The sequence below is a fragment of the Coenobita brevimanus genome, chromosome 49 (genome assembly GCF_032717465.1).
Source record: "Coenobita brevimanus isolate Jiangsu-jjx chromosome 49, ASM3271746v2, whole genome shotgun sequence".
In the NCBI taxonomy this organism is placed as follows: Eukaryota; Metazoa; Arthropoda; class Malacostraca; order Decapoda; family Coenobitidae; genus Coenobita; species Coenobita brevimanus.
This window is the reverse complement of record NC_137002.1, coordinates 1903344-1975432: the sequence shown is the minus strand read 5'-3', so window position 1 is coordinate 1975432 and position 72089 is coordinate 1903344. Positions and strand designations below refer to the sequence as shown.

The following is a 72089-nucleotide window of genomic DNA, read 5'->3' as shown; positions in this document are numbered from 1 at the left end:
AAAATGGTATGGAAAGAAAAATGGAAATATTATTGAAAAAAAAGAATGGGAAGAAAAATTTATATATTGATATTGTATAAAAATGATAGATATTGTATGAAAATTTTGAGTAATTTTATATGCTTACAAAATGCAATAATACATCAATCTACTCTAATATTACATACATAAAAATACAGGAGATACGTACATGAAAATACAATAATACAATACTATGTACGTTAATAATACATACACTAAAATACAGCAGAGATAAGTACATAAGAAATTCAATAATACATATGAATACATCGATACGTTAATCATATGTAGGTTAAAATATAATAACAATATAATTGTTTTCGTTTTCATTTCGTTTTCGTTTTTGAAGGCTCCAAGCTGCATGCGTCGACCTTGGTTACTTAATGGCGGCTCTCCATGCTGCTTGATCTCTGGCAGCTTCCCTATTCAGCCCCGTATCCCTTAGGTCACATTATATTACCTCGCGCTAGGTCATTTTCGGTCTACCTCTCACTACCCTACCCCGAACATTAACACTTCTCACCTTCTGCACCCATATATCATCCCCCATCCTCTCCACATGCCCAAACCATCTCAATCTACCCCTCCTCATCACAAACATCTCAGTCTACCCCTCGTCATCACAACACCAACGCACTCCAGTCGCTTCCTTCCTCTCAACCACGTCAATCTACCCTTCCTCATCACAAACCATCTCAATCTACCCCTCCTCATCACAGCACCAATACACTCCAGTCCCATCCTTCCTCCCAAACCATCTCAGTCTACCCCTCCTCATCACAGACCATCTCAGTCTACCCCTCCTCATGACAAACCATCTCAGTCTACCCCTCCTCATGACAAACCATCTCAGTCTACCCCTCCTCATGACAAACCATCTCAGTCTACCCCTTCTCATCACAAACCATCTCAATCTACCCCTCCTCATCACAACACCAATTCACTCCAGTCCCATCCTTCCTCCCAAACCATCTCAATCTACCCCTCCTCATCACAAACCATCTCAATCTACCCCTCCTCATCACAACATCAATACACTCCAGTCCCATCCTTCCTCTCAACTCTTCCATCGTAAACTCAGTCCCCCAGGCCTCACGGTCAGGGACGCACTGCCCATCCACCTAATCATTGTCATTTCTGTACGTTTGAGCCTGCGAATATCCTCGTCCTTTACTGCCCAGGTCTCACTACCATACAGCATCACACTCCTAACACATGCCACATACAAAGCTCCCATAGCACGTAGGGAGAGCCCTCTCAATGTCAGGCGAGGCAGCAGCTCCCTGAACTTCTTCCAACCACTTCTCACCATAGCCACAGAGCTGCTCCAGACCCACCTCCAGCACATAACATGTCTCCCAAATAACAAAACTCTTCCACACACTCAAGAAACTCACCAGCAAGATCAATCCTTTCTCGCCTGACAATCTCCACCTGCTCTCCTCGACACACCACACACATGAAATAGGTGCAAACACTGCATCTTTCCTTCATCTCTTCACTTCCTAAAACTTTCCTCCATCTCTTCACTTCCTGAAACTTTCCTCCATCTCTTCACTTCCTAAAACTTTCCTCCATCTCTTAACTTCCTAAATCTTTCCTCTGCCTCCCTTTCATTCTCTGCAATCAACACCAAATCATCAGCATACATCATCTCCCATGGGAGTCCATTTCTGAAGTCGCGTGAGAGGACTTCAAGTACCATGATAAAAAACATGGGACTCAAAACTGACCCCTGATGCACACCAACGTTCACGGAAAACACATTATTCAAATCTCCATTCACTCTTACCTGGTTGCGAACATGCATATATACAAACATACCTACCTACCCACACAGACACATACTTATCTGCCCACATACATAGCTATAACCACCCTAACCAACCACTCCTCCATCCCAAGCTTTCTCATTGGCCTCTTCACCACCTCTCTAGGGACTCTGTCAAAGGCCTTCTCCAAATCAACAAAAGCAAAGTACGGTTCCCATTTCTTTCCTATATATTTTCCTGTCGAACAATGAATATGGCATCAGTGGTCCCCCTGCCTGGCATAAACCTTAACTGCATCTCAATATTCACTCTTTCTCTAATCATACCTTCTACAACTCTCTCCATTACCTTCATTATCTGGTCTAAAAGCTTTGTTTATAATTTCCTTTTTCCAGGGCATCACCCTTCCCTTTATACACATTTACACACTTCATCCACTCATCCGCGACAACACACTCACATATAATCGTATTTATCAGGTCAGTGACTAACCTCACCCCTATATCTCCTGAGGCCTTCAACATTTCAGCAGTCAGCCCAGACACACCTGCATCCTATCTCACCTTCATCCTATCTCACCTTCATCCTGCCTATTGCCTCACTCACAGTAGCTGCATTAATGAATGGCAATAGACAAAACACTAATCTGCTGATTCCAAACCCTCCATATCCCAGTCAGATTCCTCATTCAAGAACCAGCTATAATGCTTTCTCCATGCGTCATTAACCCTCTCATTACTGGATGACTCAGGCTGCATCCAACCACAGGCATGTACTCAGGATGTGGGTCAGCTGGGCCTTGGCTGAGCACTGGAAAAACCCGCTGTGTGTCCCTGCTGGCAGTACTTCTTAAACATTTAATCCTCACACCCTTAGTATTGCTTCTGTGTCTGTGATTTTTTATTCCTCGTAATGTCAGATAGTTGTCCATGCTTATGGTGTTGATAAAAACGTTTGGCGAACATAAATTATTTGCTAATTCATTAGCTACATTTTGATGTACTGGTATATACTGTACATTTACTGTAGGACAAATTCGGGTTGGTTTTACGTAGTGCAAGAGGAAATTATCTAATGATTGTGCTGCAGTGGGGGGCAGTGTTTCACAGAAATATTTTTTCCCCTGCCTTTATGTATTACTGTATCTGCCTGATTTTTTATTCATGTAATCTCGAACAGTTGTACTTGCTTATGGTGTTGATACAAACATTCGACGAATATAAATTATGCGCTAATGTACAATGTTTTTTCATTCTATCAAGGGGCGATTTTGTTGGACGTAGCTTGTGTTGTCCAGTAATGAGCGGGTGAGATTAGGTTCCTCACAGCCTGCATTGTCCAGTACCAAGCGAGTGACTTTCGTGCCGCTACCCTAAGTATCAAAAGGATTAATATCCCCACTTCACTACCCTTCCCTCATCATTTTTCTCACACTTCTTACCTATATCCCGATTCTCTCTCTTCACTTGATTTGCCGCCTTAAAATATGTTCTTCCTTTCCACACAATTTAGGTTGTCAAGTAATAATCTCCCTGGATCAGATTTCTCCCTTTATATCTCTCTTTTAGCCCTATGCATGTTAGACAAGTATGCCTCTGCTATCACCCTTCGTCTATTTCCAGAAGGCCTTCGTTTCTCCCTTCCTGCAGTTCCTACACCCTCGTCCCACCACCAAGTTACTCTAAGTCTTGGTTGACCTCTTGTCCATCCACTCACTGAATTAGTAACTTGAGAGGTTGTTCCTAAGGGCTCTGTGCTGATCATTAACCCTTCCATCCATGTCTCCCTGTTCAGTCACCACTCTCCTCATGTTGCTGTGGAAGGCATCTCCTACCGCTTGGTTTTTTAGCTCCTATATTTTCCTCCTGGGTGTATAGTTCCTCTTATATTTTCCTTGCATAGTTCCTCTTATATTTTCCTTGCATAGTACCTCTTATATTTTCCTTGCATAGTTCCTCTTATATTTTCTTCCTAGGTGCATAGTTCCTCTTATATTTTTCTCGAAGGTGCATAGTTTCTCTTATATTTTCCTTGCATAGTTCCTCTTATATTCTCCTTGCATAGTTCCTTTTATATTTTCCTGCTGGGTGTATAGTTCCTCTTATATTTTCCTCCTGGGTGCATAGTTTCTCTTATATTTTCGTCCTAGGTGCATAGTTCCTCATATCTTTTCCTCCTAGGTGCATAGTTCCTCTTATATTTTCCTCCTGGGTGCATAGTTCCTCTTATATTTTCCTCCTGGGTGCATAGTTCCTCTTATATTTTCCTCCTGGGTGCATAGTTCCTCTTATATTTTCCTCCTTGGTGCATAGTTCCTCTATTTCATCCCCTGCATCTTAAGCACCATTTCACATATCAGTAATTTGTGTTGCTGTATTCACTCCTCACTCCCTATAACTTTAACATCCCTCACTAACCTTCCATCAGCCCTTCTGACCAGGAAATACTCTATCTGATTGCTATTTTCCACAGACTCGTACATAAGCAACCTACTCTGTCTTCCTTAAATGTTCATTGCCTCACTTGAGTATCCTTTCCCATTCCTCATTTCTTGTACAGTTGCCCCCAGAAGTGATGGCAGGGTTCAGATTGCCTTGGTCACTCTGCGTTTATGTGTGTTCGATTAAAACCTAGTGAACATATGGTAAAATATTATAGTGTCCAGTACGTTACATAAAATATATATATCACGCTAAGAAGTTATGCTAAATGAATAACATGAGGGAGTGATATGTTAGAGGTTAATACTCAGATACGTCTCCCGATTTGAATGAATGTGTATTACTCCGTGTGCAGTGCGGTTCCTGATGTATTTGCTGCCCATGATTTCCAAAACAGATCTCCTAGTTTGTCCATGAAGAGAACAAAAACGTAAATAAATGACTAGATTACTCCTTAGTATTGTAGTGGAAAATATTGTATAAATAATAATGATTTATAAATATTGGTTATTAAAGCGCTTTTATATTTAATCTTACGCAACCGTACAAAAAAATTATTGTGTGTTACCATACGGAAATATTTTATTAATAATCATGACTGGTTTTTATTGATTATTACAGTGCTTTTCTTTGTGCTTTTCTTTTTGATATTACGCAGCCGTACTAAAAAATTATTATGTGTTACCATATTAGATTGATTATTAAAGCACAAATTTTCTTTTTAGTCTTTATGCTGCTAAAAAATTATTGCATGTTACCACATTGGATAGGAACTCCGCAAATTATTCCTGACTGTCCCTGAGTGGTAGTTCTGAAATTTCAATTATCATAACTAACAAACTGATTCCTTCAGTTGTGAAAAATACCGGAACTTTTGCATTTATTTATTGTTTTATGTAACAGTTAAACGTAATAGGTTTCAAGTTGTAAAGATATAAGGAAGAATATGTACACCCTCCCAGAAAAGCATGGGCACTGTTACAGCACATATAATTTTGAAACATAGATGAAACCTTGTGATCTATGCGGCATCCTGTAATTATATGTGCAAATATTATCTTTGGTAATTATTAGAACTCAAAATTGGGAAAACAAATCACTTACTGTCTGGTATATGTTTTGACGCACCACATTTATAGGGCATCCTGAAATTGTAAGTGTATCTTTGGTAATTATTACTCAAAAATGGAAAAAATAAATCACTTACTGTCTGGTATATGTTTTGAGGCACCACATTTATAGACTCGTGTGTGTCTGCAGAGTTGGTCATTTTCACAATCATCGTACCCAAAGGGGCTGATACTTTTTTGGGAGAGTGTACATTATCGCTGACCGAAAACTTGTGGATACTGTTCTGTCAATTCTTAGGCTGACAGTACTATATGCACATCCCACATGTACCCCTTCATATCACTGAGCTGGTTCAGTTTTGTTTCGTTTTCATTTTAAAGGCTCCAGCATGCTTGTATGCATTGGCCTTGGTCACCTAATGGCGGCTCTCCATGCTGCACGATCTGTTGCAGCCTCCCTGTTCAGTCCCTTAACCCTGAGGTCACACTTAATGACGTCCCATGTCTTTCTCGGTCTATCCCTCGTAACCCCACCCTCAGTATTAACACTTCTCACCTTCCTCACCCAATTATCATCCCCCATCCTGTCCACATGCCCAAACCATCTCAGTCTACCTCTCCTCACCACAACACCAATACACTCCAGTCCCATCCTTCCTCCCAAACCATCTCAATCTACCCCTCCTCATCACAACACCAATACACTCCAGTCCCATCCTTCCTCGTAAACCATCTCAGTCTACCCCTCCTCATGACAACACCAATACACTCCAGTCCCATCCTACCTCCTAAACCATCTCAATCCACCCCTCATCACAACACCAATACACTCCAGTCCCATCCTTCCTCCCAAACCATCTCAATCTACCCCTCCTTATCACAAACCATCTCAATCTACCCCTCCTCATCACAAACCATCTCAATCTACCCCTTCTCATCACAAACCATCTCAATCTACCCCTCCTCATCACAGACCATCTCAATCTACCCCTCCTCATCACAGACCATCTCAGTCTACCCCTCCTCATCACAACACCAATACATTCCAGTCCCATCCTTCCTCCCAAACCATCTCAGTCTACCCCTCCTCATCACAACACCAATACATTCCAGTCCCATCCTTCCTTTCAACTCTTCCATTTAAGTCCCCTCCCAAAACCACTCTCTCATCATCCCCATACCACCTACAGCCAAAGGGATACCACAGCAGGCATCCCTTACTGCTTGGTTTTTCAGCATCCATATTTTCCTCATAGGTGCACACGTCCTCGTTTTCATCACCCACTCATTCAGTACCATGTCTCGTATCACTAAATTGCGTTGCTACACACACTTCGCGGTCTGTATATTAAAATACATTAACTGCGTGTACATTACAATATAGTAACCATAAATACATTGATATACAATAAGAATACAGTAGCAGTACATGAAATTAGGTACAATAATAATACAATAGAAGACAGTATTGCTGCACACACTTCTCGCTTTGTATATTAAAATACATTAAATGCGTGTACATTACAATATAGTAAGCGTATGTACGTTAAAATAGAATAAGATTACTATAACAGTATATGAAATTACAATATTAGTAAATACAACAGAATACAGAATTGCTGCACACAGTCCTCGCTTCCCCTATGAAAATACACTAAGCGTATGTACATTGAAATATTGTACAGTAACCATAAATACATTAAAATACAATAATAATAAACACAGTAAAAATACAGTAACAGTATGTGGAAGTACAGTAATAGTAAATACAATAGAATACAGTAATAGATAAAAAAAAAACACAAACAGCAGTTACATGAAAATACAATACCAGTAAATACATGATACAGTACCCGTAACCTATTGAAAATACAAGAATACATATAGATACAATAACTGCATAAAAATACAATAACGATAACTAAGAATACAATAATAATAGACATGAAAATACAGTAATATACACCAACAGTAAATACAGTACTAATAAATCACTGAAAGGGTATAGATGAAAATGTAGGAAGACAGTTGAAGAAAAATTGTCATATAGTTCAAGATTCAATTGGTACTGTATCTATATTGTATTTGTATAGGCCTACTGTATTATTTTATCTATTCATTTATGCAATTTATACATGCAAATTTATCTACTGTATGATGTATGAATTTATAAAACCCTATAATTAAAGAAAAAGTTACAGGTAATATTTTATCTTACAAAAAAGTATGGGTAGAAAAATTTGAAATATAAAATCAGAGTCTTGCCAACTGCTGATGGTTGGGAGGCATTTGGGTCCTGAGGTTTGAGATTTACGAGCCAAATAAATTGTTCGTAGGCAAATGGACTACGAGGCGAAATATTTTACCAGCAATGAAATTAATATATGTATTTATTTGACACATTGTGGTGATTAGAATGATATATTGAGGTTCTAAATATTGACAGTAGTGACAAGAAAAGACTTAATCGACCACAACGTGCTTTTTTGTACATTTACGTGAGATTTACTGATTCTCGAGTGTACTGGGTTTTGAAGTGGGTGTATTTTATCCTCGTGAAAAGGCGACTTGCATGTAAGATTTATTCGCCGAAGGGAAAAGGTGACTTGCATGTAAAGTTTATTTGCCGAAGGGAAAAAGATACTCGCATTTCCAGGTGTGGCTTGCCAAACAAGAGCCCTGAGAATATCCAAAATTTCATTAGGCATAGAACGGGTAAAATATATTACTACAATTTTTCTGCATATATAATTAGAAATACGATTTTTTATGATGCTTTTTTTCTTGAGTTTATGTATTGGGTTTATATATATTTTTCTATAGATATATGTGTACTGTTTATTTTTTGTGTTTATACCATTTGTGCCTACCCTACCCCACTTCTCCTCCCTTCCTTCCTTCCTTCTCTCCATTCCTTCCTTCCCTTCCATTCCTTCCCTCCCTCCCTCCATCCCTCCCTCCCTCCATTCGTTCCTTCCTTCCATTCCTTCCTCCCATTCCTTCCATGCATCCTTCCTTCCTTTCCTTCCATGCTTCCTTCCCTCCTTTCCTTCCATGCTTCCTTCCCTTCATTCCTTCCTTCCATTCCTTCTTTCTTTCCTTCCATTCCTTCCTTCCATTCCTTCTTTCTTTCCTTTCCATTCCTTCCATCCTTCCATTCCATTCCTTCCATCCATTCCTTCCTTCCATTCCCTCCTTCCTTCCATCCATTCCTTCCCCTCCATCCTTCCTTCCATTCCTTCTTGTCTTCCTCCCATTCCTTCCATGCTTCCTTCCTTCTATTCCTTGCATGTTTCCTTCCTTCTATTCCTTCCTTCCTCACCCCTCCTACATTCCTTCCATTCTTTCCTTCCTTCCTTCCATTCTTTCCTTCCTTCCTTCCATTCTTTCCTTCCTTCCTTCCTTCCATGCCTTCCTTCCTTCCTCCCTTCCATGCCTTCCTTCCATGCCTTCCATTCTTTCCTTCCTTCCTTCCTTCCATGCCTTCCTTCCTTCCTCCCTTCCATGCCTTCCTTCCATGCCTTCCTTCCTCCCTTCCATGCCTTCCTTCCTCCCTTCCATGCCTTCCTTCCTTCATTCCATTCCTTCCTTTCTTCAGTCCATGCCTTCCTTTCTTCAGTCCATGCCTTCCTTCCTCCCTTCCATGCCTTCCTTCCTCCATTCCATGCCTTCCTTCCTTCCCCCCCCCTCTACCTACCTACCCGCCCACCCGCTGACACACCTACCCACCCACCCACTGACACACCTACCCACCCACTGACACACCCAACCCACCCACTGACACACCCAACCACCCACCTACCCACACCCAACCACCCACCTACCCACCCACTGACACACAAAACCAACCACCAACCCACTGACACCCACCCACCAACCCACCTGCCCACTGACACACCCACCCACCTACCTGCCCATTGACATCCACCCACCCACCTACCTGCCCACTGACACACCCACCCACCTACCTGCCCACTGACACACCCACCCACCTACCTGCCCATTGACATCCACCCACCCACCCACTGACACACCCACCAACCCACCCAGACACCCAACGACCCACCCAGACACACCTAACGACCCACCCAGACACACCTAACGACCCACCCATTGACACCCAGCCACACACCAACTGACACACCCATCCACTGACACACCCAACCACACACCCACCCACTGACACACCCAACCACACACCCACCCACTGACACACCCAACCACACACCCACCCACTGACACACCCAACCACACACCCACCCACTGACACACCCAACCACACACCCACCCACTGACACACCCAACCACACACCCACCCACTGACACACCCAACCACACACCCACCCACTGACACACCCACCCACTGACACACCCAACCACACACCCACCCACTGACACACCCAGACACACCAAACCACCCGCTGACACCCATCTGGCCACCCAGACACACCCAACCACCCACTGACACCCAGCCACACACCCATCGAGACACACACACCCTCCCACTGACACCCACCTGCCCACCCACTGACACCCACCTGCCCACCCACTGACATCCACACGCCCACCCAGACACACCCACACGCCCACCCAGACACACCCACACGCCCACCCAGACACACACCCACCCACTCACCCACTGACACCCCACCCACCCACTCAGACACACCCACCCAGACACACCCAACCACCCACCCACTCAGACACAGCCACTCAGACACACCCACTGACACCCACACACCCAGACCCACCCACTAACACCCACACACCCAGACAAACCCACTGACACCCACGCAACCAGACAAATCCACTGACACCCACACACCCGAGACACCCAACCCCCCCCCACCCACCCAGACACACCCACACAGCCACACCCACCCACCCACACAGCCACACCCACCCACCCACACAGCCACACCCACCCACCCACACAGCCACACCCACCCAGACACACCCACCCACCCACTGACACCCATACAACCACCTACCCAGACACCCACCCACCCACTGACACACCCACCCACCCACCCACCCAGACAACCACCCACTCACTGACACCTGCCTGCCCACCCAGACACACCCAACAACCCACTGACACTTGCTTGCCCACCCAGACACACCCAACCACCCACTGACACCCACCCAGACATCCGCCCACCTAGACACACACTGACACTCACACTCACCCAGCCTCCCACCCACTGACACCCAACCATCCACCTGACCACCCACCTACCCACCCAGACACACCCACCCACCCAGACACACCCACCCACCCAGACACACCCAGCCACCCAGACACACCCAGCCACCCAGACACACCCACCCACCAACCCACTGACACCCATCTACGCACCCAGACACTGACACCCACCACTCACCCACCCAGACACTGACACCCACCACTCACCCACCCACTGACGGCCACCCAGACACACACACACCCACCCAAACACACCCAGCCACCCACATGCCCACCCAGTCTCACACAGCCACCCACCCACTGACACCCAACCACCCACTGACACCCAACCACCCACTGACACCCAACCACCCACCGACACCCACCACCCACCGACACACCCAGCCACCCACCGACACACCCAGCCACCCACCCACTGACACCCACATGCCCACCCAGACACACCCACCCAGACACAACCACACACCCACACCCACCCAACCACCCACTGACACCCACACTCCCACCCAGACACACCCACACTCCCACCCAGACACACCCACATCCCCACCCAGCCACCCACCTGCTAACCCACAACCCACCCACACACACCCAACCACCCACTGACAGCCACCCAGGCACACCGAATCACCCACTGACAGCCACCCAGGCACACCGAATCACCCACTGACACCCACACGCCCACCCAGACACACCCAACCACCCACTGACACCCACACGCCCACCCAGACTCACCCAACCACCCACTGACACCCACACGCCCACCCACTGACACACCCAACCACCCACTGACACACCCAACCACCCACTGACACCCACCCATCCACTGACACCCACCCACATGCCCACCCAGACACATCCAACAACCCACTGACACCCACCCAGACACCCGATCACTCACTAACACCCACCAACCCACCCAGACACACCCGATCACCCACTGACACCCACCCAGACTCACCCAACCACCCACCCAGACTCACCCAACCACCCACCCAGACACACCCAACCACCCACCCACTGACCCACATGCCCACCCAGACACACCCAACCACCCACTCATACACACCCAACCACCCACTCACACACACCCAACCACCCACTCACACACACCCAACCACCCACTCACACCCACCACTCACCCACGCAGACCCAACCACCCACCGACACCCACACACCCACCCAGGCACACCCAATCACCCACCCAGGCACACCCAATCACCCACTGACACCCAGACACACCCACCAACCCACTGACACCCAACCATCCACTGACATCCACACACCCATCCACCCAGGCACACCCACCCACCCATCCAGACACACCCACCCACCCATCCAGACACACCCACCTACCCACCCAGGCACACCCACTGACACACCAACCACTCACTGACACCCACATGCCCACCCAGACATACCCACCCACCCACTGACACCACCCACCTATGTGCCCACTGCCAAACCCACCCACCAACCTGCCCACTGCCAAACCCACCCACCAACCTGCCCACTGCCAAACCCACCCACCAACCTGCCCACTGCCAAACCCACCCACCCACCTACCAGCCCACTGCCAAACCCACCCACCCACCTACCAGCCCACTGCCAAACCCACCCACCCACCTACCAGCCCACTGCCAAACCCACCCACCCACCTACCAGCCCACTGCCAAACCCACCCACCCACCTACCAGCCCACTGCCAAACCCACCCACCCACCTACCAGCCCACTGCCAAACCCACCCACCCACCTACCAGCCCACTGCCAAACCCACCCACCCACCTACCAGCCCACTGCCACCCCCCACCTACCAGCCCACTGCCACCCCCCACCTACCAGCCCACTGCCACACCCACCCCCCCACCTACCAGCCCACTGCCACACCCACCCCCCCACCTACCAGCTCACTGCCACACCCACCCCCCCACCTACCAGCCCACTGCCACACCCACCCTCCCACCTACCAGCCCACTGCCACACCCACCCACCTACCAGCCCACTGCCACACCCCCCCCACCTACCAGCCCACTGCCACACCCCCCCCCCACCTACCAGCCCACAGCCACACCCACCAGCCCACCAGCCAGCCCACCTGCATACCTACCTGCCTGCCCACTGCCACACCTACCTACCAGCCCACTGCCAAACCCACCTACCTACCTGCCTGCCCACCTGCACACCTACCTACCTGCCCACCTACCTGCCTGCCCACCTGCCCACCTACCTACCTGCCCACCTGCCTGCCCACCTGCATACCTACCTGCCTGCCCACCTGCATACCTACCGGCCTGCCCACCTACCTACCTGCCTGCCTGCCCACCTACCTACCTGCCTGCCTGCCCACCTACCTACCTGCCTGCCTGCCCACCTACCTACCTGCCTGCCTGCCCACCTACCTACCTGCCTGCCTGCCCACCTACCTACCTACCTACTAGCCTGCCCACCTACCTATCTGCCTGCCCACCTACCTGCCTACCTGCCTGCCTGCCTGCCTGTCTACCTACCTACCTACCTACCTATATATTGCCATTGGAGTAAAGAAAATACACCAACACATTATGATAAAATAAATGTTAATATGTCTTTACAAAATAATAAAGGAGGAAAAGAAAATATTTGTTGTTAATTCATTCCCTTAATTAGAATGGTCTTTATTACATGTGGATAGTAGAGAGAGAATTGGAATTAAAGTAGGAAGGAATTATTATGTATGCTCTATCTCTTTTCTTCTCTCCTCTCTTCTCTCCTCTCCTCTCCTCTCCTCTCTTCTCTCCTCTCCTCTCCTCTCTTCTCTCCTCCTCCTCCTCCTCCTCCTCTGTCCTCTCTTCCTGTTCTCTTCTCCTCTCATCTCTGTTCCTCTCTTCACTTATCTTCCACCTTCCTCTTTCTTCCCCCTCCTCCTCCTCCCCCTCTCTTCCTCCTCCTCTCATGCTTCCTCCATCTCCTCCTCCTCCTCCTCCTCTCATACCTCCTCTGTCTCTTCCTCCTCCTCCTCCTCCTCCTCCTCCATCTCCACTTCCTCCTCCTCCTCCTCCATCTCCTCCATCTCCACTTCCTCCTCCTCCCTTCTCTTGCCTCCTCCTCTTCCTCTCATGCCTCCTCCTCCTCCTTCCTCTCTCATGGCTCCTCCTCTTCCTCTCTCATGCCTCCTCTTCCTCTTTCATGCCTCCTTCTCTTCCTCTCTCATGCCTCCTCCTCTTCCTCTCACACCTCCTCCTCTTCCTCTCACACCTCCTCCTCTTCCTCTCACACCTCCTCCTCTTCCTCTCATGCCTCTTCCTCTTCCTCTCTCACGCCTCTTCCTCTTCCTCTCTCACGCCTCCTCCTCTCACACCTCCTCCTCTTCCTCTCATGCCTCTTCCTCTTCCTCTCTCACGCCTCCTCTTCCTCTTCCTCTCTCATGCCTCCTCCTCTTCCTCTCACACCTCCTCCTCTTCCTCTCACGCCTCCTCCTCTTCCTCTCATGCCTCTTCCTCTTCCTCTCTCACGCCTCCTCCTCTTCCTCTCTCACGCCTCCTCCTCTTCCTCTCTCACGCCTCCTCCTCTTCCTCTCTCATACCTCCTCCTCTTCCTCTCTTATACCTCCTCTTCCTCTCTCACGCCTCCTCCTCTTCCTCTCTCATACCTCCTCCTCTTCCTCTCTTATACCTCCTCTTCCTCTCTCATGCCTCCTCCTTTTTGCTCTCTCACGCCTCCTCCTCTTCCTGTCTCACGTCTCCTCCTCCGTCTCCTGCTCTTCCTCTCTTATGCCTCGTCCTCTGTCTCCTCCTCTTCCTCTCTCATGCCTCCTCCTCCGTCTCCTCCTCTTCGTCTCTTATGCCTCCTCTTCGTCCTCCTTCTCTCATGCCTTCTCCTCCTCCTCCTCCTCCTCCTCCTCCTCTCCTCTTATGCCTCCTCCTCTTCCTCTCATCCCTCCTCCTCTGTCTCCTGTTCCTCCTCTTTCTCCGTCTCTTCTTCTCTCCTACTCTCCCTCTCAGCATCTCGTACTATAACGTGTTGGTATTGGTTTGATATATATGTACAGTTATATGTGTTATGTTTTTTTTTATATATGTTGATGTGTCCTCTGCCATGTGTGTTAGGATTTGTTACGTGTCATACATCCTCTGCTCCCATCGCTCCTCCCTCTTTTCCTCCTCTCCTGTTCTCTTCCTCTCCTCCTTCCTCTTCCTTCCCTCGTCTCCTGTACTCCTCCTTCCTCTTCTCTTCCTCCCCTCCCCTCCTCTTCTCTTCCTCCTCTCCCCTCCTCTTCTCTTCCTCCTCTCCCCTCCCTTCTCTTCTCTCCTCGTCACCTTCATGTTCCTCCTGTTCCTCCACTGTCATCATCAGCATCATATCTCTTGCTTTGTATGTATTTGTCATATGTTCAATAATTGTATTGTTCTTACATTGTGTGTACATATATAGTGTGTATATAACTATATATATAGTGTGTATATATACTCTATATATATATATAGTGTATATATGTATATATATACTCTATATATATATATAGTGTATATATGTATATATATACTCTATATATATATATAGTGTATATATGTATATATATATATATAATTATATATATATATATATATATATATAGTGTATATGTATATATATATATATATATATATATATATATATAGTGTATATGTATATATATATATATATATATATATATATATATATATATAGTGTATATGTATATATATATATATATATATATATATATATATATATATAGTGTATATATGTATATATATATATATATATATATATATATATATATATATATATATATAGTATATATATGTATATATATATATATATATATATATATATATATATATATATATATAGTGTATATATGTCTATATATATATGTATATATATATATATACTATATATACATAGTGTATATATATATATATATATATATATATATATATATATATATATATACACACACACTGTATATACATAGTGTATATATATATATATATATATATATATATATATATAGTGTATATATATATATATGCACTATAAATATATAGTGTATATATATACTCATATATATATATGTATATATATATATATATATATAGTGTATATATATATATATATATATATATATATATAGATATATATATAGTATGATGTACCATACTGTATATACATAGTGTATGTATATATATATATATATATATATATATATATACATAGTGTATATATATATATATATATATATATATATATATATATATATATATATATATATATATACTGTACATAGTGTATATATATATATATATATATATATATATATATATATATATATATATACACACACACTGTATATACATAGTGTATATATATACACTATGTATATACATTGTATATATATACACTATATATATATATATAGTGTATATATATATATATACACTATATATATATATATATATATAGTGTATATATATATATATATGCACTATAAATATATAGTGTATATATATACTCATATATATAATGTGTGTGATTTTCCATGCTGTAGTAATTTCTTTTCATGTAATAGTATATAGATATATATATATAGTATGATGTACCATAGTATATGGGTGAAAGTATACACAGGATACAGCCATTGTATTTATTAGGCAGTAAACATACAATAGTAATACACCATAAGTATTGTATAGAAAGAACAGAAGACATTGGTGTTCAGTGTGTATTGTTGCAGCAGGTGTAGGCACTGCAGGCGGACAACACATCTGTCAAAAGGAAACAAAAGGTATTAAAAGAACGAACAATATGTAACAAACGAATAAGAATAAACATGAATAAAGTAGTAATAAGTTGAAAGTATCGTGTGACATCCATAGACTTTTAATACTATGAACTGTACAACAAAAAGTACTGTCCTGTCAGTGGAAGGTGGTGAGGGAATACCCTAGACTTCCATAGCCATGAGTTGCCACACGGTGTGTTAATCGCATCTTTTTTAAAGATAGGCTCCCCGCCGCCCGCCCATACCCTTTACGGAGCAGATTGTTGGGGGGAGGGGAGCCGCGCAACTAGAAGAGCCGTATAATACAGGACCTACGGAGCAGATTGTTGGGGGGAGGGGAGCCACATAACTAAGGGAGGGAACATATATCTAGGAGGGCCACCCAACTAGGGACCACGGAGCAGATTGACGGGGGGAGGGAAGCCGTACAGTCCAAGAGCCACACGTATCACGCAACCCCTTCAGTACGAGGACTTCCCATTTTCTTTGAGTTACCCCTTAATTCATCATAGAAAGCGGAACCCCTTCAGTACGAGGACACGTCCGTTTTTCTTCAGTCACCCGTCCATTAATCAAAGAGAACGGGACCACTTCAGTACGATGACTTCCCATTTTCTTTGAGTTACCCCTTAATTCATCATAGAAAGCGGAACCCCTTCAGTACGAGGACACGTCCGTTTTTCTTCAGTCACCCGTCCATTAATCAAAGAGAACGGAACCACTTCAATACGAGGACTTCCCGTTTTCTTTGAGTTACCCCTTAATTCATCATAGAAAGCGGAACCCCTTCAGTACGAGGACACGTCCGTTTTTCTTCAGTCACCCGTCCATTAATCAAAGAGAACGGGACCACTTCAGTACGATGACTTCCCATTTTCTTTGAGTTACCCCTTAATTCATCATAGAAAGCGGAACCCCTTCAGTACGAGGACACGTCCGTTTTTCTTCAGTCACCCGTCCATTAATCAAAGAGAACGGAACCACTTCAATACGAGGACTTCCCGTTTTCTTTGAGTTACCCCTTAATTCATCATAGAAAGCGGAACCCCTTCAGTACGAGGACACATCCGTTTTTCTGGAGTCACCCCTTGATTAATCAAAGAAAACGGACTTCTGTACGAGGACGAGTGCATTTCCTTAGGTCACCCCTTCATTTATCAAAGACAGTCTACCCTTCATCCATCATAGAAAGCGGACCCACTTCAGTCTCAGGACTTAGGCACTGCACATCTAGGGCAGTCCACCCTTCAGTAATCATAGAAAGCGGATCCACTTCAGTCCCAGGACTCAGGCACTGCACATCTAGGGCAGTCCACCCTTCAGTAATCATAGAAAGTGGACCCACTTCAGTCCCAGGACTCAGGCACTGCACATCTAGGGCAGTCCACCCTTCAGTAATCATAGAAAGCGGACCCACTTCAGTCCCAGGACTCAGGCACTTCCCATCTAGGGCAGTCCACCCTTCAGTAATCATAGAAAGCGGACCCACTTCAGTCCCAGGACTCAGGCACTTCCCATCTAGGGCAGTCCACCCTTCAGTAATCATAGAAAGCGGACCCACTTCAGTCCCAGGACTGAGGCACTTCACATCTAGGGCAGTCCACCCTTCAGTAATCATAGAAAGCGGACCCACTTCAGGCCAAGGAGCCACACTTCAGTCCCAGGACTGAGGCACTTCACATCTAGGGCAGTCCACCCTTCAGTAATCATAGAAAGCGGACCCACTTCAGTCCCAGGACTCAGGCACTTCACATCTAGGGCAGTCCACCCTTCAGTAATCATAGAAAGCGGACCCACTTCAGGCCAAGGAGCCACACTTCAGTCCCAGGACTCAGGCACTGCACATCTAGGGCAGTTCACCCTTCAGTAATCATAGAAAGCGGACCCACTTCAGTCCCAGGACTCGGGCACTGCACATCTAGGGCAGTCCACCCTTCAGTAATCATAGAAAGTGGACCCACTTCAGTCCCAGGACTCAGGCACTGCACATCTAGGGCAGTCCACCCTTCAGTAATCATAGAAAGCGGACCCACTTCAGTCCCAGGACTCAGGCACTTCCCATCTTGGGCAGTCCACCCTTCAGTAATCATAGAAAGCGAACCCACTTCAGTCCCAGGACACGGGCACTGCACATCTAGGGCAGTCCACCCTTCAGTAATCATAGAAAGCGGACCCACTTCAGTCCAAGGAGCCACACTTCAGTCCCAGGACTCAGGCACTTCCCATCTAGGGCAGTCCACCCTTCAGTAATCATAGAAAGCGGACCCACTTCAGTCCCAGGACTCAGGCACTGCACATCTAGGGCAGTCCACCCTTCAGTAATCATAGAAAGCGGACCCATTTCAGTCCCAGGACTCAGGCACTGCACATCTAGGGCAGTCCACCCTTCAGTAATCATAGAAAGCGGACCCACTTCAGTCCCAGGACTCAGGCACTTCACATCTAGGGCAGTCCACCCTTCAGTAATCATAGAAAGCGGACCCACTTCAGTCCCAGGACTCAGGCACTTCACATCTAGGGCAGTCCACCCTTCAGTAATCATAGAAAGCGGACCCACTTCAGTCCCAGGACTCAGGCACTTCACATCTAGGGCAGTCCACCCTTCAGTAATCATAGAAAGCGGACCCACTTCAGTCCAAGGAGCCACACTTCAGTCCCAGGACTCAGGCACTTCCCATCTAGGGCAGTCCACCCTTCAGTAATCATAGAAAGCGGACCCACTTCAGTCCCAGGACTCAGGCACTTCCCATCTAGGGCAGTCCACCCTTCAGTAATCATAGAAAGTGGACCCACTTCAGTCCCAGAACTGAGGCACTTCACATCTAGGGCAGTCCACCCTTCAGTAATCATAGAAAGTGGACCCACTTCAGTCCCAGAACTGAGGCACTTCACATCTAGGGCAGTCCACCCTTCAGTAATCATAGAAAGCGGACCCATTTCAGTCCAAGGAGCCACACTTCAGTCCCAGGACTCGGGCACTGCACATCTAGGGCAGTCCACCCTTCAGTAATCATAGAAAGCGGACCCACTTCAGTCCAAGGAGCCACACTTCAGTCCCAGGACTCAGGCACTTCCCATCTAGGGCAGTCCACCCTTCAGTAATCATAGAAAGCGGACCCACTTCAGTCCCAGGACTCAGGCACTTCACATCTAGGGCAGTCCACCCTTCAGTAATCATAGAAAGCGGACCCACTTCAGTCCAAGGACTCAGGCACTTCCCATCTAGGGCAGTCCACCCTTCAGTAATCATAGAAAGCGGACCCACTTCAGTCCCAGGACTGAGGCACTTCACATCTAGGGCAGTCCACCCTTCAGTAATCATAGAAAGCGGACCCACTTCAGGCCAAGGAGCCACACTTCAGTCCCAGGACTGAGGCACTTCACATCTAGGGCAGTCCACCCTTCAGTAATCATAGAAAGCGGACCCACTTCAGGCCAAGGAGCCACACTTCAGTCCCAGGACTGAGGCACTTCACATCTAGGGCAGTCCACCCTTCAGTAATCATAGAAAGCGGACCCACTTCAGTCCCAGGACGGAGGCTCTTCACAACTAGGGCAGTCCACCCTTCAGTAATCATAGAAAGCGGACCCACTTCAGGCCAAGGAGCCACACTTCAGTCCCAGGACTCAGGCACTGCACATCTAGGGCAGTTCACCCTTCAGTAATCATAGAAAGCGGACCCACTTCAGTCCCAGGACTCAGGCACTGCACATCTAGGGCAGTCCACCCTTCAGTAATCATAGAAAGCGGACCCACTTCAGTCCCAGGACTCAGGCACTTCCCATCTAGGGCAGTCCACCCTTCAGTAATCATAGAAAGCGGACCCACTTCATTCCCAGGACTGAGGCACTGCACATCTAGGGCAGTCCACCCTTCAGTAATCATAGAAAGCGGACCCACTTCAGTCCAAGGAGCCAAACTTCAGTCCCAGGACTCAGGCACTTCACATCTAGGGCAGTCCACCCTTCAGTAATCATAGAAAGCGGACCCACTTCAGTCCCAGGACTCAGGCACTTCCCATCTAGGGCAGTCCACCCTTCAGTAATCATAGAAAGCGGATCCACTTCAGTCCAAGGACTCGGTCACGTCGCATCTAGGGCAGTCCACCCTTCAGTAATCATAAAAAACGGACCCACTTCAGTCCAGTCCTTCCTGGTTGCCAGGTGTGGTGTGGAACGTGCCGCACCCGCTGTGTCCGTAGCCCCGCCAGCACTATACAGGTACAGTGCAGGTGAGGAGGCCCGAAGCGCCACAGGCAAGGTGTTGGGTTGACTGCATAGGTGAGTTGCGTATGGGTTTTTAAAACCATCAGTGGCTCCATGGGTTGGTAAACCCTTCGTCAGTGGCTCCATGGGTTGGTAAACCCTTCGTCAGTGGCTCCATGGGTTGGTAAACCCTTCATCAGTGGCTCCATGGGTTGGTAAACCCTTCATCAGTGGCTCCATGGGTTGGTAAACCCTTCATCAGTGGCTCCATGGGTTGGTAAACCCTTCATCAGTGGCGTGTGGGTTGGTAAACCCTTCATCAGTGGCTCCATGGGTTGGTAAACCCTTCGTCAGTGGCTCCATGGGTTGGTAAACCCTTTATCAGTGGCGTGTGGGTTGGTAAACCCTTCATCAGTGGCGTGTGGGTTGGTAAACCCTTCATCAGTGACGCGTGGGTTGGTAAACCCTTCATCAGTGGCGCGTGGGTTGGTAAACCCTTCATCAGTGGTGTGTAGGTTGGTAAACCCTTCATCGGTAGCGTGTGGGTTGGTAAACCCTTCATCAGTGGTGTGTAGGTTGGTAAACCCTTCATCGGTAGCGTATGGGTTGGTAAACCCTTCATCAGTGGTGCGTAGGTTGGTAAACCCTTCATCGGTAGCGTGTGGGTTGGTAAACCCTTCATCAGTGGTGTGTAGGTTGGTAAACCCTTCATCGGTAGCGTGTGGGTTGGTAAACTCTTCATCAGTGGTGTGTAGGTTGGTAAACCCTTCATCGGTAGCGTGTGGGTTGGTAAACCCTTCATCAGTGGTGTGTAGGTTGGTAAACCCTTCATCGGTAGCGTGTGGGTTGGTAAACTTCATCAGTGGTGTGTAGGTTGGTAAACCCTTCATCGGTAGCGTATGGGTTGGTAAACCCTTCATCAGTGGTGCGTAGGTTGGTAAACCCTTCATCGGTAGCGTGTGGGTTGGTAAACCCTTCATCAGTGGTGTGTAGGTTGGTAAACCCTTCATCGGTAGCGTGTGGGTTGGTAAACTCTTCATCAGTGGTGTGTAGGTTGGTAAACCCTTCATCGGTAGCGTGTGGGTTGGTAAACCCTTCATCAGTGGTGTGTAGGTTGGTAAACCCTTCATCGGTAGCGTGTGGGTTGGTAAACCCTTCATCAGTGGTGTGTAGGTTGGTAAACCCTTCATCGGTAGCGTGAGTTGGTAAACCAATAAAAATTCACAGACAGCGGTACATGGTCAGTACAATGACCCAGTATCGTCAGTGTTGGTATGTACGGCAACTCATTCTAAATGTTGTTACGTTTAATTCATTCTTTACCAGTATTTCAAAATTCGTAAGTATTAAAATTCAAATGTAGGTATAAACATCCATTGCATCGGAAAGGCTAAGTGGAAAATAGAGCCAAGTGGAAAAAATGACCAAATGGAAGAAAATAGGCCTCGTGGAAACAAAGGCCAAGTGGAAAAAAAAAAAAAAAAAAAAAAAAAAGGCCAAGTGGAAAAAAAAAGGTCAAGTAGGGAAAAACGACCAAGTGGGAGAAATGTCCCCTACTGAGGAAAAAATATCAACTGGGGAAAAAAGTCGCCAACTGGGGGGAAAAATCGCCCATTTGGAAAAAAAAGTCGCCAATTGGGGAAAAGTCACCAACTGGGGGGAAAAAGTCGCCATTTGGGAAATTAAAGTCGCCAACTGGGGGGAAAAAAGTCGCCAACTGGGAAAAAACAAAAAACAAAAAAAAGTCGCCAATTAGGGGAAAAAAGTCGTCAATTGAGAAAATGTGTGGAAAACATTCTTAATGGAAAAAACGCACAGTGCGAAAAAAACGCAGTGAGAAAAAACGTATACTGGGAAAAAACCTACTCTGGGAAAAAACGTAGAGAAAAACGTATATAGTGGGAAAAAGGTACTGGGGAAAAAAGTAAGAAAGTGGGAACAAAGTAAAGTGGGAAAAAAGTAATGGGGGAAACAGTGAGTGGGAAAAAACTAATGTGGAAAAAAGTAAGAAAGTGGGAAAAAAGTAATGGGGGAAAATAGTGGGAAAAATGTAAGTTGGAAAAAAGTAATGTGAGAAAAAAGAGCGAAAAGTAATGTGGAAAAAATTTTGGGGAAAAAAGTATTGGGGGTTAAAAGGAAAAGTGGAAAAAGGTAAAAAAAAAAATAATAAGTTGGAAAATGTGGGAAAAAAAAGTAATGTGGGAAAAAAGTACTGTGGGAAACAAGTACTGTGGGAAATAGTAAGTGGAAAATAGTAGTGGGAAAAAGTAAAAAAGTAAGGTGGGAAAGAAATTGTGGGAAAAAAATAAAAAAGTAATGTGGGAAAAAAGTAATATGGGAAAATAGTTAAAAAAGTAATATGGGAAAATAGTTAAAAAAGTAATATGGGAAAATAGTTAAAAAAGTAATATGGGGCAAAAGTAAAACGTAATGTGGGAAAAAAGTAAGGTGGGAAAAGTATTGTGGGAAAAAAGTAAGGTGGGAAGAAAGTAGTGGGAAAAAAGGAATATGGGAAGAAACCTACACTGGGAAAAAAACGTACACTGGAAAAAAACGCACACTAGGAAAAACGTACTGGGAAAAAACGCACGCTGGGAAAAACGTACACTGGGAAAAAACGTACTGAAAAAAACCTACTGGAGAAAAAAAAAAAAAAAACGCACGCTTGGGAAAAACGTACACTGGGAAATAACGTACCCTCGTTGGGAAAAACGTACACTGGGAAATAACGTACCCTCGTTGGGAAAAACGTACACTGGGAAATAACGTACCTTCGAAAACGTACACCGGGAAAAGTATCGTAAAGTTCAAAAAGTTTCGTAGTTCAAAAAATATCGCAAAGTTCAAAAAATATCGTAAAGTTCAAAAAATATCGTAAAGTTCAAAAAATATCGTAAAGTAAAAATATTTCGTAGTGGAAATATTTCGTAAAGTAAAAAAAATTTGTAGTGAAAGAAAATCATTAAGTGCAAAAAAATAAGTAACCTGGAGAAAATTGTTAAGTACGAATATCGAAAAATATTTATAAAAAGTTCTTTAAAAAAAATTCTATCCATTGCTAGATGCCTTAATCCCGAGGGATGGCCACAAACAAATCACCTCCATGTCGCCCTGTCCCCTGCCGTTTCATTGCCCTGCTCCCTGCTCCCCCCCCCCCTCATATACCCTCATATACCTCTCCATCCCTCCATCTCATCCTTGGCCTCCACCTCACTCACATACACTCTCCTCGTCAGTCTCATACCTCTCCACTACATCCCTCCATCTCATTCATGGCCTCCCCCTCCACCTCACTCACATACAGTACACTCGTGAGGCTCATATACTTCACTCCATCCCTCCATCTCATCCTTGGCCTTCCCCTCCCTCTCCCCCACCACCTCACTAGTTAGTCTTTCCATCCTCTCCATATGGCTAGACCACCTCTGTGTTAAGTATACTGTAAGTAATTTTTAAGTAGAATAAAAAATAAAGTGAACAAATATGAATTGGAAGAAATAGGCCAAACCTAAATTTATTATTATTATTATTATTATTATTTTTATTATTATTATTTTTATTATTATTTTATTATTATTTAAGTATTATAATTAATATGCTTTTATTTATTATTATTATGTATAATGGTATGTATTATTATTATTATTATTATATTATGTATTATTATCGGATTAAGCCGGTGCAGGTTTATATCCAAGGGGTGCTTGGGGTTTATTGCTCACGTAATGCCACTCAGGAATGGGTGAGGCTGGTCACTATATTTTGACTTTGTACAGAAAATGGATTCCTATCAATTTACACCAGAGAGGCCTTAGGTTATTTACACGAGATCCTTATTTACACGAGGCTGTCACTATTCGCACCAATGTCTTATTTACACACTAGTCATTTACCAAGGCTGTCAGTTATTTACACCCTTGGCTGTCATTTACACACTAATCACTTACGAAGGCTGTTATTTACACGAGACCCAGTTATTTAAACCCGTGGCTGTCATTTACACACTAGTCATTTACGAAAGCTATTATTTACGAAGGCTGCCAGTTGTTTACACCCGTGGCCGTCTTATATCCACAATTTACACAATTTACCAAGACTTATTTAAGAGGCTGTCACTTATTTTCCTGTCATATCAACGAAGTATATGGACCAAAATTTAGCACTTCTTCGTGACTAGCATTAACCACATACTCGGATATACTATGGTATTTACACAGCACTTCTTCGTGACTAGCATTAAGGACATTATACCGGGGTTTAAAAATAACAAGAAATATTGAGAAATAAATTAATAACAACAATAAATAACAAGATTAAAGTAATGAGATAGTAATAACGAGAAATAACAATATAATAAATAGCAGAAAATAACAATGAATATCAAAATAATAAATAGCATAAAATAATGAGAAATAACATAAAATAACCATAAATACCAGGCAATAACGTTCACCCTTACGGTTCCAATCCACCGGGAGAGTCAGAGGGTAGAGGTCCGTCCACCAGCCCTGCTAGCTGCACACTGGCCGGCGGCCCTGTATATATAAATCAGATTACCTCGGTTCGCCTTGAGACAGGGGGAAGGGGGTGGTTGTTACAGGTGGGGGGTGTAAGACCTGCCAGTTAGTGGTTTATTATTTATTACCCATTATTCGTTCATTTTATCATCGTTTTTGTTATTCTTTTCAAAATCACATTAAATTCGAATAATAGTACCATCATTTGAATTAATTATTCATATAACCCTGTATTTGATGATTTCCAGTGGATTTTACATTGGAATGTGAGGAATGCAGGCCTTAACACTTTCTCCTAAGCGATTTATTTTTGCTTATTAGATATTATTATTATTATTATTATTAGGTTTATTACTGTGTCGTTAAAATTATAATTCACATATACTTCTGTTTAATAATTTTCAGTGCTTGTTTCATTGGAATGTGAGGAATTAGAGCACAAACACCTTTTCCTAAGTGATTTATTTTTGCCTATTAGATATTATTATTAAATTATATTAGTTTGTCATTTTACAATAGTTAGTTTCATATAACTTTGTAAATGATGATTTCCAGTGGCTTGTTGCATTGGAATGTGAGGAATGCAGGCCCTAACAACTTACCCTAAGCGATTTATTTTTGGTTATTACACCGTATTATCACCGAATTATTTTACCATACAATCTTAAAGCATATAAATATCCATATAATTCAGTGGTTTGTTTTGTTTATTTATTTTTTTCATTGGAATTTGAGGAATGCAGACCTAATGGCGTTTCATAAGTGATTTATTTTACTTATTACACCTTAATGTTAGTCACTGTTACATAAATCCATCCAATATTACTATACTGTATTACTATTACTGTACTATGCTATTACTGTGCTATTTTTATTATTACTGTACTATATTGCTGGTACTGTATTATCACTATGACTACTATTATTACTATGACTACTGTTTCTACCGGTATTACTGTTATAAGTGTACTATTATTATTACTGTACTATTACTATTATTATTATTACTGTACTACGATATTACTATTATTACTATTACCATTATTAGTATTATTGTACTGTTACCATTACTGTACTATTACTATTATTAATATTACTGTACTATTTTATTACATACTAGAGTTCCCCCAATCATGTGAGAGAACGAGAGAGGGTATTTTTGGGGGTAACTATAGTGATTTTGTTCTCAGTTTTCTTTCTGTTCTCCTTCTCCTGTCTGTTCTCTCTATTCACCTCTGTTCTCTCCTTAGTTCTTCTCTGTTCTCATCTCAGTTCCTCTCTGTTCTCATCTCAGTTCTCCTCTCGGTTCTCATCTCAGTTTTCCTCTGTTCTCATCTCAGTTCTCTTTCTGTTCTCTTTGTCCTCACCTCAGTTCTCCTTACTGTTCTTTCCTCAGTTCTCTGTTCTCCTCTTTCTGTACTGTAATATAACTATTACTGCACTGTTACTATTCTTATTATTACTGTACTACGATATTATTATTATTATTATTATTATTATTATTGGATTGACTGAAACTAAATGGAAAGGTGAAAGGGTGAGGGAATGGGAATATGGTTTAGGTATATGTGCGGGAGTTAATGAGAATGAGAGGGCAAGAGAGGGATTATGTCTGGTGATAAGCAAGAAGTGGAAGGAGAATATAAGAGAGTATGGAACTATGGGTGCAAGGATTGTATGGGTGGGGATGAAAGTAGGTATACAAGCTTGGGCGATTGTATATGTGTATGCTCCGACAGAGGACCAAGTGGCAAGAATGAAAGATGAGTTTTGGGCGAGAGTAGAAGCATGTATGGACAGATTTGAGAGAAGCGAGAGTGTTTTTGATTGGAGACATGAATGTCAAAGTTGGGAATGGACGAGTGGATGGAGTGATTGGTCAGTGGGGTGTGCCAGCTGAAGTAGATGGGAATGGTAGTGCTTTGGTGGACATCTGTGCTGGTAAGGGGTTGGCAATAGCCAACACCTACTTTCACCATAAGATGATCCACCGGTATACATGGAGAGTAATGTGGAGGATGGATGGTGAGCTTGTTGAACGAAAGGCAATGATAGACTGTGTATGTGGATGAGCGAATGAGAAGACAAGTGTTGGATGCAAGAGTGTGGAGAGGGTGGGGGAATGGAGTCTCGGACCGTCACTTAGTGATGGCCAAGGTAAAGCTGCAAAGAAAATGGTTGAGGAGACGAAGGGGAAGACAGGAGGAAACAGCTCCTCTGACAAGAGTGGAGAAATTGCAAGAGTGAGAAAATGGCAGAGTATAAGAGCATAGTGGAAGATAGATTGGGAAGGTATGAGCTAGAGCAGATGGAAGGGGTGGAAGATGTATGTAAGATATTCACAGAAGAGATAGGCGCTGCGTGTGAGGTGGTTTGTGGAGTGAGGAGGAGATGCAAGGGTGTGCAAGGGACAGCATGATGGAATGATGAGATGAAACTAGCTGTGGAACAAAAGAAGAAGGCATATAGTGAATGGTTAGCAAGCAGAGGTAGGGGAGAAGATGAGAGAGAAGAGAGAGGTATATGTAAGCAGGAGAAGGGAGGTGAAGAGACTGGTGAAGGAGAGTAAGAAGAAAGTGGATGAAGAGTTTGGGAGGAATCTGAGTGTGAAATGGAGGGAGAGTAAGAAATTGTTTTGGAAGGAGGTAAAGAAAGTAAGGCAGTGTGAAAGGGGAAATAGTAGGGGAGTGAAAGATAGGAATAATAGATTGTTGGTGAAGAAGAGAGAGAAACTGAGGAGATGGAAGGAGCATTTTGAGGATTTGTTGAACGTGGAAAGTGAGAGCAGTGCGAGTATAAGTGGTTGGGGAATGGCTGGGAGAAGAAGAGATGAGAGGAGGGAGGAAGAGATCAGTAGGGCGGAAGTAGTGGAAGCAATGAAGAAGATCAAGTTGGGAAAGGCCCCAGGAATTGACGAAGTGTGTGGTTAAATGCTGAAGTATGGGGGTGAGATTGTTGTGGAGTGGATATGGAAGTTGTGTAGATTGGCTTGGGAAGAGGGAAGGGTTCCAGAGGACTGGAAATCAGGTATAATTTTTCCTTTATACAAAGGATAAGGGGAGAGAGAAGTATGTGGTAACCATAGGGGTATTTGCCTTCTTAGTGTGACTGGTAAAATATATGGTAGAATACTCATTGATAGGGTTAGGCATATGACAGAGGAGCTAGTTGGAGAAGAACAAGGGGGATTTAGGAAGGGAAAAGGGTGTGTAGATCGGATATTTGTCCTAAGATGTTTAGTGGAGAAGTATCTAGAGAAGGGAAAGAAAGTGTATGCTGCCTTCATGGACTTGGAGAAAGCTTATGACAGAATAGATAGACAAGGTATGTGGAAGGTATTAAGAATATATGGAGTGGAGGGGAAATTGTTGAGTGCTGTGAAGAGTATGTACGAAAGAGCTAGGGTTACAGTGCGAGTGGATGGTGAGCTGAGTGAGTTCTTTGATCTCAATGTAGGACTGAAACAGGGTTGTGTGATGTCTCCATGGCTGTTTAAATGGATGGGGTCGTAAAGGAGGTGCAAGGTAGGGCAGTGGATGTTGGGGGTGGCTCTAATGAATGAGGGTGAGATTTGGAAGATTCCGGTGTTGCTGTTTGCTGATGATACACTATTGTTGAGTGAAGATGAATGGGAGTTGCAAGGTTTGGTGAATGAATTTGGGACAGTGTGTAAGGAGGAGGAAGCTGAAAGTTAATGTAAAAAGTAAAGTTATGGTATTTGAGAGGAATGAGGTCACAGAATGTACAGTGAGGTTGGATGATGAGGATATGGAGAATGTGAGTGCATTCAAGTACTTGGGTAATGTGATGAGTAAGGATGGAACTTTGGGGGATGAAGTGCATGAAAGGGTTGTTGGTTCACTGAAAGCAGTGATGAGAAATAGGGAGGTGAGTATGGAAGTTAAGAAGTCACTGCATGAGAGTATTGTGATCCCTACCCTGACGTATGGAAGCGAGGCGTGGACCTTGCAAGAGGGGAACAAGTCAAGAGTGAGAGCAGTGGAAATGAGTTACTTGAGAGGAGCATGTGGAGTGACATGGAGGGACAGGTTGACGAATGAAGAAGTGAAGGAACGCTGTGGGGTGGATGTGGATGTGGTTGAGAAGATTAGGAGAAATACACTGAGGTGGTTTGGGCATGTGGAGAGAATGGAGAATGAACGACTGACTAAGAGGGTGTATGTAGGTGAGGTGGAGGAAGGGAGAGGGAGGGGTGGACCGAGGATGAGGTGGAGGGGTGGACCGAGGATGAGGTGGAGGGATGGAGTTGAGAGGTATATGAGGGGGGGGGGAGTGAGTTGGGGGAAGGGTAGTCAAATGGTGGGTGACAGAGCGACTTATAGGCTTTTTGTCCGCGGCCACCCTTTGCGGGATTAGGGCGTCGGACTATAAATAGGTAGATTATTATTATTATTATTATTATTATTATTATTATTATTATTATTATTACTACTACTACTGAACTGTTACTATTAATACTGTACGATTAATACTATTACTGTCACTGTACTATCACTATTATTTTTATTATTACTGTACTATTACTGTTATTACTATTACTGTACTATTTTATTACTTACTAGAGTTCCCCCAATCATGAGGGAGAGAAAGAGAGAGAGAGGGTAATATTAAGAGTAACTATAGTGATTTTGCCCTCAGTTCTCTGTTCTCTCCCCAGTTCTCCTTTCTGTTCTCTCTTCTCCTCTGTTCACTTCTCAGTTCTCTCTCTTCTCTCCTCAGTTCTTCTCTGTTCTCAGTTCTCCTCTCTGTTCTCTATTCTTTCTGTTCCCTTCTCAGTTCTCCTCTCCGTTCTCTTTGTTCTTTTCTCTGTTCTCTCCCCAGTTCTCCTCTCTGTTCTCTCCCCAGTTCTCCTCTCTGTTCTCTCCTCAGTTCTTCTGTCTTCTCTCCCCAGTTCTCTCTCTTCTCTCCCCAGTTCTATTTGTTCTCTCCCCAATTCACCTCTCTGTTCTCTCCCCAGTTCTTCTCTGTTCTCTCCCCCAGTTCTTCTCTGTTCCCTTCTCAGTTCTCTCTTTGTTCTCTCCTTAGTTCTCCTCTGTTCTCTCCCCAGTTCTCCTCTCTGTTCTCTCCCCAGTTCTTTTCTGACTTTCTGTTCTCGCCTCAGTTCTCTTTTCCATTTTCTGTTCTCCTCCCTGTTCTCTCTCTATCTTCTCCTCTTTTCTGTTCTCTGTTCTCTCGTCCCCTCCTCTCTTCTTTTCTCTCTCATCTGTTCTGATCTCTGTTCTCACCTCTCATCTCCGTTCTCTATTCTCTTCGCTCTCATCTGTTCTACTCTGCTCTCTATTCTTTTTCTCATCTGTTCTTATCTCTGATCTCTGTTCTCTTTGTTCTTCTTTCTCATCTGTTCTCATCTCTCTCATCTGTTCTCATCTCTCTCATCTGTTCTCATCTCTCATCTCTGTTCTCTTCTCTCTCATCTGTTCTCTTCTCTCTCATCTGTTCTCATCTCTCATCTCTGTTCTCATCTCTCATCTCTGTTCTCATCTCTCTCATCTGTTCTCTTCTCTCTCATCTGTTCTCATCTCTCTCATCTGTTCTCATCTCTCTCATCTGTTCTCTTCTCTCTCATCTGTCCTCATCTCTCTCATCTGTCCTCATCTCTCTCATCTGTTCTCATCTCTCTCATCTGTTCTCTTCTCTCTCATCTGTTCTCTTCTCTCTCATCTGTTCTCTTCTCTCTCATCTGTTCTCTTCTCTCTCATCTGTTCTCATCTCTCTCATCTGTCCTCATCTCTCATCTCTCTCATCTGTCCTCATCTCTCATCTGTTCTCTTCTCTCTCATCTGTTCTCATCTCCCTCATCTGTTCACTTCTCTCTCATCTGTCTTCTATTCTCTTCTCTCTCATCTGTTCTTCTCCTGTTTATTTTCTCTGTTCTGTCTGTTCTCCTCTCTGTTCTTTCCTGTTCTCGCCACATGCTAATTCTTTTAATAAGGAAAATTAAAATCAGGATTATTATTAGTATTATCATTATTATTACTATAGATAGGTAGTTATTGTTACTGTTGTTATTCCATTATTATTATTATTATTATTCTTGTACTCGTCAGTATTATTAATGCTCTACTTTCCCTTTGTAAATAAAATGTGTTACTAAGCTAATAGGGTTAAGGTTAATAAGGTTAAATATATATTAAATAGTAACTCATTGCTTTAAAGATAAGTGAATTGTTATTAAGAAGGGTTAGGGTACACAGGATATGGTATACAGGACGTTGCACACAGGATAGGGTACACACATGGTACACACAGGATAGGGTACACACACGATGGGGTACACAGGATATGGTACACACAGGACAGGGTACACACTGGACAGGATACACACACAGGGTAGGGTACACAGAACAGGGTACACACAGGACGGGGTACACACAGGATAGGGTACACAGGACAGGGTACACACAGGATAGGGTACACACCAGGTGGGGTACATATAGGACAGTACACACAGGATAGGGTACACAGGACAGGGTACACACAGGATATGGTACACACTGGACAGGATACACACACAGGATAGGGTACACACAGGATAGGGTACAGACAGGACAGGGTACACACTGGACAGGGTACACACAGGATAGGGTACACACAAGACAGGGTACACACCAGGTGGGGTACATATAGGAGAGTACACACAGGACAGGGTACACACAGGACAGGGTACACACAGGACAGGGTACACACAGGACAGGGTACACAAAGGATAGTGTACACAGGACAGGGTACACACAAGATGGGGTACACACAGGATGCTACATAGGACAGGGTTTACCTACAGGAGGGTGCAGACACAGGACGGTGTACCCACAGGAGGGTACACACACAGGACGGTGTACACACAGGAGGGTACACACAGGACAGGGTGTACACACACAGGACAGGGTACACACACAGGACAGGGTGTACACACATAGGACAGTGTACACACATAGGACAGTGTACACACATAGGACAGGGTGTACACACATAGGACAGGGTGTACACACAGGACAGGGTGTACACATAGGACAGGGTGTACACACAGGACAGAGTACACACACAGGACGGTGTACACACAGGATATAGTACACACAGGACAGGGTACACACACAGGTCAGGGTACACACATAGGACAGGGTACGCACAGGACAGGGTACGCACACAAAGTACACACAGGACAGGGTGTACACACACAGGACAGGGTACACACAGGATATAGTACACACAGGATGGTACACACACAGGATATAGTACACACATGATAGGGTACACACACAGAACAGGGTACACACACAGGACAGGGTATACACACAGGATAGGGTACACACACAGGATAGGGTATGCACACAAAGTACACACAGGACAGGGTACACACACAAGATTGGGTACACACAGGATAGGGTACACACACACAGGATAGGGTACACACAGGATAGGGTATACACACAAGATGGGGTACACACAGGTCAGGGCACTCACAGGACGGTACACACACACACAAACAGGTACACAAGACAAGGGACACACAACAGGGTACACACGCAGGACATTGTACACAGGACATGACAGGGTATACATAGGGTGATATACAGGTCAGGGCAGGTTACAGTATTGGCTGGATGGAGAGTTTACTTGATGGAGTTGGTACTGGGGTACTCCTTTGGTAGGCTTGGTTGTAGTGTTTTGCTGGTGCCACCTCCCCCAGGCCTGAGTGGGGATCTGCTAGTGCCACCCCAGGGGAGCAAGGGGGGGGGGTCTCCTGGTGCCCTCCCATGGGGGGTTTAGGGAGGGGATCCCGATGCCCTTCCCCCAATGAGGCTTGGGGTGGGGGGGGAGTCGTACCCCCCCTCCGGACTAGTGAGCTTTGGTTGTGGTTGACTTATCCTGTTTATATATATATATATATATATATATATATGATTTATCCTGTTTATATATATATTTGATTTATCCTGTTTATATATATATATATATATATATGATTTATCCTGTTTATATATATATATATATATATATATATATATATATATATATATATATTTGATTTATCCTGTTTATATATATATATATATATATATATATATATATATATATATATATATATTTGATTTATCCTGTTTATATATATATATATATATATGATATATATATATATATATATATATATTTGATTTATCCTGTTTATATATATATATAATTTGATTTATCCTGTTTGTATATATATATATATATTTGATTTATCCTGTTTATATATATATATATATAATCACACATACTTCCATTTTCCTCATTTGTCTTGTCACTTTAGTTAATTTAGAAAGGGAAAATTATAAAGCCAAAATATTTTTTTATTTATTTTTTTCCAATTTCAGCCTACACTAAGCTCAGTGCCAACACCACCTCCACAACAAGTTATTGTGTTAGTTGGGTTAGTAGTATTAATAGTGCTGGGAGGTGGTGAGGGTCTTTCAGGTGACTGGAGTACTTCGTAACTTCTTCCTTGGCAAAGTATTCTGTACATCACATGGCATCGTAGTCTCTTGTGTACCACCATTAACGTCTCAGGTTTTTATTGTATAGGAGGCCATTTGGATGTCAAATAAATCACCAAGGAACGAGGGGCTACGCAAGTCTCCAATGCCACCAACAACGGTCCTATATTTCCTAAGCTAATTGTTTCTGGCCTAAACTTTAGCTATGTCAGACACTAAAGCTTAGGCCATTATGTGGCACTAACTTCTTCCTCTGTGTGTATTCAGCATTTTACATCACCATCCTCTTGTATGTGCTATATATAGGGTGTCCAAGATGCCAAGGACACAACTTCAATGATTGATAGGGAAAATGTAAGTAAACACTGCTCTATTAACAGTCTCCAAATCTCAACCATTGTGAATACAATTACTGATAACCTGGGTGAATTATGAAGACCATTGACCCAGAGGCACCAGTGATTGTAGGTGTTATGGTTTGGACACAAGTTGATACAGCCGTCTTTACCAATTCCCTCATCTATCATTCGAGAGTTTTGCCCTCCTATCCAGGTCCATCCTGTATAGTTCAACAAGAGGATGTAAAGTTGTAATATGCTAATACATCTCCATGGAAGCGGTTATGGATGCGTCTGATGCCACATTGTATGTGGTCCTTTAACACTGCTGGGACCATTAAGTTCCTGCTTTTGTTCCAATTGACTGGTTGACGGTAGATACTATAAAGTTGTAAAGGTGCGAGTATCTACACCAACCCTTACTTTATCTATTACATTAATAACAGCCACTTTGGGTTCATGTACTTTGAAGTAGGTTTTGTAATAACTATTTCTCTAACTCATGTTGAATTGGTATGGAAATGGGAAAGAACAAGGTACTGGTGGTAGACAACTTGGTGAATTAATCCAAGGGAATCACTATCCCTCCAGTGTATGTAGTTATTGGGGAACTATCGAGTGCTTTGTGGGAAAAAAAAAAAAAAAAAAAAAAAATCGATTAATGGCCAAGCAATCAAGCTGGAGGGCTGAGGTTAATGGCCAAGCAATCAAGTTGGAGGGCTGAATTATAAGTGCTAAGTTGTTATATAGTGTAAACACCAAGTTGGAAAAGTAGTAGGTGACTGATGTCTAATTTTAACGTCAACCAGAGTCTATGGAACTATCTGCAGGAACTTCAGTAGTTGCTCCCCTACTTAATTCCAGTCTAGGGTTGGTTTCAACTTTAAAAATGTTAAACAAGTAGCTGATTTAACATTTTTTTTATTATCTTAAACAAGTGACTGATTTAACAGAAAACTCGGGTGACTGATTTAACAGAAAACTCGGGTATTAATTTTATAACTGCTTCAAGAATTATTTATCAATGGCAGGTCATTTAGTGAAGTTCTATATATATATAATGTGACAAAAAAAATATATTCTTAAGTCTCAGTAGGGGAGCAACTATTTTTTCAAAAAACAGTCAGCTCAGTTTGAGCTTTACATCAAGCATCATAGTTCCTTCCCTTCACTACAGATTACTTGTTACCTCTCGATTACATTCGATTTGTCGGAAAATATTTTTCAAACGAATTGTTAGGTATAAACCCTCACACTAAAGTTGGTTAAAAATTTTGCAACTAAAGTACCTAAGGTACCGAGGCAGACTAAAACTTTAGTATATATGATCTTAAATTCTCTTGACTGATTAAAATGAAAATGTTTCTATAGTGAAGGGAGATTTAGGAGGTGCAAAGACTAGAAGGCAGACAAGCAGCATTGGCAGAGTACAGGGGGTCTTTATACTTTAGCAGTATGCCATTCTTCGTTACTATCAAGTTCACCAGTGCTCATCCCCTTGGATTATTACTTTATGGCATACTGACCTCTGCTTAATTGTGAATATGTATGCTCTTCTACTTAAAAGAGCTTCATGTACATATTTTAGCTCTCTCTGCCTTCCATTTCTAAGCACCCTATTGTTTCTGTTGCAGGCACTTGTCCTCTGCAACACTGGGAGGGCAGCCTGGAGCCACATAGCAGCCAGCCGCGCAGGACAACCATCCCCACTGTGGCCACCCATGTTCTGTTCATAAAAAACTTCATTGAAGCAAATGTACTTATGAGTCTTTATGTTTTTATATTTCTTCTATCCTGTAAGATACCTAACTTGCTCAAAATGATTATTATGACCAGTGACCATGAAGACTCTTGCCTCGTGATAAACAGAGGAGGAAGGGGAGCCAAGGTAGGTAATTGGGGAGACAAAGGAGGGGGGGGGGGATGTAGGTAGCAAGGTGGTAGTAAGAAGAGGGAAGGCAGAATGGGAGAAAGGTAGGTTGGAGCGGTGGGGGAGGCAGAAGGTAAGGGGATAGACAAAGCGGGGGAGGGGGGGGGATGTAGGTAGTGAGGTGGTAGTATGAAGAGGGAAGGCAGAATGGGAGAAAAGTAGGTTGGGGGGGGGGGAGTAAGAGAAGGAAGGTAGAAGGAGAGGGTAGGGAGAGTAGGTAAGTGGAGAGAGCAGGTGGGGGGACAGTGATTAGGTAGGGGGAGAGAAAGTAGGTAAAGGAAGAAGTAGGGGAAAAGGGAGAGTATGTAGGGGGGAGTGAGTAGGTAGAGGGAAAGTAGGTACGGAGGAGAGCAGGTAGAGTGAGTGGGTAGGGGAAAATTGAGTAGGTAAGGGGAGAAAAAGTAGGTACAGCGAGAGAGTAGGTAGGGGAAGAGAAAGAGTAGGTAGAGGGACAGTAAATAGGGGAAGAGAGTAGGTAGGGGTAGGAGGAAAGAGTAGGTATGGGAAGAGAGAGTAGATAGGGGAAAGAGAGAAGGTAGGGGAAGAGTTGGTACAGGGAGAGCAGATAGGGGAAGAGAGTTGGTACGGGGAGAGTAGGTAGAGTAGATAGGGGAAGAGAGTTGGTACGGGGAGAGTAGGTATAGTAGATAGGGGAAGAGAGTTGGTAGGGGTAGGGGAAGAGAAAGAAGGTAGGGGAAGAGAAAGAAGGTAGGGGAAGCAAGTTGGTACAGGGAGAGAGTAGGTAGGGGTAGGGGGAGAGTAGATAAAGTTGGTAGGGGTAGGGGGGGAGAGTAGGTAGGGGAAGAGAGAGTAGGTTGGGGAAGAGATAGAGTAGACAGGGGAAAAGAGAGAGTAGACAGGGGAAGAGAGAGAGTAGATAGGGGAAAAGAGAGTTGGTAGGGGTAGGGGGAGAGTAAGTAGGGGTAGGAGGAAAGAGTAGGTATGGGAAGAGAGTTGGTACAGGGAGAGTAGATAGGGGAAGAGAGTTGGTACGGGGAGAGTAGATAGGGGAAGAGAGTTGGTAGGGGAAGAGAGAGTATATAGGGGGAGAGTAGGTAGGGGAAAAAGAGAGAGAGAGTAGATAGAGGAAGAGAGTTGGTAGGGGTAGGGGGAGAGAGTAGGTAGGGGAAAAAAGAGAGTAGGTAGGGGAAAAAAAGAGTAGATAGGGGAAGAGACAGATAGAGGAAGAGAGTTGGTAGGGGTAGGGGGAGAGAGTAGATAGGGGAAGAGAGTTGGTAGGGGTAGGGGAAGAGAGGGAGTAGGTAAGGGAAGAGACTAGCTAGGGGAAGAGAGTAGGTACAGGGAAAGTAGGTGGGGGAAGAGAGTAGACAGAGGAAGAGAGAGTAGATAGGGGAAAAGAGAGTTGGTAGGGGGAGAGTAAGTAGGGGTAGGAGGAAAGAGTAGGTATGGGAAGAGAGAGAAGGTATGGGAAGAGAGAGAAGGTAAGGGAAGAGAGAGAAGGTAAGGGAGAGTAGATAGGGGAAGAGAGTTGGTAAGGGAAGAGAGAAGGTAAGGGAGAGTAGATAGGGGAAGAGAGTTGGTATGGGGAGAGTAGATAGGGGAAGAGAGTTGGTAGGGGTGGGGGGAGAGAGTAGGTAGGGGAAAAAGAGAGACAGTAGATAGAGGAAGAGTTGGTAGGGGTAGGGGGAGAGTTGGTAGGGGTAGGGGAAAAAGAGAGAGAGTAGATAGGGGAAGAGACAGATAGAGGAAGAGAGTTGGTAGGGGTAGGGGGAGAGAGTAGGTAGGGGAAGAGACAGTAGGTAGGGAAAGAGACAGTAGGTAGGGAAAGAGACAGTAGGTAGGGGAAGAGAGACAGTAGATAGGGGAAGAGAGAGACAGTAGATAGGGGAAGAGAGAGACAGTAGATAGGGGAAGAGAGAGACAGTAGATAGGGGAAGAGAGAGACAGTAGATAGGGGAAGAGAGAGACAGTAGATAGAGGAAGAGAGTTGGTAGGGGAAGAGAGACAGTAGATAGAGGAAGAGAGAGACAGTAGATAGAGGAAGAGAGTTGGTAGGGGAAGAGAGAGAGAGTAGGTAGGGGGAGAGAGTAGGTAAGGGAAGAGACTAGCTAGGGGAAGAGAATAAGTAGGGGGGGAGAAAGTAGGTACAGGGAGAGTAGGTGGGGGAAGAGAGTAGGTTGGGGGAGACAGCAGGTAGAGGAAGAGAATAGGGGAAGACAGTTGGTAGGGGGAGAGAGAGTAGGTAGGGAGAGAGAAAGAGTAGTTAGGGGGAGAGAGAGTAGGTAGGGAGAGAGAGAGTAGTTAGGGGGAGAGAGAGTAGGTAGAGAAAGAGACTAAGCAGGGAGAGAGGGGGCTGGAGTCAATTATGAAATGAATTGGAATTTATTTTAAAAAATGATTTGGAATTGAGAAATATAAAAAAATTAACTGAACTGAACTGGAATTGATATCAATGAATTGATGACTGAACTGATAAAATATTTTATACTGTATATAATACGGGAATTCATTACTGTACAATAATTAACTTACAGTATACTCAAACAGTATTATAGACAGTTTGCTATCACAAAACAGTAAAAAATATATCAAGTAACCTATTAAATTTACTTTATCATTTAACAAACTATTTCCTGCATAATTTTTGTTTAAAAAAAAAAAAAAAACGAAGTTAAGATTCAAAAGTTCAGCTGTAGTGTGTCAGACTAATAATAAAGATGTTAATTTGAAACCTCATTTTTATTTCAGTTAGATTTCATGGTGCTGAGTAGATTAAAATTGATTCTGAATTGAAAACATTTTAATTGAATGAAATCTAGACCATAATTAATTTTACTGAATTTTGAATGAAATCTAGACCATAATTAACTGAATTGGAATTTTCTTTTACTAACTGAATTGAATTGGAATTAATTTAAGTTTTATTCTGAACTGGAATTGACCTGACAATGAATTGACCCCAGCCCTGAAAGAAAGAGAAAGAGAAAGAGAGAGAGAGAGAGAGAGAGAGAGAGAGAGAAAGTAGGTAGGTAGACAGAGAAGGGGGAAGGAACAAGAGAAGTAGGTACGAACAAAGGTAGGAAGGCGGGCAGGAGGGAAGAAGGAACGTAGGTAGGGAAGGAAGGAGCGAATGTTGAGACATGAAAGAGGGAACGAAGAAAGAACAAAAAGAAATGAAGGAGGGAAGAAAGGACCAGAACGAAAGAAATGAAAGGAGGAGGGAAGTAAGAAATGTAGAAAGGCAGGCAGGCAGGTAGGAAGGATGGAAGGTAGGTAGGTAGATAGGGAGGGAGGTAGGAAGGAAGGTAGATACATAGGCAACACGGGTAAAGCAACAAAATCAATTACAATAGAAAAGCATTAAAAAAAAATACAAAAAATACATCAAAGTACATTTTAAAAACGCATTGCACAACAGGCAAAACAAAATTAAATAGAAATAACTATACAGAATAAGAAAAAGCAAAGCATTCCATATTCAAAATTAAGATATTGCACTTATACATTAAAATAATCTGTAAACTCAAGCTAGATGTGTGGATAATCATGCTAGTCACGAATAAGTGCTACAGGAAGGCTGTAGAGATGTGATATTGTATTTTGTGTAAGAAAAAAAAAAAAATCACACATGGGTAGGAGATGTTATTTATGATAACTTGGCCAAAAATTGCTCTCTCTCCATCTTGAATGCCGAGACGTACCTAGGAACACTAGAATATGATGCTAGTCACAAAGAAGTACTATGGAAAAAAAAAAGTAGCGATAAATTAACCCTCCCGATACTTCAGTGTAGTGGGGCAAAGTAACCTGCTCGTTGCTGCAAGATGAAGGCTGCGTCAAACCTAATCTCACCCGCTCATTAATGTACGATGCAAGCTGTGTCCAACAAAACTGCCCCTTAACTTTTTTGCTTTAGAATTTTCTTGCATCTCAATGTATTGTTCCGCACGTGCACCCATGCAGATAGAGGCATAAATAAAGGCAGGGAAAAAATAATTTAGCAACTTTGGCCATGCGAAACACCACTCCCGCACTGCAGTGCGATTTTGCGGTACAGAAAACCCACCAAAATTGTCCTACAGTAAATGTTTATAAACCAAAATGTAGCTAATGAAATTTCCTAACACTTTCTCAGTAACAATTACCATAAAACAAATTTCTATGAGAAAACACGAAGCAAAGAATAAACATCGTAAATTAGAGCATAATTTATATTCACCAAATAATTTTTATCAACACCATAAGCAAGTACAACTATATGATATTACAAGGAATAAAAAATCACGGCCCACACCCTGCGTACTTGCCCGCAGCCTGTGTCGTCCAGTAACACAAGTACACTAGAATATTGATACTAGTCACAAAGAAGTGCTACGGAAAGGATTGATGGCCCTATCCATATGGTAATCTAAACGCACGGAAAGGAGAGCATTCCCCGGTGAATGGGAGAGGGTTACCGCAACGTAGTACTGAAATCCGCAGGGAGTCTCATAGCACCCCTTTGCATGCCCCTTAACCATATTGCAACAGCCTTTATTAGCCGAGGCAGAAATGTAGTCAAAATCGATATAACCGGCCAAGGCATATTCGTAGGGTTATTACTGACTGCATGAACCACTTCGAAGCTGTCTGACACCTAATCATTCCTATGGTACAGGTTCTCCAAAGTCTGTATGCATTATTTTACACAGTATTCAAGAACAAATACCAATCTTTAATAATAAGAGAGGTAAAAATTGCTAACATTAAGAGATTAGATTGTATGTCCACCTTCGAGACTGTCATGTGTTTTATTTTAATATTTTAAATTTGAAAATTAATCAGTGTTACCAACTGTATATGAGCGAGGGGGGAGTGAGTTGGGGGGAGGGCAGTCAACTAGTGGGTGACAAGAGCGACTTGGAGGAATTTTTGTCCACGGCCACCCTCTCCCGGATTAGGGCATCGGGCTATAGATAGATAGATTGATAGATACCATTTGCCACACCAAACCCACACAAAGGGGTGCACTTTCACACTTTCAAGATTACCGCTTACGTTGAAGGTGTGAACTTCCACTTTGGGCGTGGTATTAGAGCCGGAGTACTGTACAAATATCATTTACTTTCTCCTTATCACCAAAAGGAAGTTGTGTAACTGCTATGAAGGGGGAGAACTAAGCCTGCACTCCACTGGGTTTGTATTTGTATTTATCTGTAATTGTTTATATTCATTTCTATATTTATTTGTATTTGTCTTTACGTTGCAAAGACAGTGCACCCTTTTTTTTGCCACCCCTGGATTGATTGGATATTGGATTTACCAATGAAGGAAGACCCCTGCATTACCCGTAGTCTTGCACATCGCATTATTGGGTAACCATATAGATATAATGAACACTGAAGAACTGGTAAATTTTTAGTCTTACATATCAGATTACTGATCAGGCATTATCGGATATAATGTAGTAGACTATATGCTTAACTGGATGTAATGGAATATTGGCTTAATCAGATATACTGTACTGTACTCTAATAGACTACCTGCTTAACTGGATAAGTAAGACCTCGATATAATAGACTTAACAGACCAGGATTCGCTTTTATCGGACTCGAGGAACTACTGGACTAAATTCCTATATATGAGAATAAGTCCAATAAACCCAGAAGCAGTGTGGACTCCCTGACCACTTCAGCTATGTTCACCACAAGGTAAATATAAAAACAGTATATATCGTTTTACACAGTATTCAAGAACAAATGCTAGTCATTAATAATAAAGAAAATTGCGAACATTAAGATATACTACGTCTATCTTGAAGACTGTCATACGCTTTATTCGAAGATTTTACATTTTAAAACTAATTGGCGTTACGAAGTGTTTGTCGCGCCTACCCACACGAAGGGGGTGAACCCTCACGTTTTCAAGATTACCACTTAAGCTGAAGGTGCGAGCTTCCACTTTGAAAAGGGTGCGGGAAGAGTAACCCCTGCCCTCAGTTTCAAGACTACGAGCGATTGTGTGCCCTCAGGGATGAGGGAATGACTAGGGCAGCTGCTAGAGATTCAGCAGCATGGACAGCCACCATTAGGTGACCAAGGCCAACACATGCAAGCAGGTTGAAGCCTTCAAAAACAAAACGCTTCCTCTATTTCACACACTCATTGCATTCAAGACAGCAATTTTGGGCCAAGTGTAATATTAGTATAGATATCTTTTAATATAATTTTCATCCTTTTGCAACGTATTTCATGTAGCTGTGGCAGAAAGGACAGTCCTATGGCTCCACATCGTTTCCATAGCACTTCGTGACTAACATTATATTCTAGCGTTTATTTTTATAGCTCAGTATTCAAGATGGAGAGATGGCAATTATTGGCATAGTTGAAGTGAAAATACTATCTTTTTATCTTACATCAACTAAGCTCAAAGATACAGAGAGAGAGATAATCACCAGCATTCATCCATTTATTTCCTAAAACAGAATCAACTCTCAATCTATGTGATTTTTGACACAATGAGGTTTTAAGAGGTGAGTCTCCTTGGTTACTAGTCAAAATTTCCCTTTAAGATGACTATACCTTGCCATACATTTCACCTAATAAGGTACTCCTAGGTTACTAGTCAAATTTCCTCTAAGATGCACTAAGCAACTGTTATGAAGTATGAATCTCCTTTGTTACTAGTCAAATTTGTCCTGCATGCTTACACTGGACCATATAATATGCAATTCTGCGGTACAATGGCCCCAAAAAGTGATGACAGTGAATGTAAAATAATATATATAAGATAAAAATTGTGCCTTCATCATGCCATAACAAAGATGTATTATTTCCTGTTAAGAATTATCAAAAATGATTAACAGGATATATATCACGCTAAGTATTATGTAAAAATGAATAACAAGAGGCAGTGAAATATTTCCCAGTTTGAATGAATGTGTAACGTATAGTAAGGTGTAATGTCTAGTAATGTGTCAAATGTGTAATGTATAGTAATGTGTAATGTACAGTAATGTGTAATGTATAGAATGTGTAATCTGTAATATCTAGTAATGTGTAGTAATGTATGAATGTGTATTACTCCATGCACAGTGGCAGTATAACCCCATGTTCCTGGTGTATTTGCTTCCCAGGATTTCAAATACAGATGCTCTGGTTTCAAAAACCAATTAAGGAAAATTCTTGTGAGTGCAATACTATCTATCTATCGCCAGACGCCTTAATCCCGTAAGGGGTAGCCACAAATAAATTGCCTCCATGTCACCCTGACCCCTGCCATTTCACTGCCCTGCTCCCAGCTCACACCCCCCTCTCATATACCTCTCCACTCCATCCCTATTGTCAGATGCTATGGTGGTACAGCAATAATAAGGATGCCACAACAATGAAATTATTCTTAGTAATGATATCCAATCTGTAGAAGCAGCAAGACCATTCTGCCTTTTATTTATTTATTCTGCCTTTTATTTTACTCCTCCTCTTCCCCTCACTTATAACTGCTAAATTATTTTTAGTTGTAAGGACTTATGACAGATTTTGCTCTTTTCTCTTACAGAAGGCAATAAAAGGGACCAAATCATGAGTATGTAAACTCTTGCAATCCAAAAGCACACACTGCTCTAGCTTGTTATGTCATACCTTTGGGGAAAAAAAATATGACTAAATATTCCCTAATATTGCAACTTTTTGCTCTACCTTTTAATGTTGTACCTTTCTTTTTAAATAAACCGCTATGCCCTGCTTAGCTGAAAACTCTGATTTGGAAGTTTTGATATCAATGATTTGTTTATGAACCTTTGCATTTGAGTGAGTTGGGGGAGGGCAGTCAAATGGTGGGTAACAGAGCGACTTGGAGGCGTTTTGTCTGCAGCCACCCTTTGCAGGATTAGGGTGTCGGACTATAAATAAGATGGAGCATTTTATTACTCTTGCTATCAGTTTATGCACTCAGGATACTAGGCAACGACAAGTTGGCATTCTCCAAGGAACTCAAACTCTTGGCAAATTTTGATTTTATATATATTAGTTCACTCCATAGCACTTGTTTATTTAAAGCAGTTTATCTTTTTTTCTGGGTAATATTAAATCATCCAAAGATTTTTTAAATGGAAAACTGGCCAAATGCAGTGCAATAACTGCATGTGTTTGGGTAAAAGTTGTCTCCTTTCGTGCTTGATCAAAACACTTAAAATAGCCCACTGACTTACGCCGCTTTCCCACATTCTCCCTACCTACTCTCTCTCTCCCCCTACCTACGACTTTAAATTATTCCCTAATATTGTAACAAATTATAAATATTAATAACTAATTTTATTTTTTACTCAGGCTTACACTACTAAAAATTATTGCATGTTACCATACGAGATTTGAACTCAAGTTATTCCTGACTGTCCCCAAGTGATAGCTGTGAAATTTTAATTAGTTCCATTTAGGATTTTCTATTCTCGAAACCAACAAACTGCTTCCTACAATTCTGAAATACACTCAAAGCTCCATTTAAGGGGCTAAATGGGGAATCTTGTCCCTTACTTGAAAATGTCCATTGTTTTACCACATATAAAGACGATCGTATTATGAAATGCAATGATTGTTTCACTTATATGATATATTTACGGGTACTGTATAAAGAAACAATGTGTATAACCTAGACATTACATATTTTTGAACGGTGTTGTCCATTTGTAAGGTTGAATATGGAGTCCCTTAAATCCGAAATCCCTTAAATGGAAGTCCCTCAAATCAAGGTTTGAGTGTATATGGGTACTTTGACTATTTTCTGTCACAGGTTTACATAATGGGTTTCACCTTTTAAAGATACAGTATGAGGAGTATATGCATTATCACTGCCCAAAAGTCTGGATACTCTGCCATCACTTCTTAGGCCAACTACAAATGAGTCTCCTTGGTTACTAGTCAAATTTTCCCTACAAGATGACCATAATTGGCTATACACTGAGGAATGAGGTCTGAATAAGTCTCTTATACCACAACAAACACTGAGTAGGCTAATTATGAGATACAAATGAGTCTCCTTGGTTACTAGTCAAATATTCCATACAACCTGACTATACCACACCATACACTGAGCAATTGTGAGACAAATGAGTCTCCTTGGTTACTAGTCAAAATTTCCCTAAAACCTGACTAAACCTGGCCATCAACTGAGCAATTAAGTATATGAACGAGTCTCCTTGGTTACTAGTCAAATTTTCTCTAATCTGGGTATGTTTCTCCCTAACACCTCTTCCTTAGCAGTTTATTCTCGGCTAAGGCTGGTTCCAGTAAAGCTTATGCTGATGTAACTGACAAAACAGGATGGGTTTAAAACACACACATTTAGGAGGAGGAGTTAAGGACCAAAACCAAAAAAAATTATTATTGACCCGATGGCAAGGTGTACAAAAGCATAATAAATCACTTAGGAACATGTGTTGGGGAAATACTTGAATAATAATTTAAATGAGGATGGCAAGGCATATAAAGCAAAATAAACCACTGAGGGAAAGGTATTAGGGAGCTTCCTTATCCAACAATAATTCGCCGAAGGATGGTAAGATGTAAAAAGCAAAATAATTCACTTAGGAACAGGTGTTAGGGACCTTCCTTAATGATACAAAAGAGGTGTGTGTGTGCGCGCGTGTGTGTGCGTGTGCGCGAGAGAGAGAGAGAGAGAGAGAGAGAGAGAGAGAGGGGCCTACATCCTTTCCACAGCACTTCCAAGGCATAAATTTGCACCAACAAAGTGAACAGACTAATGCCACCTTAAGTTGCAATCTATACAAATAAAAATAATACCGGTAATAACAATAATAATAATTCACTCATCTTAAATGTCGGGGCCAACTGCCTAGCCCCGGGCTCCTATGCTCCTCATGGGGCAATGTAGGATTGGATGATGGATGGATGAATAATAATAATGTACAGAAGCATTATTCATGAAAGGTTAGGGACAACAAAAATTTGAAAATCCACCTCATAAAACCACTTTCCAAAATAATGAAAAAAATTAAACTTGGAAAAAATAACCTTAAAAAATAACTGAAATAACCCAAAAAAATAACTACTGTGACTATTCTGTATGTCTGGATAAATTTTAAAGTTAGGAAAATTATAGACCATTATAGTCACTAGAATACTCATTGAAAAGAAACTATCACACCCATGAATGAATACTTTTGACTGCCTATTTTCCGTGTGTAGCCTCAATTTCAAAAAAATATATCGGCACCTTTTCAGTGAGAAATTGATACACGGCCAATGATTTACGGGAATTATTTCACTTTGTATTGCTCGTATTATACTTTACAGATACAAGCATACCCTGGTTTAACGTTGTACTTGGTTAGGTAAAACCCCATCATTAGGCGGGGTATCATACATCAGGGTACTTTTAATGTGTAATGTGGTGTGTTTACCAGCCTTGGGTTTCCCCCCCAGCCAAATCCAAATCCCACTCAAATGAGTCCCAAATCAAGTTTAAAGCTAATCTAAATGGCCTGACAACTGTCAAGGAAGCTAACCTAAATGTAACACCTGTAATTAACTCACTAAACCAACAAATAAAATCTGAAAATCATCAAATATGAGTCTGGAAAAAATCAAGCTTAGTAAACTGTACCCCCAAAATGACAATGTTCACCCCACCTATGGCTAAAACACTAAGTCTAAAAGCAGTAATCAACCTAAACACAATTTTTGTCTAAAATATCATCAAAATTGGTAAGAAAAATCAAAACCCATAACCCATCATTAAACCAGGGTTTGGGCATCGTTAGGTGGAGTACGGTGGTATTTCTATCCCCACTGTTATGCCAGGTTATTGCATCTAGGGGTATCGTTCAAGGTATTACTGTATATAGCTGGATTAGTCGGAGTAACATTGCACTACATGGCAACCCTACCAATTTTGTGAATTAAACTGAACCAGAAAAGAAGCATTTCACATCTTACCCGAGCCCAGAGTGCCAATATTTTTTTTTATTGAGGGTACACTGGGCTTCCATCTGGCAATCCCTTAGTCATTTCATTATACCACTGGACTGAAAAATTAGGTTTCTTACATCACTTTCTCATCCAGAGGCTCAAATTGAGGCTTACCTGATATTCATTTGGTACATTTTTAATATTACTGAAAGTATTTTTTAATTTAACCATCCCTTCCAAAAACTGAAGGAACATACATAGGACTTCTGTCTATATTACACAATATCCTCTTGTACAGTCACCCCAAGAAGTGATGGCAGTTTCAGATCACTTAAAAAAGCATAGTATATCACGCTAAGATTTATGAGAAATGAATGTGTAATATGCTCATGTTTACACCCAAGGATTTCTAAAACCGATTATATACAGGAGTTTCGAAGGTCAACCTAGGACAATTCTCGTGAAAGCAATACGTTACTTGCTTTTCAAATGCTACGGTGGTGATATAGGAACAATGACGAAGCTGCTACAATTAAATTGTTCTTACAAGGATCTCCTACCCAAATCTGCAGCAAGATCTTTTCCGCCTCTTATTCCTTGCTTTCGACCAAGCATAACAATAATTACTGTATCTATTCCCAATTGATGCTAAATGACTAGGTATGACAGTTTACCTTTTTCTCTTACACCTGGGAGAAAAGACAAAACTCATGCAAAAAAAAGAAGCACTTGTTTGATCTTTTAAATCTTTAAATAAACCACAACTATGTCCTGTAATTGAAAATGGTGATTTGGAAGTTTGCAACTCATTTGTTTATTGCATTTTATTACTCTTGCCAGTTGTTCAGGCACCAAGGTTTGCATTCTCCAAGGAACTCCGACTCCCGGCAAATTTGCGAGGTTCTATTTCATTCACTGATAGTTCTCGGGCTTATTTAAGTCTTCCACAGATTTTTCTTTTTAGAAAAATGGCCAAATGCAGTGTAACAGATGCATGACTACTTTATTTTCATCCGTGCTTGTTGATCGAGCCATTTAAATTAGCCTACTAACTTATGCCACATTCCTGCTTTCTGTCATTGTCAATGGAGACAGACAAATAACTTATTAGCAGTCTAAAGGTAAATATCTTATAGAAATGATAGATTTTCATTGTTTACTGAAGGCCTTTTCTTTTCAGTGTTATGCTACCAAAAATAATTGCTTGCTTACCACACTACAATTAAACTCAACTTATTCCTGACTGTCCTTGAGCAATAGTTCTGAAATTTCAACGAGTTCCTTTTAGGATTTCTTCTTATTGTAAGTTTCCTACAATTCTGAAATGTACAGGTACTTTGCCATATACGAGCAGTATTATCTATTATCATTGACCAAAACCTTCTCGATACTCCGCTGTCACTTCTTAGGTCGATTGTACATGAAATGATGCAAACTGTCCATATTAATATATATACATTTTGTTTTTCATATTTTAAATAAATAAGGTTTAAAAATTTAGCCACAATGTATTTTTGCCCTAAATACAATAAAAGAACTAAGAACCTTTTCTTTCTTTCTGGCCCATCAGTGCAAACCATTCTGTTCATCAACTGACAGAATCAAGACTAAACTTTATGTATATACTGAGAGAAAAAAAGAAAATCAAAACCTACCTGCTTAGGGGCCACAGGAGATGAGCTCAGCCAAGGAGAGGAAACTGAGATCAGCTGAATTTGGGCTCATATGCCAGTGAGCTGAGCCCAGTCAGGAGAGAGAGCGTGTGGGTCCTGTGAAAGAAATATAGTATTACCATAAATGAGAGAGAGAGAGTTAAAAATTACCAAATATTTATAACACTCTCCTAGTCAGTCTTATAAATTTAATCTCTCCTAGTCAGTCTCTAGCATGACTATCTTCTCTCCTAGTCAGTCTCTTCTGTAAATCATCAAGTAATTAACACTAGAATATGATGCTAGTCACAAAGAAGTGCTATGGAAATAAATTTTATGTAACATTAACACTAGAATATGATGCTAGTCACAAAGAAGTGCTATGTAAATATGCTAAAATATATAACAGATAAACACTAGAATATAATGCTAGTCAGAAAGTGCTATGGAAAGAAGCTACATAACTGATTAACAATGGAATATAATGATAGTCATGAAGAAGTGCATGGAAATATAATATATATAACAGATTAACACTACAATATGATGCTAGTCACAAAGAAGAGCTATAAAACTGATGTCTATTGCCAGTAACCTTAATCCCCTAACGGGTGACCACAAACAAATCGCCTCCATGTTGCCTTGTCCCCTGCTATTTCACTGCCCTGCTCCCAGCCCAAACCCCCCCCTCCCTCTCTCGCATACCTCTCCACTCCATCCCTCCATCTCATCCTAGGCCTCTCCCTCCCTCTCCCCCCCTCCACCTCACTCACTCCTCGTCAGTCTCATATACCTCTCCACTCCATCCCTCCATCTCATCCTTGGCCTCCCCCTCCCTCTCCCCCCCTCCTCACATTCGCTCCTAGTTAGTTCCATATACATCGCTACCCCATCCCATCCTTGGTTTCCCTCTCCACCTCTCATACTCCCATTTAATCTCAAACCTCTCCACTCCATCCCTCAGTCTCCCCCTAACTCTCCTATTTAGTCTCACTTTTCTACCTCATCCCTCCTCCTCATCCTCGGTCTGCCCCTCACTCTGTCTCCACTCTCCTAGTTAGTCTCACACTTCTTAATGTGGGAAGCTATATAAATGGGTAGATATGGGGTATATACTGTTTATGGGGGCATATACTGTATATAGGGGTGAATAAGTGAGGCTAGATGTGTGTGGGTAGATGAGTATAAGTAGGTAAGTGTGGGTAGGTACAGAAATATATACAAATACAGTACTTACAATCACTATTTCTCCAACTCCAACTCTCAAAGTAAAGAGTTTGGGGTGATTTATTTCTTGCAAGATGGTATAAACTGAAACTTTTTTTGAAATTCTTGCAACTTTAGTCTTGAAATTCTTGCAACTTAAGACTTGAAATTCTTGCAACCTAAATCTTGAAACTTGAAAAATCTTGAAAAAAAATTAAAATTCTTGCAACACCTTGAAATTTTCTTGCAAATGTTGAAAATTCTTAAAAATCTTGAAACTTTAATCTTGAAAATTCTTGGTCAGCATGGGTATAGTTCATTCTTGGCCATCACTCTCCTTGTTTTTCTTTGCACTGGATTTTTTTCGCACTGGATTTTTTTCGCACTCTCTCCTTATCACCCTTCTTGTTACTGATCTGCAATAGGGATAGGAAGATGTTAGGATGTGGTGGTGGTGGTTGTGGTGCTGGTCGTGGTGCTAGTTGTGGTAGTGGTGGGGATATTACTTTAATAATAATCACAAATATACAAAATCCTTTACACAATACCTAAAATTACTATCAAAAATTTATTCCAATATATTTACTTTTTTAAAAACTGGAAAACATGAAAAAAGTTTTTGAGGCAGCAATGGAACTATACAAAATTTACTTCCCCCCAAAAATTATATATACCTGAAGGCAGGTATGAAGCAGGTATAAGAATTTATTACTGAAAAGACAAATTAGTGTTATGCATTATGTAAGGGAGCATTAGAAAATACTTAATACTTACTATTTATTATTTACTATAATATTTACTTATTCTCTTTTAATATTTACTTAATATTTCTTATATTTACTTTTAATATTTACTAAGTAATAATATTAATAAAGATGGTAATTACAGTAATAATAAAGATACTGGTAATACAAATAAGGGTAATAAAAACTAATAGTAATAATCATCCCTAATCCTGTGTTGCCCCATGAGAAGCGTAGGAGACCGGGGCTAGGCAAGTTGGTCCTGACAATTGAGTGACCAGCCTCGCTCATCCCTGAGCGACATATGTGCAATAAACCCAAACCATCCATTGGATATAAACCCGCACCAGCTCAATCTGATTGGAGCATCTTAACCCCTTAACCGCGGGGCGTCACTTTCGTGACGCTTGGGAGCAAGGGATCATACCGCTGGGAGTCACTTTTGCGATTCAGTGTTATTTTGAATTCACCTGGGCTTTCAAGTGGTGGCTTGTATCGTGTATCAGTACTGCCAATGTCCAACACTAGGCAGCACTCCTAATCTCATCTGTACTCCCATCCATTGTTGACAATTTAGCCATTTCTCTCCGTTCTTGACTCCCCTCCATTACCCTCTCCTCTCACCTGCCCGGCTGTGCTACACTAAGTAAATCTTCCCTGGAATTTTCCACTGATTTCATCCATTGAAATAAGCCCTATGCCCTATTCTTATACCAAATAATATATACCAAAAAGAAATAAGGTAAGTGATAGTGCCATACACCTGGAATTGGCTAATTATCACCTGACAACACCTCACGTGCACTTGTTCGCTAATTTTTGCTGTTTATTTCCCCTTGAAATATGCCGTATAATCTATCCTCGTAATAAAAATACGTAAGGAGGGAAGGAAGAAGCCTAAGTGATATTTATATTCACCTGGAACTACGTAATTTATAATGTATTGTCTAGATTTCCTGCCAGTCATTTCATAGCTATATATTAGCAGCTCTCAAGAGGCTGACGTTGGCAGTAATGCATTCTCCCTAGGTAGGCCACCCCGGCCCACCACTATCAGTTTACTGTCGTCTTTCAAGGTGAAAGTACGTCAGATTCGCTCCTGCTAACTTCCGCCGCTTTTTAGCCCCATCCAACGGGCTGCCCTGTGACCTCTACCCCTACTAAACCTTGTGTGGAAAGAGGTAAAGGGCTGACAATTGATAGAGAGTGACTACGATTTCTGGTGAGTAAAACAGTGCAAGTGGAATTGTAAATAATGTGTAAACAGCAAGTGAAAGCAATGAATGTAAATATAAGTGAGCAGTGGAAAATAGTTTTATAAGTTACTTCAAGTGACTGCATAACAGTGTAAATAAAATAGAAATGTAAATAAAATAAAGAACGTAAATAGAAATGTAAATGAGTAGTATTATATGAATACGAGTATATATACTAGGAGTAATGAAAATGAAAGTTTCACTCTAGCATGTATGAATACTATGAGTTATGAGACTGAAGGTGAAAGTGACATTCACTCTCAATGCTAGTATACAGGACGAGAAAGTGAATGCTACGTATTTTACTTAAAGAAACTGAATCCCTAGTGACAATAAACTACTATTACTGAAGGAAACTTATGGATAAAGACTAGATATACATAAGTGTTATATAGTAATAGAAATATAAACTGAGTATTTTTATGAATAATAAATGACAGAACACCAGCGGTGAACGATGTCAAGTGGGAAGGTCACATGCCCTCATAATTTTCATTGCTTTCACTTTTTTTTTTTTTTGGAGTATGGATTCTAAACTATTTGAGAATCATAGTGTTTCTAGTGATAATATCAGGCTGTGGTAATCATATTACGGGTTGTCGGGAAGTGTAAAGTGGAGACTGTTACCCAACTTCAGAGGTCTCCACAAGTCCTACGGTACTCGACGAAAGCTCAACAAACACCCCAGGAGAAAGCTGAGGGTATATGCCATAAGCATATGTGATTTTAACCCACGGCGCCCTGTCGACGTGAATTAACGTCCACACGTTTTGTCACTGCCAGTCCCGTCGACATACATAGACGCGAATCAATTGCATGGTCCCTAATTTGCACAATTTTTAATTTTCGAGGGATTATTGGTACGTATACACGGGACACCTTCCTCTACAAGAAGCCAGGTAGGGACAATGCCTTACCCAGCATGACCTCCCCCCCCCCCCTGCACACCATTGTCTCGGCAACTCACCTGTTATTAGTGACCTGACCAGTAAAGCCATGTCATGCCACGGTACGAAATTCAGGGCCAGAGTGATTCCACAATCAATGACAATGTGGAGGACAAACTTTACATAGCATTAGAGGAAGAAACAGTCAGAAATGATGATCAGGTAATCTAGCAAAAAAAGGTCAGGTATGGTGATGAGTTAGTGAGTGAAACAATGCTTATAATGCCTATATTACCGTTTGAAAACCAATATACTCTCGTACTACATATAAATTCGTACCAAGTAAATAAATACCGTTTATGAGTGGTGTGAAATAGTTACCCTCCCATAGAACTTGTTTTCTTTGGTGCCAGCCTGTTAGAAAACCCAGTCAGATAAGGAGGTACTCCTATCTGGATCGAGTATTTTAAACCTCAGGTGAGCGATTTCTCTATGAATTTTCGATGTTTCTCACCAAAAGCGGAGGTTCGAGCCAAAAAAAAAAAAATTTTCCAAAAATGGTTGGGATTGGGGGGAGTCAGTGGTGGAAAAGTGGTCGGGATGGGGCGGGTTAATATTCTAGGACTAATAACCGATTTTTGGCAAATATTTATAGAGTGTCGAAACGCGAATATGCCCACGGGAGCCACAAGAAAAAGCAAAACAAGCCTGCGGTTAAGGGGTTAATAACCCACTAAACCACCAGGCGCCGTAATTTGGTGTTCTGGTTACCACCCAGTGCAGTACATGGTTTCCTGGTGTACAGGAAACCAAGTGGCTTGTCACTCAGTGCAGAGTTGCCCACAGGCAGAAGGAAGAGGAAAGAATGAAGGAAAGAGACAGAAGAGGGAGTGTAAAGTCACCCAGAGGCAGAAGGAAGAGGAAAGAATGAAGGAAAGAAAGACAAAAGGGAGTGTAAAGTCACTCATAGGCAGAAGGAAGAGGAAAGAATGAAGGAAAGAAAGCAGAGGGGGTGTAAAGTCACCCACAGGCAGAAGGAAGAGGAAAGAACAGAAGGGGAAAGATGGAAGAGAGGAGAGGGCAGACACCCAAAGCAGCACTACACCACGTGAGTGGATGGTGAGCACCCCCACCTACCACCCAAATAATAAATCACTCACCGTACAATGTTGCAAGTACTGCTCAGGCCGGCAATTATCGACCTAGTTTTCAGTTGCAAGAGGTGAAGCTTCCAATATACTTTTTTTGGGCAGGTTTCCACCTCCCTGAAAACCAAAAAATAAAAACCAAAATTGTACATATATAAAAAAAAATCATTAGACAGTATATATACCTAAAAAAAAGACTAATTACCAAATATTTTTTATTAATAGCTTAGAAAAAAAAAAAAAAAAAAAAAAGTGGAGGGGGTGAAAATTTTTGAAGAAAACTGACGGATGGATATAGGATCATATTTTGTATTCATTTTCTATCTATCTATATCTATTGCCAGACACCTTAATCCTGTAATGGGTGGCCACAAACAATTCACCTACATGTCACCCTGTCCCCCATCATTTCTCTGCCCTGCTCCCAGCTAACGTCCCCTTCTCATATACTTCACTCCATCCCTCCATCTCATCCTTGGCCTTCCACTCCCTCCCCCCCTCCATCCCACTCACGAACTCTCCTTGTTAGTCTCATATACCTCTCCACTCCATCCCTCCATCTCATCCTTGGCCTCCCCCTCCCCCCCCTCCACCTCACACATTCTCATGTCTCTCACTCTCCATCCTCTCCACATGGCCAAACCACCTCTCAACTCTTCAATCTAACCCCCCCCTTGACCAAGTTAAGGTGAAAGGGGTACAGTATTCTTAAAACCCACATTTTTATTGTAGGGGTATATATAGATCTTAAAACCCACATTTTCCCCCATCCGATGCTCCAACGACCCCTCCTCACCACAAACCATCTCAGTTTACCCCTCATCACAAACCATCTCGATTTACCCCTCATCAGAAACCATTTCAATTTACTCCATCACAAACCATCTTAATCTACCCCATCATAAACCATCAATTTACCCCTCATCACAAACCATCTCAATCTACCCCATCATAAATCATCTCAATCTACCCCTCCTCATCATAAACCATCTCAATTTACCCCTCCTCATCACAACACCAATACACTCCAGTCCCTTCCTACCTCTCAACTCTTCACTCTAGCCTCCCCTTGACAAAGTTAAGGTGAAAGGAGTATAGCAGGGGTATAGTGATCTTAAAACCCACCTTATTATCCCCAATCCGACGCTCCAACGACTGGCGCTGGCTGGCGAAGTGGCGGGCCTCCAGGACTATTGGGAGTGCCCCGCGTGACTCAGTCTTCTAGTCTCCACCACCCGAACTCCGCTACCCGACCGCCGCTGGATTGACTAACCGCACCTACAGCCTCCCACCTTCTCCACCCTTTAGTCCCAGGTCATACAGTCTTTGGGCAGCCAGTTATGGGGTCGAAATGGAGCAAGGGTGTCTGGCCACGCCTCTCGGATCACGCGAGAGTTGGGCGGCCCCGCACCTGTGGCCACACTGAAAGGAAAAACAGGAAATTAATGCTACAATAAATGGAGAAATAGGAAATAAATAATCTATTTAAGAATCAATTTAATAATCTAATTAATTCTGGCCAAGTTGAAGTGAAAGGAGTATAGTCTAGCCAAAGTTTGCGCGAAAAAGGTATATAGCAATTTTTCAGGGGGGGGGGGGGATACTGAATGGACTTTTATACAAATCAAAATTATGTAAATGAAGAGTTCAGTAATTCTTTTGGCCAAGTTGAAACAAAATGAGTAAAGCATTTTATATATATATATTTTTTTTTCCCTACAGCATGAAAAAGTGTAAAGTACAAATTTTTGGGCTATGAAACAGGTAAAATCTTAAGTATACACATTTACTTAGCTATGAATCAAGTATAATATTCTTACCTATGAACCAAGTATAAATTCTTTTAACCATGAAGCAATTTCCTTAGCTACGAAGCACAAGCTTCTTAGCTATGAACCAAGTACTGTATATAAATTCTCTTAGCAACAAATAAAGTACATAAATTCTCTCAGGTACGAAGTATAATTTTCCTATGATGAATACATTATAAATTCTCTTAGGTACGAAGTATAATTTTCCTATCGATGAATACCTTATAAATTCTTAGCTACAAAGTATAATTCTCATAGCTACAATTAAAAATTTTCTTTGCTACGAATCAAGAATATGCCAATCAACCCACCTTCAAAAAACCAGCCACAAACAGGGTCCCAGGTACAGGAACTTCCAAAAAAACCTATGGGAATTCCTCTCGTTGCAGCCTTGCCCAATCCCAGAGTTCAACGTCGACACTCCTAGGCTTCCTGCGCCCCCCTTCATGAACCCCCCAACTCTTGAGGCTTCATGAGACAAAGAAGACTTCCAGTGTCAACACTCTTGGGCTTGATTGCTTGTGTGATTGTTTTGTTTTGTTTGATTTCCGGGCGTACTGCAAACGTCTGGGCCCCCTATGCTGTAAAAAAAAAAAAAAAATAAATTATTACAGTAAATCATAATCACTATCAAAATCACCATAACCATCACCACTACCATCATCACATCATCAGTGATCATTATGCATTTAATTGCCACTGTCACTATCAAAAATCACCACCACCACATCATTTTTGCCATTGTCAGTGATCTTCAGTCAATTACCATCATTAGTCATAACTGCAATCATCATCTAACAATGAGTATTTTTTTTTACAGTTTAAACTTTACATATTTCAATAAGTTTCTTTACTTTGCCTCAATTACAAATGAGTGGATGATTAGATTTCTCTCAAAAAATGAAATTACATCAAATGAGTGGACAGTTACTTCCATGATTTTCCCTATAAAAATATCCTATGAGTGGATGGTTACAAGCATAATTTCCCTCAAAAATTAGTGGATGGCTACAGATTGTCAAGATAATTTTCCCTCCAAAAACAATTGACATAACTACAAGTGAGTGGATGATTACACTCACCCAGTCTCGACAATCTCCCTGCTCTACCCCTCTGCAGCTTAAATGAATAGATGCTACGTGTCAATTTTCCCTTAAAAAATATAAATAACTACAAGTGAGTGGAAGGTAACACTCACCCAGTCTCCACAATCCCACTGCTCTATCCCTCTCCAACTTTGCACCCAGGCTTTGTCGCCGCCGCCGCCGTCCTCAACCTGCAAATACAAAAAATACAGCAAACCATCGAAAATACAGTTGTTCCACCATCACAAAAGCCTCCTTGTGATGGCAGCCCAACTGTACCTCTGATAGTGCCTGTACCCTGACCATCTAGTAACCTCTTGACTCCTCTATCCTTTCTGTGCTGTGTGACACCACAACTATGTATGGTGCCTGTTGTGACTAATCCTGACTACCCTTCACTACTGCAACTATCTTTAACCTTTCTGTACTATTTTATGACACCACAACTATGTATGGTGCATATTGTGACTATCCTTCACTATTCTGACACCACAGCTATGTAATGGTGCCTATCTTGACTACTGTGACTATTCTTGCCTATCCTTCACTATCTTGACACCACAACTATGTAATGTTGTCTCATGACTTTCCCTCACTATTGACACCACAACTATGTAATGGCATCTATACTTACTATTCTTGACTATCTTTCATTAAGGCACCACAACTACGTAATGGTGCCTATCTTTATCTTAACTATTAGTACTATTCTCTATATGGTAATTCTTAAATCTATACAAATAATTATAAATCCAAATTATAGACATTTGAACTTGAAGGCAATTTTTCTATACATTTACTGTTAATTGCAAAAATATAATAATCTTAACATACAAAAAAAATTATTAAAAAGAACCTTACGTTTTGCATTTACTTTACGATAAGTTGGATTTACGTTACACTGACTTGGAAAATAATTTGAGTTGCTGATACCAGTACAATATTACAATACTCAATTTTGTACTTAAGTGACAATAATATAGTACCTCAATATTGTATTTAAAATTTAGTTTTTAACTGTACTCAAAAATGAAGTACAGTATAGTATTTTTTCACTCAAATATAATACTTAAAATAACTACTAAAAAATCTAATAATTAAAAATTACTGTACTCAGAAATTCTGTACTTAAAATTACTCAAAAATTTAGTACTTAAAATGACTACTCGAGAACTCAGTACTTAACATGACTGTACTCAAAAATTTAGTCCAGTAATTGACAAAATACACTTAAAATACAGTACTCAATACTTAGTACATGTCAACAATGTCCTGAAAATGACAAATTTGGTACATGACTCAAATATAATTACAGTACTCAAAATACTAAATCACAGTACTGTATGCAGATTGTATACTGAAAGATTCAATATACCTTTAGTACAAGTATATCTGAAATAATTTACTGTAGCATACCACAAGTTAAATAAGTTTACCATAGATGGATATACTGTACATAATTACTGTGCTGATGAATATTTGGGCATGCTGTAGTGAAAATATAGGTACTTAAGTGAAAATATGAGTACTTAAGTGATAAGTATCCTGTAGTAAAAAGATCATCATAATGAAAATAATGTAAACAGTACATAAAAATACAACAATTGCACCAGTATACTTAAAGAAAATATACTGTACTGGTAAAAGCATACTCACACCTTAATATACAGTATACAGATATACCATTTACCAACAGGGGTATACCAGTAGATGAAGCTGTAGATGTAGATGGTAGATCGATGGCTTGAGACCTGGGACCAAAACGACCAAGACTGCAAACCCAGAACTGCAGCAGACCAGTTTATCTATCTATAATCTATCTATCTGAGCCAGTCCTATCCCATTTCCCCATAAGCTTCTAATAACTATACCCACACCCCCCTCCCCCCACCCAACCAGACTATCTAAAACCACCACAAGGAGAGAACGGGTTAATTTAGATAGATATAGTAGGGAAAGCGACAGATAGACTGACAGAGCGACAGGGTGACATAGATGGAGGGAAAATTTGTATATAAAACAGACCACGAAAAGACTTAGGAAACAAAAAGGAAGGAGGTTGAAAAAAGAAGCTAAACTCTCCGGCCGTAGAGCGTCGCACCGCCCTATCTCCATATGTCCCTGTTGATTTTACTGCAATGATGTGTACACGTAACAGTGCACACATCCATGCAACGCGTACACATGCACCTACGTGTACATGTGCGGCTATGACGAATTCTTGGATTGAATGAGGTGGAGGCAGGCTCTCACACCTCGCTAATTCAAGCACTTCATAGCGTAAAATCAGACTGGGGGCACAGAGAAAGGGCGGGTTGACAGGCAGAGGAGGGCTTAGGGGGGGGCGAGAGGGAACGAGTATACGTACCATGGGTCGAGTCGGACGTTGTGTGTCCTCGGGGCCTCTCTGCGGAAACCAGGGACCCCAACTACCGCGTCAACTACGCCCCGTACTAGCCGCCGCTGTCATTGGACTGACCCCTCCTTCTCCTCCTCCGGTCAAGTCCGACAGGTCCTACAGTTTTCGGGAAGCCAGTCGAGGTCAGCCTTGTCGGGGGGATGCCCAGCCCCGCCCCAAGGATAAACACAAGGGTGAGAGGCCCCGCACCCACACCCGCCTTTGTGTGCCCCGGGGCTACGCTGAAATGAGAAAAAAAATAATCAAACTACCACCAAAAAAATAATCTCTATTAAAGATTTTTAAAATAAATAAATAAACATCACAAGAACCATCATCTCTAGTAATAATACATAGTCTATCCAACACCTAACTTCATGGGATGTGGTATAATATTTTCTCCCACACCCACATCCACCTTTTTAATAAAAGTTTTAGAGGGCCAATATTTTTTTTTTTTTTTTTACGCCAAGTATCCCAGAAGGGCTTAAGGCGTTGCCCCTGGGTAGAGGACTTTTGGAATAGAGCATGTAGCATTTTATGACCGGATGCCCTTCCTGATGTCTACCAAAGACCCTTGGGTGGATTCAATCCTCCGACCCTTCCGTCAGAGCGGAGCGCTCTAACCCACCGAGCCATGGCTGTTACTAGTGAGCCAATAAGTGAGATGATTATTGCATATAAAATGATAAGATTACTGTAAATTATAAAGATACCATTATAGTAAGCTATAAAATGCGATACGATTATTGGAAGCTATAAAATGCGATACGATTATTGTAAGCTATGTGATACGATTATTGTAAGCTATAAAATGTGACATGATTATTGTAAGCCATAAAATGCGATATGATTATTGTAAGCTATAAGATTATTGTAACTAAAATGTGATACGACTATTGTAAATCTAAAATGCAATAAAATTACAGTACGGTAACCATAAAATGCAATACGATTACAGTGACAAAATGTGATACGATTACAGGAACTATAAAATGATACAATTATTGCAACTATGAGATACAATTATTGCAACTATAAAATGCGATACGATTACAGTAACTATAAAATAAGGTAAAATTATTGTAACTGAAATGCAATACAATAACTATAAAATGCGATAACGATTGTCGTAAGCTATAAAATGAGACGATCACTAAGCTATAAAATGAGACACGATTACTGTAAGCTATAAAATGAGACACGATTACTATAATCTATAAAATGAGACACTATTACTGTAAGCTATAAAATGAGACACTATTACCATTAAGCTATGAGACACGATTACTGTAAGCTATAAAATGAGACGATTACTGTAAGCTATAAAATGAGACGATTACTGTAAGCTATAAAATGAGACGATTACTGTAAGCTAAAAATGCGATACAGTACAATTATTGTAAGCTATAAGATAGCAATACGATTATTCTAAGCTATAATATGATACGATTATTGTAACCTAGTATAAAATCCGATACAATTATTGTACGCTGAGATACTACTATCCACAGAACTTCGTGACTATCATTCTAGTGTTAACAGTTGCAACTACCTATCTCAAATCATCTATCTCTTGCCAGACGCCTAAATCTCGTAAGACGTGGCCACAAACAAAACTCCTCCATGTCACCCTATCCAACGCCATTTCACCATCCTGCTCCCAGCTCACACACCCCCCTCCTCATACCAGCACCTCCACTCCATCCAATCCTCAGTCTCCCATTCCCACATGTATAATTCCACTATCCATCAAACAATGGGTTATTGGGAGTAGAGTGAAATTTAGACAAGTTATTATTTTATTCTCATTCAATTGATTTTAGCAGAGTTTTGGGTTAGATTAAGAGCTTATGTGAATAATTTGCTCTGAGGAAATAAATGGTTTCATACAGCCGCTTTAAAAATACGATTATTTTGACCAACAAATTTTAAGGTTTGTCGTTTATTGCTCTCATACAACTGATTTTAGGGGAATTTTGGGTAAGGGGAGCTAATGTGAATCTAATTGGCCTGGGCTGTGAAGAATTAAATCTTTCATATTGCCCTTTTATAAACACTATTTTGACCACCAAATTTTTAGGTTAGGTGATTTATTACTCATACAATTGTTTTTTGGGGAATTTTAGGTTTGAGCTGATAGGTGAAAATTAGGTTGGGTTGTGCGAAAAATCTTTCATAGCTAAAAAAAAAATTACATTTCAATTTACGACAGTTCTCTGGCACTTTCATAGTAAATTATTCTTAAGTCAGAGGTTAGGTTAGGTCATCCTCAAGTAAATAATATTTGAATATACCAGTCTTTAAAAAATCAGATTTGTGCTCCAGTCACTTCCTTACAACTGTTCTATAGCACTTTGGTAAACATTTTTAAGTCAAAGGTTATCAAGTAAAAATTTGACGATTATGCCATAGGCCTGGTCAAAAACATTGTTCCTAACCACTGTTCTGTACAATTTTTTTTTTTTTTTTTTTTCACACAACCACTGATTTTCTATGGTACTTTCATCGCAAGTTATTTTTAAGTCAAAGGTTAGGTTACGTTATCTTGAGAAAAAAAAAAACCATAGTCTTAACCTTGTACATTTTTTGGCAGTCCATGTTAAATCAGAAAAAATTATATTTCTGGCCTTAAACTGCATTTCCTGACAGGAAAAAAGCGCAAATCTCAAAATATTCTTTAAAAAAATGCAGATCAAAATCCAAAAAAAAAATCATGAAGTGCAAATCTCGAAATATCCATAATTATGAAAAAGTGCAAAAAATTGATCAGGAGAAAAACTGACATGACAAAAATGCAACTAAAATCCATTAAACATTCCAAAGTGCAAATCTCAAAAATATCCATAAAAACTGCAAAAAAAAAAATGAAAATTGCAAACTCAAAATATCTGTCAAACCAGCAAATCTCAAAACATCCATCCCAAAAAATCCAGACATGAAAAAATGCAAATCTAAAAAAATCCATCCCAAAAAGGCACCCACAAAAATGCAATCAGAATGTCCATAATAATAATAATGAAATTCGAAACATCCTATAATCTATGAAAAATCCTGACTTCAAAAAACAGATGGCCAGGAAAAAATAAAAATCAATGAAAATACTTAAATTCATACTATGATATGAAAAATCCTACAGTCAGATGACCAGAAAAAAAATCATCTTAGGCCTTACGGGTGAATGGTATCCTAACATTAACGACTTACTCTCCATTACATATCCTCTTTGGGGCATAAGCTTTAAACCATGCAAAAGTCACTTAAAATTATACAAAATGGCACCAATTATAGGTAAAAAATATATCGCTACCGACAAGGCGCTACGGACCCTAAGCAAGCAAACGATTTCATCACGGTTATTTTACGTACTTTTTGATGCTTAGAAGTTATTTAATCTAGAGGCGTCAGATATATCCTAAATTAATCTCTAGAATACCATGGTGCTCTTCAAAATTCAAAAATAACTGCCAAAGAGGAAGAAACTGGAAGAAAATCGAAGGAAAATTGAGAGGCACACATACCGGTACGCCATATTGGAAATCCGAGAGGCAAACGCTACATAATTCGCAAAAAATACCTCAAAATAACCCTCCACTTATTTAACTCTAACCTCCATATCGTAAAAACATTCTATATTAACATTTTTTTCATCCAAGTATATAATAAATTGAGGAAAACTCAAGAAAAACTTACCTTGAAAAGCGAGCCACGACGCACTGTCCCCCCTCGCCTAGAGTAGAGAGGGGACTGAGGCGCCGGCAGCGTCTCACAGCCTCCGGCACCAGCTATTTGCCAGACGTACGATTAAACATTGGAAAAAAAACGCCATATTCTTCTTATAGACCTTTTTTTTCTGCTTCATAATTATCAGATAAATAATTATTGGTTATTTGATCCCACCAACATGATGTACAGCTAACAATAACGATGATAACTGAGATTCTAACTGCCAGGCGTACGATTCATATCTGAAAAGAACAACGCTATATTAGGCTTTTCTGCTGCTTTTTCTGCTTTCTAATTATCAGTCAAATAATTATTGGTCATTTAATCCCAACAACATGACATATAGCTAACAATAACGATAATAAATGAGATTCTAACTGCCAGACGTACGATCCAAATTTGAAATACCCTCCATATTTTTGCTTTATGCTTTTTCAGCTTCCTTTTCTGCTTTCTAATAATCAGTTAAATAATTATTAGTCATTTAATAGCACCAGGATGACGTATAAATGACAATAACCAACAAAATACAACAAATTCCGATGATAAACGAGCTATTCTCACACACCAACCACCCCACTTCATTATTTCCTAAAAACCCTTTATTTTTATTCCATGCTACTTTTTCTGCCTTTTAGTAATAGAATAAATTGTTATAAATCATTTAATAGCACCACAGGACACCATAACTAAGCAATAACGACGATAAATGACGATACACGAATTTCTTCCCTGCATTACCACGCAATCGTAAGAAAAATCAGTAACTGCTTGAAAAAATATCTTACGCTTATTCAAGTCTGTATTTAAACGATAAATTATTTAGTGATTATTTATCAACACCAAGATGACATAGAGAGAATAACTGATAAAAATGAGGTTTCTATGTAGTATTTCCAACATTACTTTCTATATGCATTAATCTAACAGTATCTATCAATTAATCTACCTACCTCTCTACCCTAATTAATCTACCTACCTACCTACTACCAATCTACCCACCTTTATCTACGTACTTACCAGTCTATCTACCTACCTACCAATCTGTACTGTATCTACCTTAAAATATCTACCTACATACCTACCTACCGATCAACCTACGTGCCTCTACCTTAATCAATCTACTTACCGACCTATCCCAATCTATCTACCTACTACCAACCTATCTATCTACCTATTGGCCTACCTACTTACCTACTTATCTATCTACCAATCTACTTAGACCTACCTCCTTTGTCTATATATCTATCTACCTACCTATCTATCTACCTACCTACCAAAAAATCCGTAACACTAAGCTTGACCGGAGGATTGATTTGACTAGTAACCAAGGAGACTCAGCCAAGTGGTCAGATTGGAGGGCTGATCTGACTAGTAACCAAGGAGACTCGGCCAAGCGGTCAGATTGGAGGGCTGATTTGACTATGGAGGCCATAGTCTCCACCTCATAACTATAAAATTTCTCCACAGCTCATCTTCGTGACAGGGAAAGATGGCGAGGATCCTTATCACCTCTTCTGAAGCGACTTATTCTGTATATAACAGAAAGTGAAAATCTAATAGAAACCAGGGAGATTTGTCTCAAAATTAATGTTCATAAGTTGCATAAGACTTCGTGACAGCTGTTCTGTAGCGACTTATTCTGTATTTTATAGAAACTAAGATTTATTCCTGTTTCAAAACTGATGTTGGTATATAGGCGGTGTTATATGTTCTGTTGCAATTTATTCCGCATACTATATTAAAGTGCATATAGGCTAGAAACCAAGGAGATTCATTGCTAGCTCAAAACTAACATTGGCATGTACAGTGGTATATACTGTAGGCCTATGAGGCTTTGCAACACCTGTTCTGTAGCGATTTATTCAGTATGTTTTTGAAACCAAAGATTTATTCGTATCTCAAAAATGTTGGTATATTAGGTGGTATATATATATCATCCTCACCCGTTGAGGATCACCGGCCTATCCCTACTGAAGCAGGGATGATACAGCCAATGTATCTCTACCAAGTGGCTTGGGCTGTCTGGTACAGTAGGGTGAGAAGTGCTTGTGAGTGTATTGAAGTGTTGTAGTGGCTTTGGATGTGTGTGTAGTCTGCGAACCAAGTGTAATCGGCCCGCCTTAAGCCGACTGGGTGCAAGCATATGCGACACTGGTTCAACCACAGCACCCCTTGTGTCCGCCAAAGTAGCAAGTGGGTTGGTGAACGCTTCCCAAAGTTTTTACAACTCTGCCGGGAGGCGAACCCGCGCTCACCGGCGTGCGAAACGCACACTCTACCACTGAGGCTCAATATATATAAACGCACACTCTACACTCAGGCTCCATATATATATATATATATATATATATATATATATATATATATATATATATATATATATATATATATATATATGAGGCTTCACAGAACATGTTCAGTAGAGATTTATGTATTCTGTATATTAAAGTGAAAATAGAATAGAAACTAAGGAGATTGATTCCTATCTCAAAACTGATGGTTAGGTGGTATATGAGGCTTCGTAACTCCCGTTCTGTAGCTCAGTGGCTTGAAGAAGTTGACCATTTTGAATATTTAAACCGTAGGATTTCTTGATAGCATAGCGAGAGTCTTAGCACCCATTCCATAGCGATTTATTTTAACATTACACAAAATAAAGTACCATTTTGAATATTTAAACCGTAGGATTTCTTGATAGCATAGCTAGAGTCTTAGCACCCATTCCATAGCGATTTATTTTAACATTACACAAAATAAAGTACTAATCTCTTAATCTTATGTACTGCATTTTCCAGTCATAGGTGACGTACTACCCATGAAAATAGGAAAATTAACACCATTTCCTTCGAGATTTAGTTTAACAGTAAGCACTCGAGTCCCTTTTAATTTTACATATATTTCCCACAAAAATATTTGTTTTCCCGAGCCGACTCCATATGCTTCGAATTTTTCTGCCAAAACACTTGAACCATCAAAACGACCCCTCAAAATATTTCAGTCCCCCAAACGACCTAATATGTTTCGAATTTTCCTGCCAAAACCTGTGAACCAACAAAACGATCCAATAAGAATCAAATTTTCCCGCCACCGAGGTGATGTCTGGTGGCAGGATGGGTGGAAACTTCAGTGGTAGTCCAATATCTCAACTAAAAGGTTACTGAAAGGTAAGATTATAATTTAAGTTTATTTTCTGTAACTTTTTCATTATTGGCCTGATTAGACAATTTATATTTCTTGTTTAGGTTTTTGTATATTTTTCATTAGTAAAAAATAAAATTCGTGGTTTTTGTTAAATGTACCCTACAACAAAATGTACGGGATTTGTTCCAATACGGGGTTTCAACTGTTACTAACGAAATTTTTATATCACGATACTTGTTTTGACAGTATTAATATCGGTGATTCGCTGTTTTTTTTTATTTTTTTTTAAATAAAAGTTTAGCGGTCTTGAGATGTTGTCATAAAGACTTTGTAGTTACTTGTAGAGAAGTATATTTTAGACTTGTGGTCGAGCGGCTTTTATATCTTGTAGTAGTTTCCCCACCAGATGTCATGTAGTGACGGGAGAGGTAAAGAATAGTATGGGACTATTTTTATTTGTCTTGGAAATATTAAACAGGTATAATAGTATAAGTCCTGGGTAGCTACCTCCCTGTCTCGCTATCTCTCTCTCTCTCTCTCTGTTCTAAAGCTAATCTCCGTCTCGACCTCTCTATAGGGTCGCTTGTCTCCTTCTAAACTCTCTTTCCTCACATCTCGTGTAGTAGGGTGTGTGTGTCACGTATCTTCCTCATGGCAACAGAACTTTCTCACGAGAGGACTGCTGACAGCTAACTGAATCATCTCCTTACTGGCCGCTGTCGTCAGCTTTCCCCCGTGTAAGCGTTTAGCGCTGCTCGCTTCTCGCAAACACAACACCTTCTCATCATTTGACTTCCTGCTTCTATCTGTCTCTCTATCTATCTATTTATCTATCTATCTATTATGTAGTCCTATATTTGCTCGGCCGCGCGAAAATGACGTACCATCGACATTTAATAGTTATAATATATTAATACATACTACATACACATTATAATGAACTTATAAGCTAATTAAGTGAAATACATAATATTGTAAAGTAACATAATTGTATGAATATTGTATACATATATTATTCATAGTAAATAGTGATTATTCAGTAATATTACATTTAAACAAGTTGTATACATATTTGAATAAATGCAATGGTTGTTGTATAACACTTGTAAGACGTGCATGTACAACAGACGTACGCATATAATTGTGCAATGGTAATACTGCTAGGTTATACATTACATATTTGAGTTATCACTTTAGTAATGTCTAATATTTCACCTAACTTGTATGATGATACTGGTAATATAGAATTGTGCTATAATTGTATGACTTATAATATTGTACTAACATTGTGGTACTACATAATTGTAACATTTTATGAATTGTTACCAAATATTGTGTTGATGCATAATTGTGTTGGCCTTATAATTATAGTTACATAAAAGTTACATCTTGTTAATGCAACTGTTTTGTCGTTACATAATTGTTACATATCGTTTGTAGGTACATAATTGTTGTTAAAGTTACATAAAAGTTACATCTTGTTAATGCAACTGTTACATAATTGGCAAAGTGTAACATAATGCAATCGTTTGTCGTTACATAATTGTTACATATCGTTTGTAGGTACATAATTGTAGTTAAAGTTACATAAAAGTTACATCTTGTTAATGCAACTGTTACATAATTGGCAAAGTGTAACATAATGCAATCGTTTGTCGTTACATAATTGTTACATATCGTTTGTAGGTACATAATTGTAGTTAAAGTTACATAAAAGTTACATCTTGTTAATGCAACTGTTACATAATTGGCAAAGTGTAACATAATGCAATCGTTTGTCGTTACATAATTATAATATGGAGTAACAATTGTAATAACTGCAGTCCTAACATATGCTGCGGTCGATGATAGTGATGATGTGTCGTGCCACTTGTATGTGGAGACAACAATTTGCTTTTTTTGTTTGTAGTTTATGTGGTATTTTGGCTTATGTAGTAACACTTACACTTATTTTCATTTGTTTGTTATGTGATCTTACTCTATTTCTCTTTTTTCTGTTTTACTTTTCTTTCTTTCTTTCTTTTTTTTTTTTTGTATGTATTGATTTTCCATAGTTTGTTTCTCTTTGCTTGTGTACGCTTGTTTCCATGTTGTTCATGGTTACATAATTACTGGCTAATTTTCTTGGGATACTTTTTCAAAGTTTAGTTTATATTGCACAGATACTATAAAATGATATTATATAGTCCCATATTTTGTTATTTTATATAAAAAAAATATATATACATATATACAGTATTAACTATACACACTGACTTGTTCACCTGTACCTCTCGTGAGTAATATGTGTGTCAGCACTGTGTGGAAATCATTGTCTTCACGATTGTGTTGAAGATGTTCACTCATGCTAACGGCATTTGTGTTGGCCATTTTTTTTTTTTTTTTTTTTTTTTCTAGTTTACCTTGTAACTTAATTTATATGTTTCCACTAGGTAGCTTTAATTAATAAATGTTTAATAGTTCTTTTAATTGCTCACTGAGTAACTGTGATGGTATATTTTCTTTATCGCTTGTAGATATAATAATGTATAGTTGTATGTATGAAACACGTATTTTATGTAGGTATAAATGGTAACACTCGTTGGTAGTAAATAAATGTTAGAATAAATGAATGAATATATACAGTGTAGAATATTTATTGTTGGTGATTATTTAGTGTTTGAGTTATGCAGATAACTGAAGTAAGTATGTGTATTTAAACTGTAACTATACAGCACGTTTTATATGTTTGTGCAGAAGCTTATTGTCTATCACTGTGTATTGTATAAATGAAGTAACTATGTAACTCATTAATTTTTACCGTGGAGGAAAATGGTGTGAGTGGTGTTGCACGTGGTGATAGCGTTGTCCTTCGCGGCTTGATTGGCGTGTTGTCGTCTCAGCACATGGTGACGTCGGCTTCCCACACTGGTAGCTGTGGTGAGTGAATGAGTAGCGATGAGTAACTTGAGTGAAGACGAGTGAGTAAGACGAGTTGTAAATCGTGTCTCACTCTTCGTTTGTTTGTTCCCTTTATTCTATGTGGAAGTTTTCTGTCCTTTTCTCTAGTGATTTATTCGTTGTGGGATGAAGACTGCCGCTACTTGTAGGTGCGTGTAGAAGATTATACAGACGACGTAGAGTTGTTAATTGTAGTTGATTGTAGATGGCTGTAGTTGATTGTAGATGGCTGTAGACTTTGTAGAACTGAAGCTAACCTTGTAGTCTCGGTTGCTTTTGTAGAAATTTGCTTTTAATTCGGAGACGATGTCCGCAGATTTGCTGGTTTGTCGTTAAGCTACTTGCAAGGCGTCGAGTGATCTCTTGACCTCTGCATCAGCGTAATGATCTGGGAGACGGAGGGGGCAGGAGCTGATATTGTTGGTTGTTGTCAATCTTGATATTTTGTAGGAATTTAATGTTGATTCGTAGACGAGGTTCGTATACGTTCGCTGCTACCAAATGTCATAAAGACTTTGTAGTTACTTGTAGAGAAGTATATTTTAGACTTGTGGTCGAGCGGCTTTTATATCTTGTAGTAGTTTCCCCACCAGATGTCATGTAGTGACGGGAGAGGTAAAGAATAGTATGGGACTATTTTTATTTGTCTTGGAAATATTAAACAGGTATAATAGTATAAGTCCTGGGTAGCTACCTCCCTGTCTCGCTATCTCTCTCTCTCTCTCTGTTCTAAAGCTAATCTCCGTCTCGACCTCTCTATAGGGTCGCTTGTCTCCTTCTAAACTCTCTTTCCTCACATCTCGTGTAGTAGGGTGTGTGTGTCACGTATCTTCCTCATGGCAACAGAACTTTCTCACGAGAGGACTGCTGACAGCTAACTGAATCATCTCCTTACTGGCCGCTGTCGTCAGCTTTCCCCCGTGTAAGCGTTTAGCGCTGCTCGCTTCTCGCAAACACAACACCTTCTCATCATTTGACTTCCTGCTTCTATCTGTCTCTCTATCTATCTATTTATCTATCTATCTATTATGTAGTCCTATAATGTAACTTATCCAGGTCAGGTCATGACTTGCATGAAGTTTCCATTTTTCATATAACTAATCGTAAACTTGTTTCCTACAGATTTGGCCAAAAGAACTCTACATGCACACAAAGCAAGTACAACCAGGAACTGAAGTTTACACTTTAACTCTGGTTGTCAACAGCACTACAGGGAACTGAAGTTTACACTTTAACTCTGGTTGTCAACAGCACTACAGGGAACTGAAGTTTACACTTTAACTCTGGTTGTCAACAGCACTACAGGGAACTGAAGTTTACACTTTAACTCTGGTTGTCAACAGCACTACAGGGAACTGAGGTTTACACTTTAACTCTGGTTGTCAACAGCACTACAGGGAACTGAGGTTTACACTTTAACTCTGGCTGTCAACAGCACTACAGGGAACTGAGGTTTACACTTTAACTCTGGCTATCAACAGCACTACAGGGAACTGAACTAGCTATTTTAACTATGGCTCTTACATTACATAGTAAACTTGGTCAAACTGGCCTCAAACTAAGAGTTATTACTAAACTAAATGCATTGTATTACTGTACTTCATAAGTGAACTGCATGTAACCATTACCGAGCTTTGAGTCTGAACTTTCAACTGTACTCTTTAATTTAAGCTTTACATGTCAGTAAATGATTCTTTACTATGTAATGCGTTTGACTTTTAAAGTCTTTGTTACTAATCAGAACTAAGTGGTAAATGCTGATGTTTCACATTAAAATGGAAACAAAGGTATGTAAATGAATTTTATACAATAAATAAAAACAAAGATAAAGTACCTTCACTGGTGTTATGGCACTGAAACATCAATATTAGTGTGGAGGACTTGTTACAGGATACCAATTGATGATGCATCCCTGAATCTTGTTAACGTTAACAGTTCTCCAAGCCCAACTCGTACAGTTCCTCGGTTAACACTTAAGAGTTGGTCCATCACCCTGCCGTGATACATAACCTGATTAGTCGCGTATCAGAGTAGTTGTGTGCCTGGATAGATTTAATAAGCATATAACTTAACACAAACCATAAATAGAGCAGCACTAACAAAAAAAATATTTGGTTTAAACTAAAAGAAACGTGATGGTATAATGCTTAAATTTTCTAAGTAAAATGTTCTTGACATAAGGTTAATAAACCCACACTCCAGAATATAAGTACAGGACAACTCTCCCTCAAGACACTTAATTGTCTGGACCACAGACAAGGCACAACACGGCGATGTTCTTGTCACTACACTATAAGACTGCATCCCCCATGTCCCTGTAAGGCCCCGTCAACACGAGCGGCCAGTGCCCGACGGGCAAACTTTACCAAATAACGTTACAATTCACACGTTTTGAGGGTGGGTGGCGGGCACGAGTGTACAGTAGATGACATCATAAGCAGGGCAACCACGGGCAAACCATAGAAATATCCCTGCATGCTATTGAGGCACGGGCTGATGGCCGGTCTGTAGCCAACGGCCGCCGGGGACTGCTTGTGTATATACGGTATGTACAGTATGTGTACGTGTACGTATGTGTACTGTATACTGTATATACCCGTCTGGCTTAATGGCCACATTATGGCCGATAGTCATTAATAAAAAAATAAAAAAAACTGGGACTGCTCGATCTGGATACACTACTAAAAAAGCGAGGGATATCCACTCAGCGGGCTGTGCCCGTCGGGCACTGCCCGCTCGTGTGGACGGGTCCTTAGTGTGAAATAAATTTGAACTACCCACCTTTAAGACTGGGCAACGAAACCATATACAAGTAAACAGGAAATTGTCTATCCTCTCCAGTCTATTCTCTCCTGTAGGGAATGTCAAGCAACACAATCTTAAAGCCCCCTCCCACTACAGGTCAGTGACTGGCGGACACAGTCCGCACCAGGCACAGTCCGTCGGGCACGATTGATGGACTGTACACACTGAGAGCGTGTGAGGAGTAGGTGGTTGGTGAGTACATTAGGTAGTCGGCAGCGCTTCAGTGCGGTATGACAAAAGCCAACAGTTCGTACGAGAACGGTAGCAATGTATTGCATAATAACTTCAGGACCGGTGGAAAAACTAGAATGAAAACCGGGCAGTGTCTGATATTTTCATTCAAAAATGGACAAAGACTGTCCGTTGGTTTGCCCGTCAAACTTGCCTCAAGTTGTTCAATGAGACTTCTCAGTTCTCACTCGTGCCCGCCATGCCAGGCCACTAGTGTCGACGGGTCTTAACTGTCTACATCAAACACCTGTACTAAGACAATATATGGGTGGTACATATTACATACATTAATATCAATACCATTATTAGTATCTCAACAACCATGAATCCGTTGCATAATGCAGGTACTCTGAAAAAGCTTGATGGGTTGCAAAAAAAAAAAAAAAAAAAAAAAAAAAAAAAAAATCACCACT

At 41.0% G+C, this 72089-nt stretch overlaps 1 long non-coding RNA gene across 2 annotated transcripts; it reads right to left on the bottom strand.

Moving 5' to 3' along the window:
- Positions 1-33359: 33359 nt before the first annotated feature.
- On the bottom strand, positions 33360-62569 carry LOC145399512 (uncharacterized). 2 transcript variants are annotated; one of them, XR_013897310.1, is made up of 10 exons: positions 62524-62569; positions 58801-59072; positions 56546-56623; positions 55659-55928; positions 54662-54958; positions 53549-53653; positions 49530-49918; positions 48300-48413; positions 34808-35575; positions 33360-34777 (listed from the first exon to the last, which is right to left on the bottom strand). It is a non-coding gene; the product is annotated as an uncharacterized LOC145399512 (long non-coding RNA). The 2 variants fall into 2 exon arrangements; XR_013897309.1 differs by having other exon boundaries at positions 49534-49918.
- Between the last annotated feature and the right edge of the window lie 9520 nt (positions 62570-72089).